At 44.3% G+C, this 72,089-nt stretch overlaps 1 long non-coding RNA gene across 1 annotated transcript; it reads left to right on the top strand.

The window, feature by feature from the left end:
• The first annotated feature begins 24,026 nt into the window (after window positions 1–24,026).
• LOC121282586 lies at window positions 24,027–70,476 on the top strand. Its single transcript, XR_005944082.1, has 2 exons — window positions 24,027–24,126; window positions 70,036–70,476. It is a non-coding gene; the product is annotated as an uncharacterized LOC121282586 (long non-coding RNA).
• The last annotated feature ends 1,613 nt before the right edge of the window (window positions 70,477–72,089 follow it).

Raw genomic sequence — 72,089 nt, 5'->3', positions numbered from 1 at the left:
GTAATAATGGTAAAAAGTCAAAGCTTAGGGCTCCTTATCTGAATTCACACAGTATTTGTAACAAGATAGTTGAGTTGATGCACAAATAGAAATAAATGAATATGACTTGATAGCTATTACAGAGACTTGGTTGCAGGATGACCAAGAGTGGGAACTCAATATTCAAGGGTATTCGATGTTTCAGAAAAATAGGCAAAAAAGAATGGAAGTGGGGTAGCTTTGTTAATAAAGGAAGTGCAGTGGTGAGTAGTGATATAGGTGCAATGGATCATGTTGTGGAATCAGTTTGGGTGGAAATAAGGAATAGCAAGAGGAAGAAGTCACTGGTGGGAGTTATCTATAGGCCCCTGAAGAGTTGCCTCACTGTAGAGCAAGGGCTGGGATTTTCTGGCCTTGTCGTGGGCAGGACCCACCGTGGGCGAGACGGCACCCCAGCCAAAAGTCCAGTGACTTACGGTGGGACCGGAAGATCACGTCAGCGTGTGGATGTGGAAAATCCTGCCGTAAGTATAAATCGGGAAATAATGGAGGCGTGTAAGAAGGGTGCTACAATTGTAATGGGTGATTTTAATCTGCATGTTGACTGGGCTAATCAGATTGGCAGGGGTAACATGGAAGATGAATTTGTAGAGTGCATCAGGAATTGTTTCTTAGAGCGATACATTGCAGAACCTACCTGGGAACAGTCTATTTTAGATCTAGTAATGTCTAATGAGGTAGGATTAATAAGAGATATTGTAGATAAGGATCCTTTAGGGGGTAGCGATCACAACATGGTAGAATTTTAAATTCAGTTTGAGGGCGAGCAACTCGGGTCTCAAACCAGTGTTTCCAAGTTAAATAAGGGCAATTTCAGAGGTATGAGGAAAGAGTTGTCGAAAGCAGGCTGGGAAAATAGATTAAGGGGAAGGTCAGTTGATGAGTAGTGGCAGAAATTTAATCAGCTATTTCATAACGCTCAATTCATAACGCAAAAATTTATCCCGGTCAAAAAGAAGGACTTGGTGAGAAGGATGAACCACCCGTGGTTAACAAAAGCAGTCAAGGAGGCATCCAATCAAAAACTAAGGCATACAAAGCGGTGAAAACTAGTGGTAGGCCAGAGGATTGGGATTTTTTTTAGGAACCAGCAGCAGATAAGCTGCTAATAAAGAGTTAATAAAGAGGGAGACAATTGGCTTTGAAAGTAAATTGGCAAGAAATATAAAAACAAATAACAAGAGCTTCTACGGGTATATAAAAAGAGAGAGTGGCTAAAGTGAGCAAGGAACCCTTGGAGGATGCGACTGGAGAATTGATAACGGGGAGCAGGAAATTGCAGATAATTTAAACCAATGTTTCTATCGGTCTTCACGGTGGAGGACACTATAAACATCGCAAAGATATCAGATAAGCAGGAGCTAATGGGAGGAAAGACCTTGTACAGACTCTATCATGAGGGACAAAGTATTTGACAAAATAATGGGACTAAAGGCAGACAAGTCGCCAGGATCTGATGGCCTGCATCCAAAGGTTTTAAAGGAAGTGACTGCAGAGATAGTGGAGGCATTCGTCCAAATATTCCAGAACTCTCTGGATTCTGGGAGCTTCCCAGCGGAATGGTAAACCACTAATGTGATGGCCCTGTTCAAGAAGGGAGGAAGACAAAAAACAGGAAACTATAGGCCAGTCAGGCAAACATCTGTCATTGGGAAAATGCTAGAGTCCATAATTAAGGAAGAAAAAGCAGGGCATTTAGAAAAGCTTAACACAATCAAACAGAGTCAACATGGTTCTGTGAAAGGGAAATCATGCTTGACAAATTTGCTACAGTTCTTTGAGGATATAACCAGCAGAATTGATAAAGGGGAACCGATAGATGTAGTGTATTTGGATTTCCAGAAGGCATTCGATAAGGTGTCACATAAAAGCTTATTGCACAAGATAGGAGCTCACGGCATTAGGGGTAATGCATTAGTTTGGATTCAGGATTGGTTAACACACAGAAGACAGAGAGTCGGGATTAATGGGTCTTTTTCAGGTTGGAAAAACGTAACGAGTGGAGTGCCACAAGGATCAGTCCTAGGGCCTCAATTATTTACTATCTTTATTAATGACTTGGAGGAGGAGGCAGAGTATAATGTATCCAAATTTGCTGATGATACAAAAGTAGGTGGGGGGTCATGTTGTGATGAGGACATAAGAAATCTGCAAGGGGATATAGATAGGTTGAGCGAGTGGACAAAAACCTGGCAGATCGAGTTTAATGTAGGAAAGTGTGAGGTCATGCACTTTGATAGGAAAAATCAAAAGGCAGACTATTATTTAAATGGAGAGAGACTCCAAAAAAGTGCAGCACAGAGGGATCTGGGTATTCTTGTGCATGAAACACAAAAAGTTAGCATGCAGGTGCAGCAAGTAATTAAGAAGGCAAACGGAATTTTGGCCTGTATTGCTAGGGGGTTGGAGTTTAAAAATAGGGAAGTTGGTGAGGCCGCACCTGGAGTACTGTGTATAGCTTTGGTCCCTGCCTTTAAGAAAGGATATACTAGCACTGGAGGCAGTTCAAAAGAGATACACTAGGCTGATCCCTGGAATGAAGGGTTGACTTTTCAAGAATGGCTAAACAGGCTAGGCCTACATTCATTAGAGTTTAGAAAAATGAGGGGTGATCTTATTGAAACATTACAAGATTCTGAGCGGGTAGATGTTGAGAAGATGTTTCCACTTGTGGGGCAATCTCGAACTAGGGGACATAGTTACAGAATAAGGGGACTGAGATGCAAAGGAATTTCTTCTCTCAAAGAGTAGTGAATGTTTGGAATTCTCTATCCCAGAGAGTTGCCTAGCCTAGATCAATGAAAGTATTTAAAGATGAGGTAGATAGATTTTCAAAGTATTGGGGAGCTGAGAACCACAAGGAGCTGGCATAAAAGAGGAGTTGAGGCCTGGGGCAGATCATCCATGATCTTATTCAATGGCGGGGGCCACGACTGACCACATGATGGTAGTTCTGGAAGTTTTTGAGCGGTTTAAAATTGTCAAAGGCTAACACATTAAACCCCTGGAATGTAACACTCCTTGGGTATAAACATTCCAGCCAAGCCAATACAATGGATAGTAGACATAACATCTGAACCAGCCAGCTATGGACAAAGGCAGAGCTATTTGTGGCTCCTCATCTCCAACATTGTACTAATGGCTCTATAGTTACCTGCTCACACAATGGGTTTTAACCTGGGGAGCCTCCTTAGCTGAATAGCTCAACCCGAAACCACCCTGCCACATGACCGAGACTTGAGCTGCTGAAATGCTTTAATTATACAACTTTCGGATTCCATCTTTAGTCTGCTGTTTAACATCTGACAGGCAGACCACCCAGAAGCAAGCTCTGGCCAGGATGGACAATCAGCCCCCATTTAACTTGACTCTGCTGGGAAGATTTTGTACTTTCACCTGCAGAACTGATCCACCCTCTGCATGCCTACTTCATCTTGGGACATCAACACTGACCTCTGCGAAAGATTTCCTCATTGGACTTTGATTCTAGAGTCTGGACTTATATGGAACCATAATTCTTCTTTTAATTAAGGTCTCTGCCCTGAACCCCTTTCTTTCCCTTATCCCTTTTTTATTGATTGAGTGCAAAAATCGGTGAATGTTGCAAAACCCTTTCCCGCATTTTGTGTGCGTGTAAAATAAACCATCCCTCTTATTTTATCTTATCTTGAGTTTTATTAATAGAGGAATTGATAACACTAAAACTGAAGGGCTCGGGAACATATGCCATCACTTATAAAGAGGGAAATCAGAAATCAAAAACACCTTTCTGTTTATGGATGGGTAATGAGTGGAGAAATCAGGGCTGTTCTAAATTAAACTCCCTCCTTGTGTAACATCACCTACCTCTGATTTCAGCCTGATTTGATTTTGTGATGGGTCAGGCACTGAGCAGGACGCCAATTGTGATGGTGAATGGGGGTCCACAAAGGCAAATGCCAATCCTGAGCTGATGCCAACTACAACTGCACCAATCAGTAAGGCTCTTGGGTATCTGGTGCAGCTCCCCTCATTCTTCCTGCCTAAATGTATCACCTCACATTTCTCTGCATTTAAGTTCGTCCATACGTTCCACCAGCCTGTCTATGTCCTCTTGAATAAAAACAAAAATAAAAAACTGCGGATGCTGGAAATCCAAAACAAAAATTAAAAAAATACCTGGAAAAACTCAGCAGGTCTGGCAGCATCGGCGGAGAAGAGTACAGGCTGCAATACTTCCAAGTTTTGTGTTGTCCACAAATTTTGTAACTGTGCCCTGCAGTTATGTCAAGGCCATTGATTTAGATCAAGAAAAGCAGGAGTCCTAATACTGACCACCAGGCAACCCTCCTATATACACCCCTCCAGTCGGAAAAACAACCATTCACCACGACTCTCTGTTCTTGTCACTCGGCTAATTGGGAAGCGCAGCAGGTGGCACATTCAGAAGAATGGTCTTCCTCAGGGAAGCGTGCTTGCACTGCTGCTGTACAACGAATGACCAACCTATAGGCGGTGTCACACGCCGTTTTATATATGCTGATGACTTATATGTCACTGCCCAAAGCACTGATTTTAACACTGTGGAGAAAACACTTTCTGAGGCCTTGGAGGGACTAACATCCTACTATGAAGAAAACCACCTTCGCGCAAACCCATCAAAGACGCAAGTTTGTGCATTCCACCTCAGAAACTGTGAAGCTGTGGAATAAAGCTTTAGTCAGCTAAATTGTCTAATGGGTTAAGTGGTCTAAAAGTGATCATATTGCAGTAAGGAATGATGTAAACTAATCAAGCAGTGTAAAACTAATTATGCAGAGTATCTTTGAAAAGTTTGTGGTTACAACTGTGTCCTGTTATGTGCTAAACGAAACAATGGGGTGCCCTGATTAAATCTGCTGATATGATAATTTATGTAATCTTTGTCTAACATAGTTGTGGTTAAACTGTCTCCTGTCTTATTGTAAAATGTATCATCTGCCTGGAATTGTATTATTGCGTTCTCCCTTTGATTGTGCTAACCATGACATAATTGTGATTTCTTGATGTACAAACCTTATATGGTATGAATTTCCTGTTATGAGCATATAAATGATGCTGGATTCTCTGTTCAGGGTGTTAGACTGACTAGGAACCACGTGTGGTGTCCTGAGCAGCTGACTCCCAAGCATTCTTGAATAAATATAGTTCTGCTTCAAACAAGTCAGTGTTCTCGTAGTTGTGTCATGATTCGACAAAGCCAAACGCCAGCTTAAAGTAACCTGGTGTGGAGCAACACTGATGCATTGCGAGCACCCTATCTACTTAGGAGTCACCCTTGACAGATGCCTTAGCTTCAAGAACCACATCAAAAAGACAAAGGCAAAAGTGAGCACACGAAACAACATCCTGAATAAGCTCACTAACACAAAATGGGGAGCAAGCTCGAAAATATTGCAAACCAGTGCACTTGCTCTTTGCTATTCCACTGCTGAATACGGCTGCCCTGCATGGGAAAGATCTACTCATGCTAAGAAGATGGATGCTGATCTGAATGCAAGCTGCCGACTTATCACAGGTTGTTTAAAACCAACAAACACCGCCTATACATCCTGGCGGGTATCACTCCCCCTGATATAAGAAGAGCGGTAGCCAGCAAGAAAGAGTGACTTGGTGAAACATCAGATGAGAGGCACCCTCTACATGGTCATACACCTACACCCAGTCGCCTAAAGTCAAGGAAGAGCTTCATGAACAGTGTTTTTCCATTACAATCAACCCCATCTGAAGCCTGCATCGCCTTGTGGAAAGTCCGGCTCGCCAGTCTCGAACAACGCCCAGCGATGGAAATTCTACTGATGAAAGCCTTCCCCCAGGAGCTAATTGCAACTGGGCAACCTGGAAGTGCCTTAACAGATATAAAAACAAAAAAACTGCGGATGCTGGAAATCCAAAACAAAAACAAAAACAGAATTACCTAGAAAAACTCAGCAGGCCTGGCAGCATCGGCGGAGAAGAAAAGAGTTGACGTTTCGAGTACTCATGACCCTTCGACAGAACTTGAGTTCGAGTCCAAGAAAGAGTTGAAATATAAGCTGGTTTAAGGTGTGTGTGTGGGGGGCGGAGAGAGAGAGAGAGAGAGAAGTGGAGGGGGGGGTGTGGTTGTAGGGACAAACAAGCAGTGATAGAAGCAGATCATCAAAAGATGTCAACAACAATAGAACAAAAGAACACATAGGTGTTAAAGTTAAAGTTGGTGATATTATCTAAACGAATGTGCTAATTAAGAATGGATGGTAGGGCACTCAAGGTATAGCTCTAGTGGGGGTGGGGAGAGCATAAAAGATTTTTAAAAAATTTAAAAAAAAAATTTTTTTTTTTAATTTTTTTTTAATTTTTTTTTTAAATAATGGAATTAGGTGGGAAAAGGAAAATCTATATAATTTATTGGAGAAAAAAAGGAAGGGGGAAACAGAAAGGGGGTGGGGATGGGGGAGGGAGCTCACGACCTAAAGTTGTTGAATTCAATATTCAGTCCTGAAGGCTGTAAAGTGCCGAGTCGGAAGATGAGGTGTTGTTCCTCCAGTCGGCGTTGGGCTTCACTGGAACAATGCAGCAAGCCAAGGACAGACATGGCGGAGGATGATCCTTTGAATGCGGAGGCTGGTGGGGTGATAAGTGAGGACAAGGGGGACCCTTTCATGTTTCTGGGAGGGAGGAGAAGGCGTGAGGGCGGATGCGCGGGAGATGGGCCGGACACGGTTGAGGGCCCTGTCAATGACCGTGGGTGGAAAACCTCGGTTAAGGAAGAAGGAGGACATGTCAGAGGAACTGTTTTTGAAGGTAGCATCATCGGACCAGATGCGACGGAGGCGAAGGAACTGATAGAATGGGATGGAGTCCTTACAGGAAGCGGGGTGTGAGGAGCTGTAGTCGAGATAGCTGTGGGAGTCTGTGGGTTTGTAATGGATATTGGTGGACAGTCTATCACCAGAGATTGAGACAGAGAGGTCAAGGAAGGGAAGGGAAGTGTCAGAGATGGACCACGTGAAAATGATGGAGGGGTGGAGATTGGAAGCAAAATTAATAAATTTTTCCAAGTCCCGACGAGAGCATGAAGCGGCACCGAAGTAATCATCGATGTACCGGAGAAAGAGTTGTGGAAGGGGGCCGGAGTAGGACTGGAACAAGGAATGTTCCACATACCCCATAAAGAGACAGGCATAGCTGGGGCCCATGCGGGTACCCATAGCCACACCTTTTATTTGGAGGAAGTGAGAGGAGTTGAAGGAGAAATTCTTCAGCGTGAGAACAAGTTCAGCCAGACGGAGGAGAGTAGTGGTGGTTGGGGATTGTTCGGGCCTCTGTTCGAGGAAGAAGCTAAGGGCCCTCAGACCATCCTGGTGGGGGATGGAGGTGTAGAGGGATTGGACGTCCATGGTGAAGAGGAAGCGTTTGGGGCCAGAGAACTGGAAATTGTTGATATGTCGTAAGGTGTCAGAGGAATCACGGATGTAGGTGGGAATGGACTGGACAAGGGGAGAGAGAAGGGAGTCAAGATAACGAGAAATGAGTTCTGTGGGGCAGGAGCAAGCTGAGACGATCGGTCTACCGGGGCAGTTCTGTTTGTGGATTTTGGGTAGGAGATAGAAGCGGGCCGTCCGAGGTTGGGCGACTATCAGGTTGGAAGCTGTGGGAGGGAGATCCCCAGAGGAGATGAGGTCAGTGACAGTCCTGGAAACAATGGCTTGATGTTCAGTGGTGGGGTCATGGTCCAGGGAGAGGTAGGAGGAAGTGTCTGCGAGTTGACGCTCAGCCTCCGCGAGGTAGAGGTCAGTGCGCCAGACAACAACAGCACCACCCTTGTCAGCGGGTTTGATGACAATGTCAGGGTTGGACCTGAGAGAATGGAGTGCAGTAAGTTCAGAGAGAGACAGGTTAGAATGGGCGAGAGGAGCAGAGAAATTGAGACGACTAATGTTGCGCCGACAGTTCTCAATGAAAAGATCAAGAGAAGGTAAGAATCCAGAGGGAGGGGTCCAGGTGGAGGTAGAATATTGGAGATGGGTAAAAGGATCCGTTGAACTGGGAGAGGACTCCTGCCCAAAGAAGTGAGCCCGGAGACGAAGACGGCGGAAGAAGAGTTCAGCATCATGCCGAGCCCGAAAGTCATTGAGATGAGGGCGTAAGGGTATGAAACTAAGTCCTTTGCTGAGCACTGAACGTTCAGCATCGGAGAGGGGAAGGTCAGGGGGTATAGTGAATACATGGCTGGGGTTGGGATTGGAAGATGGGGTGGATGGGGTTAAAAATCTTTTATGCTCCCCCCACCCCCACTAGAGCTATACCTTGAGTGCCCTACCATCCATTCTTAATTAGCACATTCGTTTAGATAATATCACCAACTTTAACTTTAACACCTATGTGTTCTTTTGTTCTATTGTTGTTGACATCTTTTGATGATCTGCTTCTATCACTGCTTGTTTTTCCCTACAACCACACGCCCACTCCACTTCTCTCTCACTCTCTCTCTCTGCCCCCCACACACACACCTTAAACCAGCTTATATTTCAACTCTTTCTTGGACTCGAACTCAAGTTCTGTCGAAGGGTCATGAGGACTCGAAACGTCAACTCTTTTCTTCTCCGCCGATGCTGCCAGACCTGCTGAGTTTTTCCAGGTAATTCTGTTTTTGTTTTTGTTAGTGCCTTAACAGACTTAGGACTGGTGTAGGTCGTTCAAAGGTGTCATTAAACAAATGGGGATATACAACCAGCCCGACAACTTGTGAATGTGGAACTGAGTCACAGACTATGCAACATCTCCTGTAATGCCTATCGCTAGAGGAATCCTGCATTGTTGCAGATCTTGCCAAATTCAACAACAAGGCACAAAAATGTGTCCAGTTCTGGCTGGGCTATGGATAGACTGTCCATGGACATGATAAGAGGAAGACTCAGCCAATTTTGTATTCTTGTTGCCACTATCCCTTACATCCCATAGGCTTTTAACTTCGGTGACAAGCTTATTATGTGGCACTTTATCAAACACCTTTTGGAAGTCCACGTACACTACATCAAAAACAAAAACAGAATTACCTGGAAAAACTCAGCAGGTCTGGCAGCATCGGCGGAGAAGAAAAGAGTTGACGTTTCGAGTCCTCATGACCCTTCGACAGAACTTGAGTTCGAGTCCAGGAAAGAGCTGAAATATAAGCTGGGTTACGGTGTGTGTGTGGGGGGCGGAGAGATAGAGAGACAGAGAGGTGGAGGGGGGGAGGTGGTGTGTGTGGTTGTAGGGACAAACAAGCAGTGATAGAAGCAGATCATCAAAAGATGTCAACGACAATAGTACAATAGAACACATAGGTGTTAAAGTTAAAGTTGGTGATATTATCTAAGCGAATGTGCTAATTAAGAATGGATGGTAGGGCACTCAAGGTATAGCTCTAGTGGGGTTTTTTTTTATAATGGAAATAGGTGGGAAAAGGAAAATCTTTATAATTTATTGGAAAAAAAGGAAGGGGGAAACAGAAAGGGGGTGGGGGGGGGAGAGAGTTCCTCCCCCCAACCCCCCCCCCAATCCCCACCCCCTTTCTGTTTCCCCCTTCCTTTTTTTCTTTTTTTTTCCAATAAATTATAAAGATTTTCCTTTTCCCACCTATTTCCATTATAAAAAAAAACCCACTAGAGCTATACCTTGAGTGCCCTACCATCCATTCTTAATTAGCACATTCGTTTAGATAATATCACCAACTTTAACTTTAACACCTATTTGTTCTATTGTACTATTGTCGTTGACATCTTTTGATGATCTGCTTCTATCACTGCTTGTTTGTCCCTACAACCACACACACCCCCCCCAGCCCCTCCACCTCTCTGTCTCTCTATCTCTCCGCCCCCCACACACACACCGTAACCCAGCTTATATTTCAGCTCTTTCCTGGACTCGAACTCAAGTTCTGTCGAAGGGTCATGAGGACTCGAAACGTCAACTCTTTTCTTCTCCGCTGATGCTGCCAGACCTGCTGAGTTTTTCCAGGTAATTCTGTTTTTGTTTTGGATTTCCAGCATCCGCAGTTTTTTTGTTTTTACACTACATCAACCTCAGCAATCATCTCTATTACCTCATCAAATAACTCCATCGAATTAGTCAAACATGGGCCATTGTCTGTGAATGTGAGGGACGAGGAACTTACGTTTATGGAGCTGTTTTCACAACTGCAGGCTGTACCAAAATGCTTCATAACCAATGAAGACCTTTTGAAGTGTAGTCTTTGTTTTAATGTCAGAACAAAGCAGGTAATTTGTGAAAAGCAAAGTATTACAAACAGCAATGTGATAATTGGCCAGAAGTGGTTTTAGGTTTGTTGGTTACAAAGGAAACCAAGGAAAGTTCCCCTGCTCTCCTTTGAATAGTGCCAGGGGATCTTTTGTGTTGATCTGAGAGGCCAGACAGAGACATGGCCATCTCATCTGAGAGATGGCATCTTTCAAATTGACTGTTAGAGCCCAAGGCCTTGACTCGAATGTGGGAATGCCACCAGTGAGCCACCAGGCATCAATGTAATATCACCCAAGATGCAGGCAGTGAGTGCTGTTTCAGTAGTAACTGAGGACAGTGAGGAATTTAACCAAACTGGCAAGTCAACAGCCTCATCAAGATGTTGAGACTTAGTGGGAGCTGTTGAGAGATCTCTGTCCCCAAGGGTTCCTCAGGCATTCAGTTAAGCTTCAATACAGATACAAAGAACATTGGATATCTGCAATGGATACTCTGATGATATTTTAAGACACAATGCCAGAATGTTCTATTTCTGCTGGGCACGGGTTGGTGACAGGGTGGTGGAGGGAGGGGATGAGGGGGGGAAGGGTAGTTTCAAATCAGCTCATATGTGTTTGGCATCTTCGCGCCATAGTAATTCTGGCCACCATCGGGACTGGTCTATCTTCCCTGTTACTTATTTGGAAGGAGATCTTGCAGCATGTTTGATGGGGACAGTGTAGATAGAGCTGAACTCTGTATCTAACCCCATGCTGTACCTGCCCTGGGAGTGTTTGATGAGGACAGTGTAGAGGGAGCTTTATCCTGTATCTAGCCCTGTGCTGTACCTATCCTGGGAGTGTTTGATGGGGACAGTGCAGATGGAGATTTACTCTGTATCTAACCCCGTGCTGTTCCTGCCTGGGAGTGTTTGATGGGGAAAGTGTAGAGGGAGCTTTACTCTGTATCTAATACAGTGCTGTTTCTGCCCTGGGAGTGTTTTATGGGGACAGTGTAGAGGGAGCTTTACTCTGTATCTAACTCTGTGCTGTCCCTGCCCTGGGAGTGTTGGATGGGGACAGTGTAGAGGGAGCTTTACTCTGTATCTAACCCTGTGCTGTACCTGCCCTGGAACTGTTTAAGGGGCCAAAGTAGAGGGAGCTTTACTCAGTATCTAACCCAATGCTGTTCTTGCCCTGGGAGTGTTTGATTGAGTCAGTGTTGAGGGAGATTTACTCTGTATCTAACCCCATGCTGGACCTGGCCTGGGAGTGTTTGATGGGTCAGTCTGGAGGGAAATTTACTTGGTATCTAACCCCATGCTGTATTTGCCCTGGGAGTGTTTGATGGGGAGAGTGTAGAGGGAGATTTACTCTGTATCTAACCCCGTGCTGTCCCTGCCCTGGGAGTATTTGATGGGGACAGTGTAGAGGGAGCTTTACTCTGTATCTAACCCTGTGCTGTACCTGCCCTGGAACTGTTTAAGGGGCCAAAGTAGAGGGAGCTTTACTCTGTATCTAACCCAATGCTGTTCTTGCCCTGGGAGTGTTTGATGGAGTCAGTGTAGATGGAGCTTTACTCTAGATGTAACTCCGTGCTGGACCAGTCCTAGGAGTGTTTGACCCTGTGCTGTACATGTGCTGGGAGTGTTTGATGGGGACAGTATAGAGGGAGCTTTACTCTGTATCTAACGCCGTGCTGTACCTGTCCTGGGAGTGTTTGATGGGGGAAGTGTAGAGGGAGATTTACTCTGTATCTAACCACATGCTGTACCTGTCCTGGGAGTGTTTGACGGGGACAGTGTAGAGGGAGCTTTACTCTGTACCTAACTCTTTGCTGTCCCTGTTCTGGGAGTGTTTTATGAGGACAGTGTAGAGGGAGCTATACTCTGTATCTAACCCAGTGCTGAACCTGTCCTGGGAGTGTTTGATGGGGGAAGTGTAGAGGGAGATTTACTCTGTATCTAACCACATGCTGTACCTGTCCTGGGAGTGTTTGGTGGGGGAATTGTAGAGGAAGCATAACTCTGTATCTAACTCTGTGCTATCCCTGCCCTGGGAGTGGTTGATGGGGACAGTGTAGAGGAAGCAAAACTCTGTATCTAACTCCGTGCTGTCCCTGCCCTGGGACTGTTTACTGGGGACAGTGTAGAGGGAGATTTACTCTGTATCTAACCCTGTGCTGTACCTGTCCTGGGAGTGTTTGATGGGACAGTGCAGATGGAGATTTACGCTGTATCTAACCCCTTGATGGACCTGTCCAGGGAGTTTTTGGAGGGAACAGTGTGGAGGGTGCTTTATTCTGTGTCTAACCCTGTGCTGTACATGCACAGGGAGCGTTTGATGGGGACAGTGTAGTGGGAGATTTACTTTGTATCTAACGCCGTGCTGTACCTATCCTGGGAGTGTATATTGGGGGCAGTGTAGCAGGAGCTTTACTCTGTATCTAACCCCATGCTGTACCTGTCCTCGGAGTGTTTGATGGGAGACGTGTAGAGGGATCTTTACTCTGTATCTAACCCTGTGCTGTTTCTGCCTTGGGACTGTTTAATGGAGACAGTGCAGATGGAGATTTACTCTGTATCTAACGCCGTGCTGTACCTATCCTGGGAGTGTTTGATGTAGTCAGTGTAGAGGAAGCATAACTCTATCTAACTCTGTGCTGTCCCTGCCCTGGGAGTGTTTGATAGGGACAGTGTAGAGGGAATTTTACTCTGTATCTAACCCCATGCTGTATCTGGCCTGGGAGTGTTTGATTGGGACAGTGTAGAGGGAGATTTACTCTGTATCTAAGCTCATGCTGTACCTGCCTTGGGAATATTTGACTGGGACAGTGCAGAGGGAGCTTTACTCTGTATCTAACGCCATGCTGTACCTATCTTGGGAGTGTTTATTGGAAGAAGTGTAGCAGGAGCTTTACTCCGTATCTAACCCCGTGCTGTACCTGTCCTGAAATTGTTTGATGGGGGAAGTGTAAAGTGAGCTTTACTTTGTATCTAACCCCATGCTGTACCTGTCCTGGGAGTGTTTGACGGGGACAGTGTAGAGGGCGATTTACTCTGTAGGTATCCCCTTGATGTACCTGTCCTGGGAGTGTTTGATGGGGACAGTGTGGAGCGTGCTTTATTCTGTGTCTAACCCTGTGCGGTACATACGCTGGGAGTGTTTGATGGGGACAGTGTAAAGGGTGATTTACTCTGTATCTAACACTGTGCTGTACCTTTCCTGCGTGTGTTTGATTGGGACAGTGTAGAGGGAGCTTTACTCTGTAGGTAACCCCTTGATGTACCTGTCCTTGTAGTGTTTGATGGGGACAGTGTAGAGGGAGCTTTACTCTGTATCTAACGCCATGCTGTACCTATCCTGGGAGTGTTTATTGGGAGAAGTGTAGCAGGAGCTTTACTCCGTATCTAACCCCGTGCTGTACCTGTCCTGGGAGTGTTTGACGGGGACAGTATAGTGGGAGCTTTACTCTGTATCTAACACCATGCTGCACCTATCCTGGGAGTGTTTATTGGGAGAAGTGTAGCAGGAGCTTTACTCCGTATCTAACCCCGTGCTGTACCTGTCCTGGGAGTGTTTGACGGCAACAGTGTAGTGGGAGCTTTACTCTGTAGGTAACCCCATGATGTACCTGTCCTGGGACTGTTTGATGGGATCAATGTGGAGGGAGCTTTATTCTTTATTTAACCCCTTGCTGTACATGTGCTGGGAGTGTTTGATGGGGACAGTATAGAGGGAGCTTTACTCTGTATCTAACCCCGTGCTGTCCCTGCCCTGGGAGTATTTGATGGGGACAGTGTAGAGGGAGCTTTACTCTGTATCTAACCCTGTGCTGTACCTGCCCTGGAACTGTTTAAGGGGGCAAAGTAGAGGGAGCTTTACTCTGTATCTAACCCAATGCTGTTCTTGCCCTGGGAGTATTTGATGGGGTCGGTGTAGAGGGAGATTTACTCTGTATCTAACCCCGTGCTGTCCCTGCCCTGGGAATGTTTGATGGGGACAGTGTAGAGGGAGCTTTACTCTGTATCTAACCCTGTGCTGTACCTGCCCTGGAACTGTTTAAGGGGGCAAAGTAGAGGGAGCTTTACTCTGTATCTAACCCAATGCTGTTCTTGCCCTGGGAGTATTTGATGGGGTCGGTGTAGAGGGAGATTTACTCTAGATGTAACTCCATGCTGGACCAGTCCTAGGAGTGTTCATGGGGTAAGTGCAGAGGGAGCTTCACTCTGTACCTAACTCTGTGCTGTTCCTGTTCTGGGAGTGTTTGACGGCAACAGTGTAGAGGGAGCTTTACTCTGTAGGTAACCCGATGATGTACCTGTCCTGGGAATGTTTGATGGGGACAATGTAGAGGGAGCTTTATTCTTTATTTAACCCCGTGCTGTACATGTGCTGGAAGTGTTTGATGGGGACAGTAAAGAGGGAGCTTTACTCTGTATCTAATGCCGTGATGTACCTATCCTGGGAGTGTTTGATGTAGACAGTGTAGAGGAAGCATATCTCTGTATCTAACTCTGTGCTGTCCCTGCCCTGGGAGTGTTTGATAGGGGCAGTGTAGAGGGAGCTTTACTCTGTATCTAACCCCATGCTGTATCTGCCCTGGGTGTGTTTGATGGGGACAGCGTAGAGGGAGATTTACTCTGTATCTAACCCTGTTCTGTCCCTGCCCTGGGAGTGTTTGATGGGGACAGTGTAGAGGGAGCTTTACTCTGTATCTAACCCCATGCTGTCCCTGCCCTGGGAGTGTTTGATGGGGACAGTGTAGAGGGAGCTTTTCTCTGTATCTAACCCCGTGCTGTCCCTGCCCTGGGAGTGTTTGATGGGGTCAGTGTAGAGGGAACTTTACTCTAGATGTAACTCCGTGCTGCACCTGTCCTAGGAGTGTTTGATGGGGTAAGTGTAGAGGAAGCTTTACTCTGTACTTAACTCTGTGCTGTCCCTGCTCTGGGAGTGTTTTATGGGGACAGTGTAGAGGGAGCTTTACTCTGTCTCTAACGCTGTGCCGTACCTATCCTGGGAGTGTTTGATAGGTGGAAGTGTAGAGGGAGATTTACTCTGTATCTAACCCCGTGCTGTATCTGTCCTGGGAGTGTTTGATGTGGGCAGTTTAGAGGGTTCTTTACTCTGTATCTAACCCTGTGCTGTTTCTGCCCTGCGAGTGTTTGATGCGGACAGTGTAGATGGAGCTTTACAATATATCTTACACCATGTCGTCCCTACCCTAGGATTGTTTGATGTGGACAGTGTAGAGGAAGCATAACTCTGTATCTAACTCTGTGCTGTCCCAGCCCTGGGAGTGTTTGATGGGGACAGCTTGGAGGGACATTGTATCTAACCCCGTGCTGTACCTGTCCTAGGAGTGTTTGATGGGTCAGTGTAGAGGAAGATTTACTCTGTATCTAACACCGTGCTGTACCTGTCCTGGGACAATTTGATGGGGACAGTGTAGAGCAAGATTTACTCTGTACTCTAACCCCATGCTGTACCTGCGCTGGGAGTGTTTGATAGGGGAAGTGTAGAGGGATCTTTACTCTGTATCTAACCCTGTGCTGTTTCTGCGCTGGGACTGTTTGATGGGGACAGCATGGGGTTAGATACAGAGTAAAGCTCCCTCTACACTGTCCCCATCAAACACTCCCAGGGCAGGGACAGCACGGGGTTAGATACAGAGTAAATCTCCCTCTACGCTGTCCCCATCAAACACACCCAGGGCAGATACAGCATGGGGTTAGATACAGAGTAAATCTCCCTCTACACTGCCCCTATCAAACACTCCCAGGGCAGGGACAGCACAGAGTTAGATACAGAGATATGCTTCCTCTACACTGTCTACATCAAACACTCCCAGGATAGGTACATCACGGCATTAGATACAGAGTAAAGCTCCCTCTATACTGTCCCCATCAAATACTTCCAGCACATGTACAGCACGGGGTTAAATAAAGAATAAAGCTCCCTCTACATTGTCCCCATCAAACATTCCCAGGACAGGTACATCATCGGGTTACCTACAGAGTAAAGCTCCCTCTACACTGTTGCCGTCAAACACTCCCAGAAAAGGAACAGCACAGAGTTAGGTACAGAGTGAAGCTCCCTCTACACTTACCCCATGAACACTCCTAGGACTGGTCCAGCATGGAGTTACATCTAGAGTAAATCTCCCTCTACACCGACCCCATCAAATACTCCCAGGGCAAGAACAGCATTGGGTTAGATACAGAGTAAAGCTCCCTCTACTTTGCCCCCTTAAACAGTTCCAGGGCAGGTACAGCACAGGGTTAGATACAGAGTAAAGCTCCCTCTACACTGTCCCCATCAAACACTCCCAGGGCAGGGACAGCACGGGGTTAGATACAGAGTAAAGCTCCCTCTATACTGTCCCCATCAAACACTCCCAGCACATGTACAGCAAGGGGTTAAATAAAGAATAAAGCTCCCTCCACACTGCCGGAATGTTGAATTGGAATAAAAATGCTAGATCTCCCTTGCCTTCTGCTGAGCAGCATTTTTAAAATGGAGGAGTGCTTTTGGTGAGAAATATGAGAAGGTGAAAGTGAATTTCAGACTATGTGAGATCAACCCCTCCCCCATCCATTCCAACCCAGCTAGAAACATTAACCCTTTCGCCACACCATGTTATCCGTACAAAGGATCTCTGGGTTTACAGTGACAATAGCCTAGAAATTCAAAGGATTCATGCCCACTTCTTGGGTACTAAACAGGCACCTAAGATGCCAATATGATGAAAAGAAAGCACTGCACATTTCCTGCTGGAGGCACTCCGCCTCTCATATTGGATTGAGTTTCTCACTAGTCCAGACTCTAGAAATGTTTAACATACTGAGTGCTTTATTTAAGCTCAGGTCCTGTGCTTCCTACAGGACCTGTTTTTGATCTGGGTTTTTCCCAGTGCCAACACACGCTAAACCTGCTCAGCAATACGTGGCACAGAGAGCTAGGAAGGACCCTACATCAGAACCACTTAAACATCATGCAGAACTTAAAAGGACAGGTGAAAGCATAAAACTGCGGATGCTGGAAACCCGAAACAAAAATAAAAATAAAAATACCTGGAAAAACTCAGCAGGTCTGGCAGCATCTGCGGAGAGGAGCACAGTTAATGTTTCGAGTCTGTATGACTCTTCAACAGAACTTTTTTCAGGGTATTTTTATTTTTATTTTTGTTTTAAAAGGACAGGTGCTGCTTTGTCACTCCAGGCTGCTGGTTGGCCTGATGTCTTATATCACTTCACAAAGTTCAGTTTGCAGAGGAGAAGGCTTTTTGTGCTGTTGTGGCTGCCTTGTTTATAGGGAGGTGGCCTTTGGGCCTGGGTGGATGGGGAGTTGGGTGGGGGAGCACCAATGGACAGGAGAGAGGTAGCAACTGGTGGAAGAGGACGGAGGAGGAGGGCACTGTCAAGGAGGCCATCCCCAGTGGGGGCCTTCAGGGAGTCCCTTCTTCAACAGGAACACCTCTGAGGAACAAGAATGGCCTTGGTGCATTGGAAAACAGGGTAGGGGGCAGGGGAAGTTAGTGATACCCAGAACAGCTTTCAGAACACTTGTTTACAACATTTTAAATTCTAGTCAGGCCAAAGCTTTTCTTCCTTTTTTAGTTTTGTTTTTCATCCCTTAATTCGGATTCAGCTTACGACTGTCAGTGGAGCAGCAGGATCTTTCCAGCTTCGCTCTTCATTCAGTACAAGACCAAGTATGGATTTTCTATTGGGAATGCCCACATATCTGAGATGTCTGTGGGAAGCAGAGGGGGAACTCACATAGATAAGTTCTGAAAACAAAGGAGCAGTTCAGACACTTGCATTGGGTATCAGCCAGCAAACATTTTGCGTACCTGGTGTTCCTTGTGCTGGGAAACTGCCTGAGAGCTACCCAGACAAGCACCACAAAGATCTCCCAGATCCATTAAAGAGCATGTGATAGGCATTTTGAATCACCAATTCTGGTGCCTGAGTGACGGGAATAAAAATCAACCAATGGTTGTAGGGGAAGAGGAAGAGAGACATGACGAGCTGGAAGAGGATGAAGAGGTCATAGAATCATACAGCACAGATAGAGGCCATTCTCCCCATCATACCAGTGTTGACTCCTTGATAAAATCTCTTTGATAGAGCTATCAAATTAGCCCGTTCTTCCCTCACGAACTTGTAGGTTTTTCCCTTCATGCTTTTATCCAACTATCTTTTATAAGTTACTGTTGAATATTCTTCCATCATCTCTCAGGCAGTAAGTTTCAGATCATAACACACCATGTAAAAATGTGTAAAGCAAAAAACTGCGGATGCTGGAAATCCAAAACAAAAGCAAAAATACCTGGAAAAGCTCAGCAGGTCTGGCAGCATCTGCGGAGAGGAACACAGTTAATGTTTCGAGTTCAAATGACCTTTCAACAGAACTGTCCTCTCTCAGGCTTCTAGATCCACTCACTGAACAATAATAAAATTTTCTCCTCAGTACGTTTTCCCAACGTCTTCTCTGGATAGGATTTCTACAACAGTAAACAGAGCCTCAGAACACAACACCTAGTCCTAACACCAGTCCTGTGTCCAGCACAGCACTCACAATAGATAAACAACCAAAGTGGTTTGTGCTAATGTCTTTATTCTTGCAGATCCAATATCCCTAACCTGAGTGCATGCCTGCATAGTGTTTCACCTGGGGTGAGGAGTGATGATGGTTATGATCAAGAAATGTTTAAAACTGATAAAGACGAGGTATTTAAAGTTGATGAGGCACCAGGACCAGATGAGATGCATCCATGGATACTGAGGGGAGTGAGAGTGGAAACTGCGGAGGCACTGGCCATAATTTCCAGTCATTCTCTGGTGGTGCCAGAGAGCTCGAGAATTACAAACATTACACACCATGTTCAAAAAAGGGGTGTAAAGATAAACCCAGCAACTACTGGCCAGTCAATTTAACTTTGATGGTGGGGAAACTTCGGAAAACAATAATTCGGGACAAAATTCATAGTCACTTGGACAAATGAGGGTTAATTAAGGAAAGCCAACATGGATTTCTTAAGGCAAAATCATGTTTAACTACTTTGCTGGAGTTTTTTGAAGAGGTAACAGAGAGGGTTGATGAGGGCAATGCCATTGATAAGGTGTACATGGACTTTCAAAATGCATTTGGTACAGTGCATGCAATAGACTTGTGAGCAAAGTTATAGCTCATAGAATAAAAGGGACAGCAGCAACATGAATATGGAATTGGCTGAGTGACAGGAAATGGAGAGCAGTGGGTAATGGATGTTTTTCCATGCTGGAGCAAAGTTTGCAAGGAAATTGCTCAGGGTCAGTGTGGGTGATTGCTTTTCCTGTTATATATATTAATAACCTAGATCTTGTGTGTATGGTGTAATTCCAAAACTTGTGCACTTGGAAACATTATGAACTGTGAGGAGGACAGTGTAGAACTTTAAAAGGACATAGACAAGCTGGTAGAATGGGCAGAGAGGAGCAGATGAAGTTCAGTGAAGTTCAACCCTAACCCTAACCCTAAATGTGAAATAATTAACTTTGTTAGAAAGAACATGAAGAGACAGTGTAAAAAAAAAGGTTGCAACTCTAAACAGGGTGCAGGAACAGAGGGGTCTGGTGTATGTGTGTATAAGCTTTTGAAGGTGGCAGGGCAGATTGAGAGAGCAGTTAATAAACCATATAGTATCCTAGGCTTTATTAATAAGGGCATAGATTACAAGAGCAAGGAGGTTATGTTGAATTTGTATAGGACACTAGTTTGTCCTCAGCTGGAGTACTGCATCCTGTTCGGATTCCTTTAGGAAAGATGTGAAGGCTTTGGAGAAAGTGCAGAGAAGATTCATGAGAATTGTTCCAGGGATGAGGAGCTTCAGTTATGAAGATAGATTTGAGAAGTTGGGACTGTTTTCCTTGGAGAAAAGAAGACTGAGAGGAGGTTTGATAGAAGTATTCAAACTCATGAGGTGTGTGGACAGTGTAGATAGGGAGAAGCTGTTTCTGCTCGTGAAAGGATTAAGAACAAGAGGGCACAGGTTTAAAGTAATTAGTAAAAGGAGCAAAAGCAACATGAGGATAAACTTTTTCATGCAGCGAGTGCTTCCAATCTGGAATGCACTGCCTACGAGTGTGGTGGAGGGCAGGTTCAAACAAAGCATTCAAAAGGGAATTAGACTGTTACCTGAAAAGGAAAAATGTGCTGGATTATGGAGAGAAGGTGGGATAAGGCACTAAAGAAGTTGCTTATTCAGAAAGCCAGTGCAGACACAATGGGCCGAATGGCTCCTTCTGCATTGTAACAATTCTGTGATTCTGTGATCTTCTAGCTATACTGGCGCTTCATCTTGCTGCATCCCCGCTAATGGTTTGTTGATTATATTGTTAAAGATACACATATGATGGATGTTGTTTGATTAAGGACAGAGAACACATATAAAGAGAGTCAGTTGGGACACTGAGTTAGCAGTCAGGAGACAGAGATATGTAATGCTGCATCCTGTGAATAAACCTACTAACAAGGAAACAATCTGTTTTCTGTTTCATACTTCGCCACCTGGCTTCAATTAACTTAACATCCCCATGTGAAGACTATCAGCTGGTTGTCACCAAGAAGTTCCTGAGATTCTAGTGGCCTAACTTGATGAAGCTGACTGTGTGCTTTCAGACTCTTGTAAAGTCACTGAGATGGAGTGGGTGAGGGGAGAGGGTGTAAAGGAAGAATGGGTCAGAGTAACATGAGTGTATTTCCATTTGATGGGAGAAAGCATTCCTGGTCTATTCATGCTGGAAGCTCCATGTCACTGTGTTCAGAGGTTAACAGTTCATCTCATCTATGTCATGATGGAAGCCACTTCCTTCGTACTTCATTGGAGTGCCAGCTTGAATTATGCGCTCAATACTCTTGAATGTGTCTTAAACCACAACCTTCAGACTCAAAGTGAGATTGCTCTCCACTGAGCCACAATTGAACATCCTCAGAGTTATGCCACAAAAAGCTATCTCAGCCAAGCAGCTTGCACAGTAAGGCTGGTGCAGGGCACCATAGGAGTCAGAGCTGTGTGTAACATGGCGCATATGGAGGAAGGTGCACAGTGCAACTGTGTGGAGAGTAATAGGGGAGCGCAGAGGAAGCAATCTAATGGCAGGGTAAGAAAAGCAGATGATGTTTGTCCTTGCTGGCATACAGCAAATGGAAGTGAATATTTACCTCATTCTTCCCTTCCTGGAGAAAACCTTGAATTTCTTCCTGCACCAAACCCATATCTGTTACGCTGTGAACTATGGAAGACTGATACTCCCTCAAAAATGAAGAGAAAAACTTGCTATCTATAGTAAAGAATACTATGGACTGTCAACTATCTCACCTACTGCAGATTAACTATCATTCAAGGGTGAAATATGCTGGTCTTTTTAAATGTTCATTTCAGCTGGCCATTATCTCTACATTCACTTAGACATTCAGAGTGACACTTGGAACAGAAGGTATCCCGCCCCACCAACGCTGTACTAGTAAAACCTGTCAACATGCAGTCCTGTGACTGCCATCAAGTCACTGGCACATGGCATTACGCGGAATGGGACAGATAATGCACCTTGATTTCTGACCTCTTCCACAAATCTTTCTTCCATTTCTCAAGGGTTTTTGACATAAACAAATGGGGAGCATGCAGTGACGTGCTTATCCTCCCTAGCTGTTATTTTAAACGGGGAACAGATTTTTTTCTATATGAGGCAAGACATGCCAAGTAAGTACAATTCTTCCAGGTGTCATTACCCCGGTAGTTTTATGGCAATAATTAGTTTATCACTTTTCCCCAGCATGAACTGGTTGAGAGCTTGTCTGAGCTAAAAGTCATTCAGTGTATCCAGTTCAACAGTGGAACTCCAATTTGTGTGGTTAGCTTCTCAAGGCTAGAATTTAGAGGACACTGTTCCTACAAACTTCTAATCTGCGATTGCAAGAATTTCCTAGAAAAGAATATTTAGGAAGGACACTATGGAACTGAGGTGGAATTCAAAGCTGGATCAGCCATGACCTAATTGAATGGTGGAACAGTCTCGAGGGACTGAACGCTTCCAGCAGTTTAGGCAACAGGTCAAGTTGAGTGAAGAGCTTGGCCAAAGTCAACCAGCAGGTCAAGATGAGACACAATGTCAAAGGCACCAAACAAGTAGGTCAGTGTTCTGTATGCAGATCACTGTCAATGGCTGAAGAATTGAGCTGAGGCAATTCTTTATATCCTTCAGCAGAACCTGAGACAGTTCCTGAGAGACATGAGCCTTTTTGCATGCCTGAGCAGTGAGTCCAACTCCAAGTACTGTTCTTAATTTCCACTGCTGCTTCTCAAGATGCAGATGGTGGGGGACTATCAGGTCAGAGTGGATGTTGTCCTTTATTCAAAAGTGACATATAGCCCACTTCCACCACAGAATCCACTGTCAAAGTCACCACCACCCTCAGTTTAGTTATTCTAGGCAGTTAGAGGGTGTATTAGTCAATCTGCTGTGCACGTGTGCATCAAGCAGGTGACTGATGTTTTGTTTACTGAGTTCATTAGCAACATGAAAGGCCATTCAGTTTTACAGTCACAAGCTACTGCGAAATTTGATGGGGAGAATTCCTATGATTTTTCCCAGGATTTTCTGCTCTCTTCTCGCTGAAGATATGAGAAATAAATAAAAGGAACAGCAGCTCCCCACATACCGCTACCCACCCCCCACCTCACCGCGCTTGCCCCCCCTGTACAATTTAATCGCCAAAGTATATACTGTAGATGGCATCAATCTGTACATACACGGCATTTATATCAATACAATCAATTTCACCAGCATGGAAAGAGACCATTCCACTAAGATTCAACTGGACAGTGATCAATAGCACTGGATTCTCTCTGTTAATCCTGGCAGCTTCCAAAAGAAAGAACTGGTGTTTATATAGTATCTTCAATAATGTGCTAAAACAACCACTGCTGCAATGTATGATGTGCCGTACCGTCAGAGGTGGGGACAGCACTCACATAAAGTGCTGGCCTGTTCCTGTGGCCACCAGCAGTCTGCCATGGTGTGTGACCTTGTCCTGCGAGAAACAAGGAATTGTGTCAGTGGACTGAGAGGTTTTGAAGATCGACACATCAGTGCAGACTTGTGCTCTATGGGAACTGGCTTGGCTCTGTCCAAGCTCATTTCATTCAGAATCCTCACCACAAGTGGAAATTGGTTAACTTTTAAGCTTTAACATGCTTTGGTAACTGTACTCAACCCAGAGCTCAAAATGTGTTCCACATCATTATTGCACACATTACCCATTATCAGTGTTTATTGACACACTGCACCAGGAGACTGGTGAGGGAGGGGAGGAAATTTCAAATGTTCTGAAGCTTTTGATGCTGTCCCACTGTAGAGATTCCTGGTGTATGACCACCACTTTAAATTCAGATAATGCATATTTGGAGGGTCTTAGTGGAAATTTTCTACTTTTGTAACAGAAACGAGAACTTCTGAGACAGTCCCTTAATGATAAACATTTCTGGGACTCACTTTGAATAATGTTGTTTAACTGGAACTATTCAATAATGAATGTTTTCCTTACAATCACTGTGTGTGGTCCAATTGAACAGTTTTGCCTGTATATTCAGCTCCTGCGAGCCAGGGAGGAACAATGGCTTATCTGTAACCCTGACCAGCAGTATAGAGTAACAGGATGAATTCACCAGAGGATTCCCAAGCACACCCAGTTTAAATATATTTTTAGTGCTGCAGTATCGAGGGTCAGTACTGAGGGAGTGCTGTGCTATTGGAGGGTCAGTTTTGAAGGAGAGATGCACTGTTGGAGAGGCAGTACAGAAGGAGCAGTAAAGCATTGGAAGGTACGTACTGAGGCAGAAACGTACTGGCATACAGTCAGTACTGAGGGAGTGCTGAACTGTTGGTGGATTAATACAGAGGGAGTACTGAACTATCAGAGGGCAGTACTGAGGGAGTACTGCACTGACAGAGGGGCAGTACTGAGGGAGTGTTGCACTTTCAGAGGGTCAATACTGAGGGTGTGCTGCACTGTCAGAGGGTCAATACTAAGGGAGCACTGTGCAGTTGGAGGGTCAGTGCTGATGGAGTACTGGACAGTTGGAGGGTCAATAGTGAGGATGTGTTGCACTGTCAGAGGTGGGGACAGTGCACAGATGATGCTGCTCCAGTGGCCACCAGCTGTCTGTCATTGTATGTGAGATTGTCTTGCAGGAAACAAGGAAGTGTGTCAGTGTAGATTTTAACGACGCACATGTCAGAGTGGAGTAGTGTTGTTGATGGGTGCAAAACTGCAGAGGGAAAGTAAAAGCAACAAGAGTACCAGGTGCAGAAAGCTTCTGTAGGAGCAGAATGCCAGCTCTCTCTGAGTTCTGTGGCTGCCTGCTTGACTCACTTATCCAGGCAGCTTGTTTGGAAGTCATTTTGCTGCCTCTGGAGAGTAGATGACCCTCCACCTACCATACTCTTCCAGCAAAACCTCCAATATAACTTCCAAAAAATGGGAGTAGGCATGGGCACTTTGCAATTGCTCCTCAGCTGGTGATTTTCCATTATTTTTAGTGACATCTCCCTGTAGCTAAGGTGCAGGCTGCCTTTAAATAGTGTCAGTGATGTGCAAAATTGATGCCCGAGACTAGTTGAGCTGCCAATCAATAGCAGCCGTAGTTCCCTTTGCCTGCTTGCCTTATTGAAAATAATCAGGGGCATGAATTTGGGGCCTTTTCAGCATTAACAGGACTGGACATACACTCTGAATTTGAAAGTGCATTTAAAACAATTTTGACCTCAGGTTTCTGCCCTCTCAGGTGGGTGCAAAAAGTCCCATGACATGACTGGAAGAAGAATAAGGAAGTTTTCCCCAATGTCCTGGCCAACATCTATTCCACAATCTTAACCACGAAGATGCGTCATCTGACCATAATTACGTAGCTTTTTGTGGAAGGTTGCTGTGCACATATTATTACAAAAATTGTACAGCAATGCATAAGGTCATTGCAGGGAATTGAAGTAAAAAAACGAAATTACAGGTTTGTTATCTGAATGCACGAAGTATCTGCAACAAGATAGATGAATTAGTAACACAAATAGAGGTAAATGATTTAGATTGAATCACCATTACAGAGACACAGTTACAAGGTGATCAAGGTTGGGAAATAAACATTACAGGGTTAACAATATTTCCGAAAGACAGACAGAATGGTAACAGAGGAGGATAACCCTGATAGTAAAGGATGACATAAAGATATTAGTGAGAAAGGATCTGGCCTCAGAAGATCATGAAGTGGAATCAGTATGGGCACAAATTAGAAATAGTTTATTGGGAGCAGTTTACAGGCCCCTTAACAGTAATTATACTGTTGGACAGAGCATTAAACGAGAAATTATTGGAGCTTGTAACAAAGGCAATGTAATGATTGTGTGGAACTTTAATCTTCATATATAATGGACAATCAAGTTGGCAAGGATGGTCTGGAAGATGAGTTTGTGGAATGTTTTTGTTGCAGTTTCTTGAAGGAATACATTTTGGAACCAGCTAGGGATGAAGTTATCTTAGATCTAGTATTGTGTAATGAAGCAGGGTTGGGAAATATTGATCATAATACCATTGAATTCCATGTTACCTTTGAAAGTGACAGACTCCAATCACAAACAGGAAGCTTAAATTTCAGCAAAGCCAATTACATAAGTATGACAGGAGAACTGGCTAAGGTAAATTGGGTAAATTCAAAATGTTCAACAAAAATACATTCCCCAGAAAAACAAAAACTCTGCAAGAAAACCTCATCTGTGCCTCATTCAGAAAGTTAGAGAGAGTATTAGATTAAAAGAAGAGGTTTACAATATTGCAAGAAACAGTCCTCCCCACAGATTACCTTTCCACCTAGCTTTGTATCATCAGCAAACTTAGATACATTACTCTTTGTGGCAGTGTTTTAGAAACCAGCAAAGGTCATCTAAAAAGTTGATAAAAAGGAAAAAAATAGAATACGAGAGTAAGCTAGCCTGTAATATAAAAACAGATTGTATAAGTATATAAAAAGGAAGAGAGTTAATGTTGGTCCGTTAAAATTGGAGACAGGAGAAATTATCATGAGGAATGAGGATATGGCAAAGGCATCGAACATATATATCATGCCTGTCTTCATAGTAGAAGACACAAGTTTCATTCCAGAAATAGGCTGTAAACTAGGGGCTAAAAAGAGAAATAAAATTAGGGAAATAAATAACAACAGAGGGAAAGTATGGAGAAATTTAAAGGACTAAAATGCAGCAAGTTCACAGGGCCTGATGGTTTACACCCTAGGGCTCTAAAGAGATAGCTGCAGAGATAGTGATGCACTAGCTGTGATTTTCCAGAATTCATTGGATTCAGGAATGGTCCCATCAGATTGGAAGTTGGAAAATGTTACTCCATTTTTCAAGAAAGGAGGGAAAGAGAACACAGGATATTACAGGCCAGTTAGCCTAACATCAGTTGTTGGGAAAATGCTGGAATCTATTATTAAGGGAGCGTTAACAATGCACTTAGAAAAGCATAGCATAATTAGAACAAGTCAGCATGGTTTTACTAAAGGGAAATCCTGTTTAATAAAATTATTGAAGACTTTTGAGGATGTAACTAGTAAGGTAAATAAAGGGGAACCAGTGGATGTAGTATACTTGGATTTCCAAAAGGGTCTTGATAAGGTGCCACACAAAAGGTTAATAGGCAAGATAAGAGCTCGTGGAATTGGCGGTAATATATTAGCATGGATAGAGAATTAGTTAACAGATAAGAAGCAGAGAGAGGCCACAAATGGGGCTTTTTCAAGTTGGCAGATAGTGAATAATGAAGTATCATAAGAGTCAGTGCTGGGGCCCCAACTATTTACTTTCTATATTGATAACTTAGATGAAGAGATATAGAGTAATGTGTCTAAATTTGCTGATGATACAAAATTAGGTGGAAACGTAAGCTGTGGGGAGGACACAGAGAGGCTGCATAGAGGCAGATTTAGTGAGTGGGCAATAAGATGGTAGGTGGGGTATAATGTAAGGAAGTGCGAAGTTATTCACTTTGGTCATCAAAATAGAAAAGCGGAATTTTTTTCAAAAGGTGTGAAACTTGTTGATGTTCAAAGATACTTGGGTCTGCTCATACAAGGAATGCAAAATGTTAACATAACATGTACTGCAAGCAATTAGGAAGGCAAATTACATGTTGTCTTTATTGCAAGGGGATTGGAGTACAAGAATAAAGAAGTCTTGCAACAGTTGTACAGGGTTTTGGTGAGTTCGCATCTGGAACACTGTGTATAGTTATGGTTTCCACGTTTAAGAAAGGATATACTTGCATTGGAGGCAGTACAGTGATGGTTTGTTAGATTGGTTCCTGAGATAAGAGGGCTTTCTTGTGGTGAGACACAGATAAAATGGGTTTATATTCTCTGGAGTTTAGAAGAATGAGAGGTGATCTCATTGAAACCTACAAAATTCTGAAGGGGCTTGACAGGGTGGACGCTGAAGGGTTCTTTCCACTGGCTGGGGAATCTAAAACACGGGGGCACAGACTCAGGATAAGGAGTTGATCATTTAGGACTGAGACGAGGAGAAGTTACTCCACTCAAAGGGTTGTGAATCTTTGAAATTCTCTGCACCAGAGGGTTGTGGATGCTCCATTATTGAATATATTTAAGGCTGGGATAGACAGATTTATGTCTCTCAGGGAATCAAGGGAAAAGGGGAAGGGGCAGGGAAGTGAAGTTAAAGCCCAAGATCAGCCATGATCTCATTAAATGGCAGAGCAGGCTCGATGTGCTGAATGGTCTACAACTACTCCTGTTTTTTTGGTTCTCATGTTCCCCCCTTTCCTACATAACAACAGTGACTACACTTCAAAAGTACTTTATTGGCTATAAAATGCTTTTAGGTCATGAAAGGTGCTAAAGAAATGCAAGTCTTGCTTTTTTCTTTGCAGTTAGGATATGGAGGTGGAGTTAAGAGAATGCTTTGAATGGATTTTTTGGGTGGAAAGGCAGCTCTTATACCCACGGGTAGCACATAATGAAGAAATTGTTGGATATACAAATACATGCCACAATAATTACTGCAAGCTGTTAGCTTGATGAATTGAAGCCAGCACAATATAAATGCAATCATAGAAAATTATACAACTAGGAAACAGATTATACTGTCAAGTTGACAGTATATGCACATGCCTGTTGAACAGAAATGAGCAAAGGGCAAACAACAGCTGGTTAAAGTCCCATAAAAGCAAATAAATCTATCATAAGTCGGAAGAGAAACCAACAATGGCTGCTTATACTGAGAGGGCAGTAAGATATTTGTCACATTTAAACCTGCACATCCATCAACCATACCAGAGCTGAGAGCAGCAATGCAGGATAGAGCTGGGAGCAGTAATGCAGGGTAGAGAAGAGCAATTATGCAGGGTAGAGGTCAGAGCAGCAATGCAGGGTAGATCTGAGAGCAGTAATGCAGGGTAGAACTGAGAGCAGTAATGCAGGGTAGAGGTCAGAGCAGCAATGCAGGGTAGAGGTCAGAGCAGCAATGCAGGGTAGAGCTGAGAACAGCAATGCAGGGTAGAGCTGAAAGCAGCAATGCAGGGTAGAGGTCAGAACAGCTATCCAGGTCAGAGCTGAAAGGAGCAATCCTGGTTAGAGCTGAGACCAGCAATGCAGGGTAGAGCTGAGAGCAGCAATGCAGGGCAGAGATGAGAGCAGCAATGCAGTGCAGAGCTGAAAGCAGCAATGCCAGTTAGAGCTGAGAGCAGTAATGTAGAGTAGAGCTGAGAGCAGCAATGCAGGGCAGAGCTGAGAGCAGCAATGCAGGACAGAGATGAGAGCAGCAATGCACAATGGAGTTGTGAGCAGCAATGCAGGGCAGAGATGAGAGCAACAAAGCAAGGTAGAGCTAAGAGGAACAATGCAGCATGGAGCTGAGAGCAGCAATTCAGGGTAGAGGTGAGGGCAGCAATGCAGGGTAGAGGTCAGAGCAGCAATGCAGGGTAGAGCTGAGAGCAGCAATGCTGGGTAGAGGTCAGAGCAGCAATGCAGGGTAGAGGTCAGAACAGCAATCCAGGTCAGAGCTGAAAGGAGCAATGCTGGTTAGAGCTGAGAGCAGCAATGCGGGGTAGAGCTGAGAGCAGCAATGCAGGGTAGAGCTGAGAGCAGCAATGCAGGGTAGAGATGAGAGCAGCAATGCAGTGCAGAGCTGAAATCAGCAATGCCAGTTAGAGCTGAGAGCAGTAATGGAGAAGAGCTGAGAGCAGCAATGCAGGGCAGAGCTGAACAGCAATGCAGGGCAGAGCTGAGAGCAGCAATGCAATACAGAGATGAGAGCAGCAATGCACAGTGGAGTTGTGAGCAGCAATGCGGGGCAGAGATGAGAGCAACAAAGCAAGGTATTGCTAAGAGAAAAAATGCAGCATAGAGCTGAGAACAGCAATGCAGGGCAGAGCTGAGAGCAGCAATGCAGGGTAGAGATGAGAGCATCAAAGCAAGATAGTGCTAAGAGGAACAATGCAGCATAGAGCTGAGAACAGCAATACAGGGTAGAGGTCAGAATAGCAATCCAGGTCAGAGCCGAAAGGAGCAATACTGGTTAGAGCTGAGAGCAGCAATGCAGGGTAGAGATGAGAGCAGCAATGCAGTGCAGAGCTGAAAGCAGCAATGCCAGTTAGAGCTGAGAGCAGTAATGTAGAGTAGAGCTGAGAGCAGCAATGCAGGGCAGAGCTGAGCAGCAATGCAGGGCAGAGCTGAGAGCAGCAATGCAGGGCAGAGATGAGAGCAGCAATGCACAGTGGAGTTGTGAGCAGCAATGCAGGGCAGAGATGAGAGCAACAAAGCAAGATAGTGCTAAGAGGAACAATGCATCATAGAGCTGAGAACAGCAATGCAGGGTAGAGGTCAGAATAGCAATCCAGGTCAGAGCTGAAAGGAGCAATACTGCTCAGAGCTGAGAGCAGCAATGCAGGGTAGAGATGAGAGCAGCAATGCAGTGCAGAGCTGAAAGCAGCAATGCCAGTTAGAGCTGAGAGCAGTAATGTAGAGTAGAGCTGAGAGCAGCAATGCAGGGCAGATCTGAGCAGAAATGCAGGGCAGAGCTGAGAGCAGCAATGCATAGTGGAGTTGTGAGCAGCAATGAAGGGCAGAGATGAGAGCAACAAAGCAAGATAGAGCTAAGAAGAACAATGCAGCATAGAGCTGAAAGCAGCAATTCAGGGTAGAGGTGAGGGCAGCAATGCAGGATAGAAGTGAGAGCAGCAATGCAGGGTAGAGCTGAGAGCAATAATGTAGGCTTGAGGTGAGAGCAGTAATGCAGGGTAGAACTGAGAGCAGCAATTCAGGGTACAGCTGAGAGCAGTAATGCAGGGTAGAGGCCAGAGCAGCAATGCAAGGAAGGGGTGAGAGAAGCAATGCAGGGTAGAGGTCCGAACAGCAATGCAGGGCAGAGCTGAGAGCAGCAATGCAAAGTCGAGGTGAGAGCAGTAGGGGTAAACTTTGACTGGAATTCTGTGATCCATACAGCCAGAACAACCACTATGTATCAAATTCATGTGCATCTGGGTCGTGATTACTCCAGCCAATGCAGTTAAAGAATCAACAAGGGTCCCTGTTCCAGATTATTATCATTGCTGGATGGTACCTATGTACAGGAAGTAGAGAGGCACCCAGCATGATTTTCTTCCAAAGACCATTATCCTATCCAACACTTGTCAGGAGGAACTGTCTGAGGTCATTAGTACATGTGTGACTCCACATGATATGAAGAAACGGATGAAGGCATTGGATACTGTGAAGGCTATGGGCCCTGACAATATTCAGGTAATAGTACTGAAGACTTGTGCTCCAGGACTTGCCGCACCCCTAGCCAAGCTGTTCCTGTACAGCTACAGCACAGGCATCTACCCAGCAATGTGGAAAATTGCCCAGGTATGTCCTGTACACAAAAAGCAGAGCAAATCCAACTCGGCCAATTACTCCCCCACCAGCCTACACTTGATTATCGGTAAAGTAATGGAAGGGATCATTAACAGTGCTGTTAAGCAGCACTTGCTTAGTAATAACCTGCTCACTGACGCCCAGTTTGGGTTCCGCCTGCGTCGCTCAGCTTCTGACCTCATTACAACCTTGGTTCAAACATGGACAAAAGAGCTGAACTCCTGGGGTGAGGTGAAAGTGACTGCCCTTACCTAGTGTGGCATCGAGGAGCCCTAGCAAAACTGGAGTCAATAGGAATCAAGGGAAAAACATTCCGCTGGTTGGAGTCATACCTAGCACAAAGGAAGATGGTTGTGGTTGTTGGAGGTCAGTCATCTCGGTTCCAGGGCATCCCATCAGCAGTTCCTCAGGGTAGTGTCCTCGGCCCAACCATCTTCAGCTGCTTCATCAATGACCTTCCTTTTATTATAAGGTCAGAAGTGGGGATGTTCACTGATGGTTGCACAATGTTCAGCACCATTTGTGACTCCTTAGATACTGAAGCAGTCCATGTCCAAATGCAGCAAGACCTGAACAATATCCAGGCTTGGGATGACAAGTGGCAAGTAACATTCGCGGCACACAAGTGTCAGGCAATGACCATCTCCAACAAGCGAGAATCCAACCATCGCCCCTTGACATTCAATGGCAGTAGCATCAGCGAATCCCCCATTATCAACATCCTGGGGGTTACCATTGACCAGAAACTGAACTGGACTAGCCATATAAATACTGTGGCTACAAGAACAGGTTAGAAGCCAGGAACCCTGCGACGAGTAACTCACTTTCTGGATGCCCAAGGTCTGTCCATCATCTACAAGACACAAGTCAGGAGTTTAATGGAATATTCCCCAATTGCCTGGATAAGTGCAGCTCCAACAACACTCAAGAAGCTTGACACCATCCAGGACAAAGCAGCCCACTTGATTGACAACCCATCCACAAATATTCACTCCCTCCTTCACCAATGGACAGTAGCAGCAGTGTGTACCATCTACAAGATGCACTGCAGGAATTCACCAAGGCTCCTTGGGAAGCACCTACCAAATGCACGACTGCTGCCACCTAGAAGGACAAGGGCAGCAGATACATGGGAGCATCACCACCTGGAAGCTCCCCTCCAAGCCACTCACCATCCTGACTTGGAAATACATCGCTGTTCCTTCACTGTCGCTGGGTCAAAATCCTGGAACTCACTCTCTAACAGCACTGAGGGTGTATCTACACCACATGGACTGCAGCGGTTCAAGAAGGCAACTCACTACCGCCTTCTCAAGGGCAACTAGGGAAGGGCAATAAATGCTGGCCCAACCGGTGATGCCCACATCCCGTAATTGAATTTAAAAAAAATACCGTGGTTTGGGTTAGCAAAGAAAAAAGTGTAAAAACTGGAAGAAAAAACTGCACGTGTCATCCTCAACTAACGGAATTTGTTCTCTATGACACATCATTGCAGCTCATACTGAGAAAAGTCACTCTGAAGCTTTCAGTTCCTCTTGTAATCTGTTCCGTTGTTAGGGTATCAGCTGTGACTCAGTGTTAACACTCTCACCTCTGAGTCAGAAAATCATGCTTCAAGTTCCATTTCATGACCTGGGTACAAAATCCAGGCTGACATTTAGGGAGTGCTGCACTGTCAGAGGTGCCGTCTTTCACTTGACATCTTAAACCAAGGCCCAGTTTGCCTTCTCAGATGGATATACTACTTGAGATAGATGTTTTCAGGTTGTCCTGATTAAATGTTGTGACATTGGCAAAAGCTTGGTTTATTCAAGATTTTCCACCATTTGGAAAAAGTTATGAGGAAAATGGCGTCTGTTAGATCTTGCTGTGTACTTATGGGCTGCTGCCTTTCCCTGAAGTGATGACATTTCAAAAGTACTTCATTGACTGTGAAGTTCTTTGAGACTTCCAGAGGTCAAGAAAATTGCTATGTAAATGCAACACTTTTAATCTTTAGTTAAGCAAAACCCTTCTATAAACATCTTGCTTGGTTGACTGTGCCTGTAGGCTTTTGATCCTTTAGTTGTCATTTCATATTTGTCATTGATTTTACTGCCACTTCTTGCTTCTCTCCTCAGACAGCTTTCTGATTTCCACAGAGACAATTCTGACTCATAATAGAACACAAAAAGACCAAACAGTCCATCATAACCTGCTCCTTTACAGTCTGCTCTACTGTGACTACCCTTTTAATCCCCTTCCACAGTCCGTCTCTCCCCTATCATAGACCCTTCTTCTTCTTGAGCTCCCAGCCTGAAGGCAAGTTCAATACACAGCACCATGACTCTCCACCATGGGTAGGGCAAGGACGCAGGTCTTGAATCCGCCTCAGGCAGCCAGGAACGGGGGTTAAACTCTGTGCTACAGATCATGGCACCTACATGATCTACACTGGTCCGGCCAACAGGCCCCCAAAGAGTCTGATTTTCTGTGGTAACACACACTTTTACATGCATGTCGTGGTTTGGAACTATGGACAGTGATGGTAGGGGCTCCAATTTCTCTCGCTCCTACCACCTGTCATTGGTGTGTGTCGGAAGGATCTACAGGTTAATACTTAACTTCTGGCTGCATTATGAATGCACCTTCCTTGGACACGAAGTCCTGGAGTGGGACTGAAACCCAAAGTTTTTAGCTCAGAGGCAGAGACACTACCCACTTCATCACAGCAGCTCCTTCATAGACCCTACTCTCCCATTTAATCTCCTCCTACATCCTAAGTACATTCTCCCCTATCATGAATTTAAAGGATCAGCAAATTATTATTCTCCAACCATAGTAAAGCTCCAATGTCCTTGATGGTCCTAAATATATTCCCAGAGCCAATCAACCTTCTCCATTGATTTCCACGATTCTGTATTTCAGTGGCTGAAGACCTTGTAGACATTGAAAGCTTGAATTTCCAGTGTGCAATACCTTCATACAAATAGTTATGCATTTATTACATAGTTCCATGTCCTAATGGGGCATTCAAATGTTGAAAATGAACAAGCTTAGTGCATGAGGAATGTAGCCTGCAGGTTGGACCTGATTTTATTACGGCTAATTTTGACCTGCCCTGACCTGGCATTAATGGAGTGGGAATGCTTCAGAATGGAGATGGCAGCCTTAGCCTGCTGTTACCATTGACGATGCAGCTGGCACCATTTTGAAAACGGCAACCAGTGCCTGAAACGCCAACCATTTTCAAACAGAAGTCTCAGAAGCAAGGGCTTTAATATAAACAGGGCCTTGACTTGATCATCATTATAAGTAGGGACTGACCTTATGTCAGGCACACTCTTGTAGCACTAGCGTGCTTGAGACTGTAAGGGTTAACGTGGGACTGGGGAAACAGCACTATCCACATTATGATGTGGACAGTCACATGGGAGTAGTAGAGTGTAGTCTGATTGAAGTTGGCATGAAGATAGATTTGGTCAGGACCATATCTGTATCTATGTATATAGTTACATATTATTGATTAACAGTTATTTTCAACCATACAAGCCTCTAGACCTCTTCATGAGACAACATACAACATTGTGGAAGCAAGTGAAGGATCCCCAAGCTCCCTAAGAATGAAGAAGTAAAGAACTATAGTCTGACCTGAGAGAAGTGCACCTGGCATGAAGACCTTAAATACACAGTTGGAAATCACCTAAGAAGCTCCAATACAGGTGTGGAGGTTGAAGAACAGAAGAAAGATCCACTGCGTGGTGTAAAAAGTCTCCACCAGAGCACATGGAGATCTGTTGTGAGACCCTATTGAATGCAGAGTCAAAGGACCTAGCCAGATCACAAAGGGACCAAACCAAACACAAAGTGCTGAAATAAGCTTTTAAATTTGGTGCACTAATCAGGCAGCACTGGCAGATTGATAGTTTAACGAGCCTGGCTTGAAGAATGCAGCCCTTGGTCCAGAATAGATGCCATAGGATGTGGTGACTACACATGAACGAGCAAATGAAATGTAAAAAGTTGGAGCAAAAAAATTAGCTTCAATTCGATTCTCTAAGCTCAGGAAAGCAACTAGCTAGTGAAAATAATCGGTTCAAAAGATTTTCTGCAGAATCACTGAAGATTAAAATGGCTCTGTAATTGTGATGGAGCCTGCTAAATATCAACAAAAGTGATAAGAAAGAAAAAGAATTAAAGCTACACTTCCCTGTGCTGAAAACAGCTATGGATGGCAAATCAACACTGACGACCAATTAAAACAGATCAAAGGGCCAGACCAGGTGCAAAGTTGAGCATTCTGGAGAAGGAGATTTTTTATATATATGATAGGAATAAGGAAACAGGCTGAAGAAGCAAATACACTATTATATTCAGTAGGTCCAATAGCCAATGACATAGTTGTCAGACAAAGAATAAATACTTTTTCTGATAACTTTGAAGAGGTCATTAAGTCCTTTGACATCTATTTTAATCTAAGAAGCAATAAAATTTTTGAGCGAGCAGAACTTAACGAGAGAGTCCAAAAGCCCGGAGAATCCGTTGACTTTATCTTAAATTCAAATTGGCTGAAGGCTGTGACTGTGGTGACCTTAAGTCAGAGCTCATAAAAGCCAAATAGTGGTGGGAGTGGCCAATGATACTCTTTTGGATATACTCCATTGTAAAGAAGACCTGACTTTGGAAAAAGCCATCTAAATTGTCAGATAATTGGAAGTATGCCAGCAAAACCACAGTTAAACCATGGTGCAGAGCAATCCCAGCAGCCAAGCTCATAAAGCAATAAAAGGGCAAGGAGACCCCAGGACAAGGAAAGCAATACCCAAGCAAAACACAAGACAGTGGCAGACCATGTCAGTGCTGTGGTGCCAAAAGGCCTCACAGGTGCGAGCTGTGCTCAGTAATCATTGCGCAGAGCTTCCACTGCAACCACCCGGGACACTTTGGAAAGTCCAAAACCTCAAGCCATGTGGATGATCCCAAATGAGTCCATGAGGTAGATGAGTCACACCAAGATGAAGCCCAACAATGCTTCTTGGGAGAAATTAAGAATCCCAGATTCACACATTGGAGGACTGACATATCTGTAAATGGTCACCTTACAAATTTCAAATTAGACACGGGAGCCAGTGTGGCAGTTATGTCATTTCAGAAATTGTGGCTAAAAGACCTCTGGCTACGGATGACAGACACACTACAGTATGGGCCTGGAGGAATCCAACTAACGGTCATAGTCACAATTCAACAGTTGCCAACATGGCAACAAGCAAATAATCAATTTCTGTATGTCATCCGCAACAAACCCTTTTCTCTCCTCAGCCTGTGTTACCCTCAATCTCCTCAAAATGACAGAATACATCAAAACATAGAAAATAGGAGCAGGGTAGGTCACTCGGCCCTTCGAGCCTGCTCTGCCAGTCAATATGATCATGGCTTATCCCTTATCTCAACGCCATATTCCTGCTCTCTCCCCATATTCCTTGATGCCTTTAGAGTCCAGAAATCTATTTATTTCTTTCTTAAATATATTCAGGGACTTGGCCTCCACAGCCTTCTGTGGTAGATAATCCCACAGGTTCACCACCCTCTGAGTGAAGAGGTTTTTCCTCATCTCAATCCTAAATAGCCTACACCATATCCTGAGACTGTGACGCCGTGTTCCTCTCAGTCAGAGGAAACATCATCCCTGCATCCAAACTGTCCAGCCATGTCAGAATTGTATATGTTTCAATGAGATTCCCCCTCATTTTTCTAAACTCCAGTGAATACAGGCCTAGTCAACCCAATCTCTCCTCATGCGACAATCCTACCATCCCAGGAATCAGTCTGGTGAACCTTCATTACACTTCCTTTATAGCAAGCATATTGTTTCTTAGGTAAGGAGACCAAAACTGCACACAGCACTCCAGGTGTGGTCTCACCAAAGCCCTGTACAGCTGCAGTAAGATATCCTTGCTCCTGTACTCAAATCTTCTTGCAGTGAAGGCCAACATTCCATTTGCCTTCTTAATGGCTTGCTGCACCTGCATGCTTGTTTTCAATGATTTGTGTACAAATAATACTCTGTCATTCTGTTTTTCCTACCAAAGTGGATAACTTCACGCTTATCCATGTTATACAGCATCTGCCATGTATTTGCCCACTCACTCAACCTGTCTAAATCACCTTGAAGCCTCTGATCACCCTCCTCACCACTCACATTCCCACCAAGTTTCAAGTCATCAGCAAACTTGGAAATATTATATTTGGTTCCCTCATCCAAATCATTGACATATATTGTGAATAGCTGGGGCCCCAAGCACCTGTTGGACCCAACTAGTACCGCTTGCCACTTTGAAAAAGATCAGTTTATTCCTACTCTCTGTTTCCCATCTGCTAAACAATTCTTAACCCATGCCAATATATTACCCCCAACCCATGTGCTTTAATTTTGCACACTAACCTCTTACTTTATCAAAAGCTTTCTGAAAATCCAAATACACCACAACCACTGGTTCTCCCTTATCTGTTCTGATAGTTATGTCCTCAAAAAACTCCAGTAAGTTTGTGAAACATTATTTCTTTTTAATAAATCCATGTTGACTTTGTCTGATCCGGTTGATATTTTCTCAGTGTCCTGTTATCGCATCCTTTATATTAGAATCTAGCATTTTCTTTACTACTGATGTTAGGCTAACTGGTCTGTAATTTGTTGTTTTCTCCCTCCCTCCTTTTTTAACTAGTGGGGTTATGATTGCCCCCTTCTAATCTGAGGGGACCATTCAGAATCTACAGAACTTTGGAAGATGACAACCAACACATCCACTCTTTCCATAGCCAACTACTTTAGTACCCTGGGATGTAGATTATCAGGCCCAGGAGATTTATCGGCTGTCAGTCTCATTAATTTCTCAAGCTTTTTTTTTAGTAATACTAATTTCCTTCAATTCCTCCTTCTCACCAGACCTTTGGTTCCCTAGCATTTCTGGGAAGTTATTTGTGTCTTCCTCTGTGAAGATAGAATTAAAGTAGTTGTTTAATTGCTCTGCTATTTCCTTGTTTTCTATTAGAAATTCTCTTGTTTCGGAATGTAAGGGACCTACATTTGTCTTCACTAGTCTTTTTTTCTTTTTACATACTTATAGAAGCTTTTACAGTCTGCTTTTATGTTCCTTGCAAGTTTACTCTCATACTTTATTTTTCCCCTTTTAATCAATCTCTTGATCCTCCTTTGCTGAATTCCAAACTGCTCCCAATCCTCAGACTTGATACTCTTTCTAGCAACTTTATATGACTCCTCTTTGGATCTAATGTCATCCTTAATTTCTTAAGTTAGCCATGTTTGGCCGCTTTCGCTGTCATGTTTTTGTACCAGAAAGGAATGTATAACTGTTATAATGCATACATTCATTCTTTAAATGTTAAATTTTAATTAATTTCCCCAATCTATCTTAGCCAACTTACGCCTCATACCTTCATAGCTTCCTTTGTTTAGATTTAGGACCCTAATTTCAGATTGGATTACTTCACTTTCCATCCTAATGAAGAATTTTATAATGTTATGGTCACTGTTCCCTAAATGACCCCACACAAGATTATTAGTTAACCAGTCTCATTGCACAATACTAAATCTAGGATAACCTGTTCCTACTTGGTTCCTCAAAAAAGTATTGGTCTAAAAATCCATCTCATACACATTCTAAGAATTGATCCACCAAAGTATTATTGTTAATTTGATTTGTCCAGTCTGTATGTAGATTAAAGTCATCCATGATTACTGTATCACCCTTGTTACATGCATCTCTAATTTCCTGTTTAATGCTGTCCCCTACATTATCACTACTTTTTGGAGGTCTATGGACAACTCCCACTAATGTTTTCCATCCCTTGTTGATCCTTAGCTCCACCCAGACAGATTCTACGTCTAGATTTTCTGAGCCAATATCCTCTCGCTATTGCATTGATCTCATCCTTAACAAACAATGCCACCCTGCCTCTTTTTCCTTTTTGCCTGTCCTTCTTAAATATTGAGTACCCTTGGACATTCAGTTCCCAGCCTTGGTCAAACTGCAACCATGTCTCCATAATTGCAATCATATTGTATCTGTTTACATCAATTTGTGCTATTAATTCATCTACCTTATTATGAATGTTCCATGCATTCAGATATAGTGCATTTAGAGTTGTCTGTTTAATATTTTTACAAATCTTTTTTTTGTACTATGGCCCTATTTTCTGCTAGCCCTTGTTTCCTTTGCTTTCCACTTTTGCTTTCTAATTTTCTGTCTTTCATTCCTACCTTTATTTTGCTCTCTTGTGTCTCCCCGCTCAGGTTCCCAACCCCCTGCCATTCTAGTTTAAACTCCCCCACAGTATTAACAAATACCCCTGCGAGGATTTTGGTGCCAGTCCTCCTTGGATGCAACCCAACCAGCTTGTACAGGTCTCCATCTTCCGCAGAATCGGTCCCAAGCCTTAGGAATCTAAATCCCTCCCTCCTATATCATCTCTCCAGCCACGCATTCATCTGGTCTATTCTCCTATTCCTGAGCTCACTAGCACGTGGCACTGGGAGTAACTCTGAGATTACTACCTTTGAGGTCCTGTTTTTAATTTATTTCCTCACTCCCTATATTCTGTTTTCAGGACCCCATCTCTCTTTTACCTATGTTGTCAGTATCAACATAGACCACTATCTCTGGCTGTTCACCCTCCCTCTTCAGGATGTCCTACAGCCACTCAGTGACATCCTTGACCCTAGCACCAGTAAGGCAATACACCATCCTAGTGTCACATCTGTGGCTGCAGAAACATCTATCTGTTCCCCTTACAATAGAATCCCCTAAAATTCCTGCTCTCCCTCTCTTTGGACTTGGCTCTTGCTGCATTCCCCTGAGGAACCATCTCCCCCAGCAGTATCCAAAGCAGAAAATCTGTTAGAGAGGGAGATGGACCCAGTGGACCCCTGCACCACCTGCCTAGAGCTTTCACTCTGTCTGGCAGTCACCCATTCCCTTTCTGGCTGTGCACTCTTTACCTGCGGTGTGACCACCTCATTGTATGTGCCAACCACGAAGATCTCATCCCTGTGGATGCTCCACAGTGACTCCAGCTGCAGCTCCGGCTCTGAAAGGTGGATTTCGAGTAGCTGCAGCTGGAGACACTTTCTGTACACATGGACACCCTGGACACTGGAAGTGTCCCAGACTTCTACTGTGGTCAAATATATTGAATTCGAGACTCCTGAAAGGTCTACTGGTGTTGATGATTTCGACTGGGATTTTAGTTCAGAATTGTCCTCACTCTTTGCAAAGGCAGTTATTCCAGCTCCTTTGCAGACGGCAGAAAATACTCTTCTTCAGTCAGACCGGCCAAACCTCCAGATGAGCACCAACATTTTTAAAACAGAAGGTAGAGAGCAGATGGAGCAGCAGCAGAAAGTTGAACCCAAACTGCAGTTGCTGTCATGGCATCAGGAAAAACTACAGCAATGAAACTAGATCTTCAAACTCACATGCACAACATGAAGTCAATCCTGGACTGGAGAGAAGCGACCATCAACCCACCAAGGCCAAACTCAGGGAGGCACAAGTGCACATGAAGAATCAGAGTGCAAAATTAGAAGCCAAACTGCAGGCTGAGCTCGAGGGTGAGGAACATACAAACGTAAGGGAGGGAAACCTTCAACTTGCAGGAAAACCATAGCAGACCCACCGAGCAAGAAACCTCATGTCCACTCTATGAATGAACGGAGTGAACATTCCCTCCAGAAGGAGAGGGATAGGCCCATGGTATCTGACCAGGGAAGACAGAGTGTCAACAAAGAAAAACACAACACGAAGGAGCGCAAGAAGTGAACCAGATGTTGACACCCATGTATTTGAAATGCCAAGTGCTACAACTTCAACTCCAGACCAACAAATCAGCTCAAAGCAGTTGAGACTGCTACACCTCCAAACTTGAAAAGAACGAGGTCTGGAAAAGTTGTAAAGCCTCCAGGCCATCAGAATCTGTAAAGTCTGAGGCTTGGGGAGAGAAGGAGTAGCCTGTAAATATTATTGTAAATAATATGGGTAAAGACCTGAGGGGAGGTGTAGTATTAGGGTGTTTGGGATTGTAAGGATTACTGTGGGACTGTGGAAACAGTACCGCCCACATTATGATTTATAGAGTCATATGGGAGTAGTAGAGTGTAGTGATGAGTCTGTTAGAAGTCAGCATGAAGATAGCGCTTAGTCAGCACTGTTTCCTGTACATAGGTATATAGTTATGTGTTATTAATAAACAGTTATTGTTCAATCATAGAAGCCCCCAGACCTCTTCATGAGACAACGTACAACCTTACAACGACTCAGACTAGATCCCAGGACAATGGAAAAACTTTAATGGCCTCAGGATGCCCCAAAGCACTTTACAGTCAAAGTGTAGCCACAGTTGTAATGTAGGAAAATACAGCAGCCATCTTTCAAAACGCAAGATCCCCAAAAAAGCAATGAGCTAAATCACCTGTTTGAGTGATCTCTGTTGAGAGATAAATATTGGTCAGGACACAAGGTAGAATTTCCCTGTTCTTATTCACAATAGTGCCATGGGATCTTTAACATCTACCTGAAAGAGCAGATGGGGTCTTGGTTTGGTGGTTCATTGCAAAGACGTCACCTCAGACAATGCAGCACTCCCTCAGTACTCCACTGGGGTGACATGTTGCTGTTAGGAGGGAGGGGCTGCAGCAGGAACCCATGACCCACAGGCACGGCCTTCCATTCCTGACCCAGCATGTGCTGATGGAGCCTATTGGCTTGTTGGAGGGCCAATTGAAAGCTGGCTTCACGTTTGCTCTGCCTCCAATGGCACATGGCAGTATTCAGAAAGTCCTGAATCATGTGGTGCTGGGATAGAAATTTAATCTCCTTCACATCTCCACTGTGCTATCAATAGTAACATCACCAACAAGCTGCTGTTGTCACATGGTCAATATAAACTCACCATCACCATTAACCCCTCACTGAAAACCAATTTAACAGTTTAATTAGATCAACCTGTGGTTTTGTTTCTTCCCTTCAGTGTCAGCTATGGCTCAGTTGGTAACACCCTAACCTCTAAATTAGGAGATTGTGGGACCACTGTGCCACCTCAGGACTTGAGCACAAAAATCTAGGTTTATACTCCAGTGCAGTACTGAGGGAATGCCACACTATCAAAGATGCTGTTTATCAGATGAGACATCAAACTGAGGCTCTGTCTGTCCTTTCAGGCAGGTGTAAAAGATCCCATGGCACTCCTCCGAAGAAGAGCAATTCTCCTTGGTGACTTGGGGCCAATAGTGACCCTCAACCAACATCACTAAAACAGGTCATCTGATCATTATCACTTTGTGGGAGCTTGCTGAGTGCAAATTGGCTGCTGCACTTCCTTCATTACAACAGTTACTATACTTCATTTGTTCTGAAGTGTTTTGTGACATCCTCTGGTGCTATATAAAATGCAAGACTTGCTTTTTTTTCTTTTTTGAACAAGTTTCATGAAACAGGAATTTGATTCAAAGCAGATTGTGTAACAACAGATTATTTTCACAAAATGCAGTTATGTTCTGAGAAGAAAGGATTTATAAACATCTGCTAAACCAGCAAGTCATCTTGTTAGTTCAGCTGCAACATATTTAACAGCAATAAAAGCAGTACAGAGAAAGAGTTCAAGTCAGGCAGTCACAGTAAGCGGCCGTATCGGTTGGGGTCTATGCTTGCAGGGATACAACTGGAGAGACAATATTGAACCTCCCCTGACTCCTGCATCCCCTCACCCATTCCTTGAGAAACCTTGGACACTGCCAGCATTTCTTGGCACATTTGCACGAGTGGATGTTATGTACTAGTTTAGTTTAGATCCAGATGTTAAGTTAATTGCTTCCAAGTTGAAAACCAAAGTCAACTAACCAGCATTGTAAGTCCAACTGAGTTGCTCTTGTATGCAGTTTAATGGGGTCACCTCAATGTGCTGCCAAATCCTTTCACAATAGTTTTGCTTTTAATTCTTAATTCCGCTGCCAAAGTCCCTGGCCAGGATTTTATGGCCCCTCCCACCCGGCGGGATATTACGGTCCCGCCGAACTGAATGGAGATTTAAATAGCTTGCCGCAACCACCTGGGGGAAACACTCTGGGGCGGGGCTGTAAAATCCTGCTTCCCATTTTGCATTTTTCTTCAAATGGAAGGATTGCGAAAACCATCAGGATTGTGAAAACCTGACAAGACACGAACGCCCAGTGCATTAATTTAATGAAGACAAAACATTCTCTGGATGCTAGGCTATCCAGCTTTCCATGTATTAAACTTCAGTGGTTCTCATTTTCATACTTCTACTTTTTAAGGGAGGAGTGATTGTTCTGATGAAACATCAAGAACCTAAAACATTAACTCTGCTTTTCCCTCCACAGAGGCTGCCTGATCTATTGAGTATTTCTAGCACTTTCTGTTTTCATTTCAGATTTTCAGCATCCGCAGTATTTTGCTTTTATATCAGTGATTGTGGAGGGCTTGGCGGGAGGGGGTTGCGTGAAATACAAATCTCAGCCATGGCTCAATTGTAGTGCTCCCATCTTTGAGTCAAAAAACCATGGTTTACTTCTTATAAGTCTCAAGACAATCCATGCTGGTACTCCAGTGCAGTACTGAGGGGAAGCTGCACTCATGGACACCCCATGTTGGCATTCCAGTGCATTACCGAGGGAAATCTGCACTCATGAACACCCCACATTGGCACACAAGTGCAGTACTGAGGGAAAGCTGCACTCATAGACACCCCACGTTGGCATTCCAGTGCAGTACTGAGGGAAAGCTGCACTCATGGACACCCCACATTGCCACTCCAGTGCAGTACTGAGGGAAATCTGCACTCATGAACACCCCACGTTGGCACACAAGTGCAGTATTGAGGGAAAGCTGCACTCATGGACACCCCACGCTGGCACTCCAGTGCAGCTCTGAGGGAAATCTGCACTCATGACACCCCACGTTGGCATTCCAGTGCAGTGCTGAGGGAAAGCTGCACTCATGGGCAATCCATTTTGGCACTCCAGTGCAGTACTGAGGGAAAGCTGCACTCATGGACAGCCCACGTTGGCACTCCAGTGCAGCGCTGAGGGAAATCTGCACTCATGGACACCCCACGTTGGCACACCAGTGCAGTACTGAGGGAAAACTGCATTCATGGACATGCTGTTTCTTCAGTTGCAACATAGGACCAAAGTCCCATCTGTTTATGGTTGGCAGAAACTACAATAGCAATAAGTCTGTGTGACTTTAAATTCTTTTTACTAACTTTAAGTATATATTCCAAAAGATTTCGAAGCAATAGTTGACCTGCTTCTTTCATGTGTTCAAAGATCAGACTATATCTTTGGGCAAAAGATCAAATAGGTTTGTTCCCTTGAGTAAATTATCAAGCATACGCTGGGAAAGATTTTGTTTGTCCAGTGTAGACTGACACTGTGCTTGCAATCAACCTGAATAGCTGTCTTTATATTTTTGCCATCTGTTTACAGCTGCTAATCATTTATATGGGCGATGTATTGTGTTTGCTCACAAAATTAACAAGAAATGATAGTGTTTTTCCATTGAGGGGTTAAGCAGAAGATTCAAACAATATGGCCTTCTTCCAAAAGATGGTGTAATCCTTCTGCAGGATTTCAGAGACTGAAGCAAGCCTATCCCGTGCATCGCCCTCCTGTGTTTACAGAATCATAGAATGGTGCAGCACAGAGTGAGGTCATTCACCCTACCGTACCTGTGCCAATTCCACTACTTTTTATCTCATAGTTCAGCCATTACCCCCTTCAAAGACTTGTCGAATTTCTTATTGAACAAATTGAATCTACTTCCACTATTCTTCAGACGCCACATTCCAGATGAAAACATTCAGAAGAATATTTTCTTTATTCCCTGCACCCTGCCTTTTTCTTTTACTAATTATCTTAAATCTGTTTCTTCTGGTTACCGACTATTCGGTCATTGAAAATGTCAAAACCCTTTATAATTTTGCTCACCTGTATGAAATCTCCTCTTAACCTTCTCTACTCTAAGGAAGGTAACCCAGCTTCTCTGGTCTCTCTGCTTAACTGGAGTCCCTCATCCCCGGTATCATTCCAGTAAATCTCCTTTACACACTCTCTAAGGGTTTGCTATCTTTCCAAATGTGTGGTGTCCAAAACTGGACACAATTATATACTGTCAGCTATCTCTGCCCTCTTGTATTTGCAGGGGAGGCCAATTGAAAACCTACGCTTCTGCAGTTCACTGAAGTTGCCTCCTCCAGTGAGCCTACATAACAGTTTCTCAGCAGATTTACAAAGCCAACCAGAAAGCTTCCCCTACTAATGCCAGAACTGGAATATCTCTTGCCATCAGAATGGCTGGGCGTGATTTTTTTTCAATGATAAATATTTTTATTTCCAAGTACAGCAACAGCTCCAGAACTGCAAATTATTTGATCACATCATGCTATACATGGTGGAAATGAATCTAGATTCACAGTCAATTCAGGGTGAGCTTGTCAAACAGGTACTCTCCCATGCCATTCTCAGGGACTCCCAGAGTCTTTAGGTTGGTGATGTGATCTCCAAGCTTCTTGCTCATTTTCACTTGTTCATCCAAGTATTGAGTCTCCAGGAAGTCACAAAGATGAGGGTCAGTGTTCCCAGAGGAGAGCTTGTGCAGATCCAATATACTCTGGTTCACATTCTTCTCCATCTGCAGATCTCTGCATTGCCTCCAGACCTTTGCTCCTCTCATCCTGCTCTCATTTATTGGGTCCACCAGGTTGGTTTGGCTTCCACGTTTATTCTGGAATTTTATGAGTTTCTCAGCGTGTTCCCATTCCTCATGTGACTGCTCCTTGAAGAACTCAGCAAAGGGACGCAGGGCAACATCATCCTGGTCAAAGTAAGAGGACATGGAGAGGTAAACATAGGAGGAATAGAGCTCCAGGTTGATCTGCTTGTTAACAGCATCCTCACAGTCCTTGTGATAGTTCTGACACACTTGGTAGGCCACCTTCACCTTTAAAGTTGGAAGAAATTAAGTTCAAACAACAGCCTCACCTCTTCCCTCACAAGCTCTTCTCACTAACACTCCCTGCTCGAGCAACTAGTGTGTACACTGGATAAGATAGAACCAACTGAATTCACCTTGCAGAAGTCAGAAGTTTTATTCGTCATAGCTACAGAGACTCTTGGTCTTAATCTGAAGCCATTATTATGAGGGGTAACTAACTAATTTTGGGCTTTTGCAATTTATATATACATTGTAGAACATTATTATATTATTACTAATTAACTGTAAATAAATATTCCCTGTTTTGAAGAGAATTGGGCAGCATTGCACAAGACTTTATTATCCAAAATGAAGAAAACTGACCCCTTGATTATGTAACATCCACTTTCTTTCATCCAGCAGCTTTACTTTACTAAAACAGCCCAGAGCAGTTGACAGGATCATAATTCATGAAAAATTGTCAGTGAGCCAAAGAAAGAGATATGATGACAGGTGATCAAAAGGTTGGTCAAAGTGGTACATTTTAAGGACTGCCTTAAAGGAGGAGAGTGAGGTGGAGAGGTTTAGGGAGGATATTCCAGAGCCTGGGGCCTCTGCAATTGAAGATATGGTTGCCAATGATCACAGGAGCAGATGTTAATACTGGTGAACAAAGTGAAGCAGGCTGTGGAAAACCTTGAACTGCACAGAAACAAAGCTTATAAATTCAGAGGTAATATCTGGAGCTCTAGTTCTTAAGCATAACGTCATAAACAGTTTCTGGCTAGATTTTAAAATCCAGCTGTGTTTAATTTGCAAATCTTTTCTAAATATCAATAGTGTTTCTTAGATGTAGAAAATTTCTGGAAAAGGCAATACAGGACTTAAGAAACTGCAATACTACAGTTAACACAACTGAGGATTTCAACTCTTAACTGTCATTTGAATAGTTGTGTGCCAGTTTTTGGTTAGATCATTTCCAAATTAAGATGCACTGTGACCCCACCATGTTGCCATAGAAGTGGTGCTGCATAAGATGTGTGCTTTGAACTGCAGGCTTACAGCTAATGCAGGAGGATCCCGCACACAACTTCACCCTCAAACAATTCAGACAAATATTACCAGCTGTTACAATGGGTCCCCGATAGAGGATGAAATATAGAAGGGATCATTATTGTATAAATCAGTAATAACTTGTTTTTATATAGAACCTTCAAGAGTAGTAGAATCATAGGATTGTAGAAATCTACAACATGGAATGAGGATATTTGGTCCATCGTGTCTGTGCCGGTCAAGAAAGAGTTACTGAGCCTAATCTTACTTTCCGGCTCTCACTCTGCAACACTGTAGGTTTCTGCTTCTACCACACTTTCTGGAATATGGGAGGGCCAGAAACCAGGCTGTAGAGGTTCAAACTTAGAGATGGGAAGCAACATTTTCAAGTGCATGGAGAGGGAAGGGACATTGAAGATGGGGAGGTAGTTTGCAAAGACATGGAGTTGTTTTATTGAGGAGGGGATGATGATGGCAGCTTTGAAAGGGAAGGAGACAGTACCTGAGGAGAAGGAAACATTGACACTCTCGGTTAGCATGGGAAGGGAAATTGGGTGGTCAGCAGTTTTTTTGGGAATAGGGTTGTGCTGCTGTATGTGGGACTCCTGCATTCTTCACCCTGGGAGATTGTTTCAGAATCTCAAAACAGGGAAGTAGAGTCAAAATGCAGAAGGTGGAAAGAGGAAGTGAGTTTGCACCTTGGTTCTGCTGAGAAACTGTCTAATAAAGATGGTGTAATACTTGGTCCAAGTACATTGAAAAGTGATGTAAAGCATGCGTCTGTGCACTGCCCTCCTCTGTTCGTATACAGTGAGCTCACTGTGTGCTCGTGCAGACACGTCGGAGGGCAATTCAAACCCTACATTGCCTCATATGCAAATTCAATCTGCAGAGAGGGGCAATTGAGTTAGGTTCACTGGGATAGATGTTGCCTGTTGACTGGGCAGGTGAGCTGGTCAGTGCCAGTTCCAGATGTGAAAAAGACCCTCATCAAATTGAAGCCTTGATCTCATTTGCAATTGGCAAGCAGGCTGCAGATGCCAAACATGCATGGCGACCGCAGGTCACTGAATTCAAGCCTAAAAATCGAGCTGAAGCTGTTGGCAGCAAGGTTCGTTCAAAGGGAATTGGGGAGAGGGGGGACAGATTGCAATCACGAGGTATTGGGGTAATGTGGTATTGGAAGCACAGGTCATGGCTTAATACCCAAGAAGCACACTACTACACACCTGAGCCTGCAGAAATAGTTCAATGCTGACCTTTACCAGGCCTCAGCCTCTATCTCCAATGGAGCTGATCAAAGCCTGTACAACACAGGCTGTTTTTAATCCTGACTGATGAATCAATTGAGGCACCATTGATGTCATAATCCTAATTTCCAGTTTAGACACCAGGCAACCACTTTGGACACACAAATATACGCCCCTTTCATATGGCACTGGCTGCATCGCCGGTGGTAATGGGACGGAAAGCCACTGATCCCATTCTGAGGCCATTGCTACCCTCTTACCCCAGGCAAGGGCAGCTCAAAATTAAAAAAAGGAAAGAAAGACTTGCATGTCTACAGAGCTTCTTACAACAACCGACGTCTCAAAGCACTTTATAGCTAATGAATTACTTTTTGATGTGTAGTCACTGTTATAATGTAAGAAATGCAGCAATAATTTGCACTCAGCAAACTCCCACAAATAGCAATGTGATAACCTTTTTTTCGAATGATAAATATTGCCAGGACACAAGAGGTACCTCTTCTTCAAAAGAGTGTCATGGGATCTTTTACATTTATCTGAGGAGGCAGATACAGGACTTTGGTTTAACACCTCATCAGAAAGACAGCACCTCTGATAGTCCAGTACTCCCTCAGTACTGCACTGGAGTGTCAGCCTTGATTTTTATGCTAAGGCCCTGGACATGGAACTTAACCCCACCTTATTCAGCAGCCAAGGCAGCTATGCAACTCAGACTGAGGTAAATGGAAAGGCCAGTTCCTCAAGTGGAAAAATGTGAAGTAAATGTAGGTCAAAAACAGAATTACCTGGAAAAACTCAGCAGGTCTGGCAGCATCGGCGGAGAAGAAAAGAGTTGACGTTTCGAGTCCTCATGACCCTTCAACAGAACTAGGTGAATCCAAGGAAGAGGTGAAATATAAGCTGGTTTAAGGTGTGTGTGTGTGTGTGTGGCGGGGGTGGGGGGGTTGGGTGGGGGGAGAGAATTGGAGGGGGGTGGTTGGTTGTAGGGACAAACAAGCAGTGATAGAATCAGATCATCAAAAGACGTCACAGACAACAGAACAAAAGAACACATAGGTGTTGAAGTTGGTGATATTATCTAAATGAATGTGCTAATTAAGAATGGATGGTAGGGCACTCAAGGTATAGCTCTAGTGGGGGTGGGGGGAGCATAAAAGATTTTAAAATATTTAAAAATAATGGAAATCGGTGGGAAAAGAAAAATCTATATAATTTATTGGAATAAACAAAAGGAAAGGGGAAGAAACAGAAAGGGGGTGGGGATGGAGGAGGGAGCTCGAGACCTAAAGTTGTTGAATTCAATATTCAGTCCGGAAGGCTGTAAAGTGCCTAGTCGGAAGATGAGGTGTTGTTCCTCCAGTTTGCGTTGGGCTTCACTGGAACAATGCAGCAAGCCAAGGACAGACATGTGGGCAAGAGAGCAGGGTGGAATGTTGAAATGGCAAGCGACAGGGAGGTTTGGGTCATTCTTGCGGACAGACCGCAGGTGTTCTGCAAAGCAGTTGCCCAGTTTACATTTGGTGGTCTCTCCAATGTAGAGGAGACCACATTGGGAGCAATGAATGCAGTAGACTAAGTTGGGGGAAATGCAAGTGAAATGCTGCTTCACTTGAAAGGAGTGTTTGGGCCCTTGGACGGTGAGCAGAGAGGAAGTGAAGGGGCAAGTGTTACTCTTTTGCGTGGGCATGGGGTGGTGCCATAGGAGGGGGTTGAGGAGTAGGGGGTGATGGAGGAGTGGCCCAGAGGGAACGATCCCTACGGAATGCCGACAGGGGGGGTGAAGGGAAGATGTGTTTGGTGGTAGCATCATGCTGGAGTTGGCAGAAACGGCGGAGGATGATCCTTTGAATGCAGAGGCTGGTGGGGTGATAAGTGAGGACAAGGGGGACCTATCATGTTTCTGGGAGGGAGGAGAAGGTGTGAGGGCGGATGAGCGGGAGATGGGCCGGACACGGTTGAGGGCCCTGACAACGACCGTGGGTGGAAAACCTCGGTTAAGGAAGAAGGAGGACATGTCAGAGGAACTGTTTTTGAAGGTAGCATCATCGGAACAGATGCGACAGAGGCGAAGGAACTGAGAGAATGGGATGGAGTCCTTACAGGAAATGGCGTGTGAGGAGCTGTAGTCGAGGTAGCTGTGGGAGTCAGTAGGTTTGTAATGGATATTGGTGGACAGTCTATCACCAGAGATTGATACATCTTCCCTTCACCCCCTCTGTCGGCATTCCGTAGGGATCGTTCCCTCCGGGACACCCTGGTCCACTCCTCCATCACCCCCTACTCCTCAACCCCCTCCTATGGCACCACCCCATGCCCACGCAAAAGATGTAACACCTGCCCCTTCACTTCCTCTCTCCTCACCGTCCAAGGGCCCAAACACTCCTTTCAAGTGAAGCAGCATTTCACTTGCATTTCCCCCAACTTAGTCTACTGCATTCGTTGCTCCCAGTGTGGTCTCCTCTACATTGGAGAGACCAAACGTAAACTGGGCGACTGCTTTGCAGAACACCTGCGGTCTGTCCGCAAGAATGACCCAAACCTCCCTGTCGCTTGCCATTTTAACACTCCATCCTGCTCTCTTGCCCACATGTCTGTTCTTGGCTTGCTGCATTGTTCCAGTGAAGCCCAACGCAAACTGGAGGAACAACACCTCATCTTCCGACTAGGCACTTTACAGCCTTCCGGACTGAATATTGAATTCAACAACTTTAGGTCTTGAGCTCCCTCCTCCATCCCCACCCACTTTCTGTTTCTTCCCCCTCCCTTTTGTTTATTCCAATAAATTACATAGATTTTTCTTTTCCCACCTATTTCCATTATTTTTAAATATTTTAAAATCTTTTATGCTCCCCCCACCCCCACTAGAGCTATACCTTGAGTGCCCTACCATCCATTCTTAATTAGCACATTCATTTAGATAATATCACCAACTTCAACACCTATGTGTTCTTTTGTTCTGTTGTCTGTGACATCTTTTGATGATCTGCTCCTATCACTGCTTGTTTGTCCCTACAACCACACCACCCCCCTCCACTTCTCTCCCCCCACCCAACCCCCCAACCCCTGCCACACACACACACACACACACCTTAAACCAGCTTATATTTCACCTCTTCCTTGAATTCACCTAGTTCTGTTGAAGGGTCATGAGGACTCGAAACGTCAACTCTTTTCTTCTCCGCTGATGCTGCCAGACCTGCTGAGTTTTTCCAGGTAATTCTGTTTTTGTTTTGGATTTCCAGCATCCGCAGGTTTTTGGTTTTTTGCTTTTTTTGTTTTTATCTCTAAGTAACTGTAAGTACTGCCCAAACTAGGATCAAACAATTTATAGCATGTTTCAGTACATCTGGGAGCATGACATGCAAATTAATTTTTATGTTTCAGCCAAAGTTTTTATTGGTCAAAGCAAGCCAATAGGATCGCACAAGTGTCAATAAGATGAATGAACTGTTTTGGTCTTAATTCAGAGATGGATAGAGCAATGGGAACATTTCCTGCTCCCTTCAGCTTGTCATACATTCATTAATCCACATCTCAATTACTGCAATAGCCTCAGTTAACTTCAAATCACAGGGACAGCTTATCCAAGAGAATTGCATTCCCTCAGTATTGTCCTTCCAAAAGTGCAGCACTCCTTCAGTACTGAACACTAGATAGTGCAATTCTCCCTCAGTACTGCCTCTGCAACAGTGCAACACTCCCTCAACTGCTCCTTGGACAGTACAGCAGTCTCTTAGTACTGCTCCTCCAACAATGCAGCATTCCCTCAGTGCTGGCCCTCTGACTTGGAGCTTGTGATCAGATCTGGATACATGTACCCTCTCTCTAATGACTGGAACACTCTGCACTATGCTGAAAATTACCTGGGGAGGGAGCAAAGTATGAAGCTGGAGGGTGCCTGGGTTAAAACAATGTGGTTTATGTTGGCTGCTTGTCAGTAATTGGGAAGTTACTTATTTGATAGCTGTAACCTTACAGAGCTGTGCACACAGTGAACCACACCTGCTAAGTTCAGTTCTCGAGTTTCTTTCCAGCAGGGCGTATTATTATTAGTCTGAACAATCTCCTGCACCACCTCCTTTCTTATGATCCAATGAACAATCACTGGAATAGACCCTCATTTAACTTCACATTATGAGGGCAGCCTATCCAAAAGAATTGCATTCCCTCAGTAATGTCTCTCTTATGATTTCTTATGATTCAATAAACTGCTTTAATTATTCATGCAGTTTAGCTAAACTGCCTACTTAGTATAATCCAATTTGATCAATTACCAAATATACTTTCAACCATCAGCAAAGTGATGGAAGGTGTCATCAGCAGCACTATCAGGAGGCACTTACACCGCAATAACCTGCTCACTGATGCTCAGTTTGAGTTCCATCAAGGTCACTTGGCTCCAGACCTCATTATAACCTTGATCTGAAAATGAACAAAAGTGCTAAACTCAGGAGGTGAGGTGAGAGTGACTGCCCTTGACATCAAGGCCGCATTTGACTGAGTGTGGCATCAAGGAGCCCTAGCAAAACTGGAGTCAATGGGAATCAGGGGGAAAACTCTTCATCAATTGGAGTCATACCTAACACAAAGGAAGATGGTTGTGGTTTTTGGAGGTCAATCATCTCATTCCCAGGACATCACTGCAGGTGTTCCTCAGGGCAATGCCATTGAGTATATTCAAGACTGAGATCAATAGATTTTTGGACTCTAAGGGAATCAAGGAATATGGGCATGGTTCAAAAAGTGGAATTTGGTTGATGATCACCATGATCTTATTGAAACCAGAGAAGGCTCACGTTCCGAAACTGGGTCCTTCTGTCTTGGGCTCTAGGCGTGGGACTTGGTTCTCAGGCAGACTGTAGAAATACTCTGGTATCTGCTGAACACTTGTTTATTCGTACTACGTTTAAACAGATTACAGAGCAGAAATGTGCCTAAGCATTATTCCAACCTCTCTCTTCAGAGTCTAACACATGACTGACTGGTGTCAGTGGTACATCATCATCTACGTCATACATTAGCATATCCCATCTGTTGATTCCTTTATACTGCACCTCCCTCCCAAGTATGCTATCCTACTTTTTAGCAACAACATGAAATTATGGGCGTAATCGTCCCAGATTTGCACTAACTGCGGTTGCGGGAGGGTAAAATGACATTTTATCCGCCAACCGCAGTGGTGGCTTTTCATGCCGCATCATTCCAAACCCGTCGCATTAATTAGGCCATGGCGGGCAGGCTCTGATTCGTCTTCCATGCCGTCACCTCACCTCTTCATCAGGCCAGGCACCACATTTAAAGTATAGCCGTGCTCAGTGCTTCCAGCCCTAGACTGCAGCAAAGAAGACATAGTCCTAAAAGGCAAGAAGACTGCTGCCCTTGAGCACCTTTTGGAAGCCGTAGAGGCCCATTGTGATGTCCTCTACCCCCACTCTGGCTGCAGGAGGGGCAGCAACATCATCACTCCATCTTGGTAAGCGATGGCAGTGGTGATCAGTGCCAATGCTGCGCAGAAGAGGTTGGCCATCCAATGCAGGTAGAGGATGAATGATGTCATCCATGTAGCCAGGATATGACAATCATCTCATCACTCTAAACTCACACATTCAAGCCCATCACACATTCACTGGCATCTCACTCACTGCCAGCTCAAGGGGCATCACCCCCATTCTCCCTCACATCCCCTCACATATCCATCTGGCCTCATCTCCTCTGGCGACTGCCTCCTCAGCCCTCATCATCTTGAGGCCACTTGCACAGATCAACATGTGCTCCCACACACACCCTGGGATACCCTCCTTCCCCAGTACAGCCCTCACCCTGCAGCCTCTTCCTTTGCTTGAGGCCATTTCTTCCCCTTCACCAAACAAGCCCTAGCCCTGCAGCCATTGAAAAGCTACCCCCACCTTATAGCTGATCTGGTAGGTAGGGACCTGCGCGTGAGCCCCTCTAAAAATGATGTGTTGTGTCTGTGAAGCCTGGCGCTGATGACTGCGAGTGCTGCCCGAAGCAAAGTAGGCAAACAAACCTAGAAGTCCTGAGCAAAGTGCAGCCCGCCAAGTTCACGCCTTATATATCGTGTTGTGAAACACATCAATGTGTTTTCCCATCGACGTGGGCGGATGATCCAGTGGTGGGGGATGAGTCCAGCTTATAATGATATGCTGATGTATTACAATGAGGTTCCCAACGTCCAATGATGGGCAACACGGCCCGCCATCGACAGACAGTGTGGACGATCGCAAACAGGTTTAATGACGTTGTGAAACTGATTTTTGGCCTTCTCGCCATATTGTCTGCTGGTGCCACCAAACACACCTGATGCAGGTGGGCACGGAAAATCCAGCCCTATGTCTTTAACTATTGCCATTACATTTCTCTAACTCCCTTTTCACAATTACAGATTCTTGCCAACTCCAACTTCTTGCCCTCCCTAAGTCACAGTGTTGGGGGATTCAAACTCCCTCAGTTTTCTCAATCCTGAGGGAAGACATCTAGGAGACATGATGTCTTCCTCTTCTTTCTGGTAGGACATCGTTATCTGCAGAATAGGACAACACTTTCTCAGCATTGCTGTCAGCAAAGCTGGAAAGCAGAGTCTAGGTTTCAGAATGACTGAACTGCAAGGACAACAAAGACTCCTCAATGAAAGACTGACCCTAAAGAGAAGGCTGATGGGAATCGACCTGTGGACCCTCTGGGACTAGGAGAGAAGAGCTCAGGAAACTCTAAGGAACCTGTTGTTCCCTCGAAGGACTCTGGGAAGAAGGTTCTGAAGAGGAATGATCTTCAACTCCAGGAAAGACTGTTACAGCTGTATCATCAACTGCTGGATCAAAGAGTGAAAAGGCATTGAAGATCTGAGATTTCAATGAACTTAGATGATGAAGGAGAAAACAACCAACTTCCTGTCAGACTGTCAGGAAAAGAAGAAGAGATGACTTCCCAATGATTTTTCAGGAGGATTGTTTGCTTTCTGTAGGCACTGGTAAGAGATCCACACTTCTCTCTATATGAGGCTGCTCCACTATGGGCAATGGGAAGAATTACTGGGAATATGGAGACAAGACAGCCTCATCTTCTGTAATGAGAGAAATTTCCTGTAGACAGTGAACTCGGGGACAAGATTGCTGTACAGGATTCTGCAGCTTCAGAAGTGCTAAAGATTCTGCTGCAGCTTCTGTACTGACCTCCAGCTCTGGAGGGAAGGGACTTCCAGCTGGGACTGAAGTATGGGTGACACTGGACTCTCACCCTGGGTAGGTCCCAGTTCTCTAACAGTGTGATCCTCTATGGACTCTGACCTGGTCTCAGGAAAGGCATTCTCTGTGGAAGACTCTTCATGGACAACAGGAGATAGAGATAGAGTGGGAGATTCAGTGGAACTAAGATTGAAATGCTGCTCAGCCACTGGAAACACAGCTGAATTCTCTAAAAAGTCAACAGAGACTTCATATGGTGCGTCCATCAATGGGAAAGATGAATCATCCTCTAGGACTTCAACCTCCAACAGATCACTCAGCACTGTGAGGAATTCTTCTTCATCACTTTCTACTAGGAAGAGTCAATTCAGGTCCAGCGGGTCTTCATGGGGATGGTCACTGTCTGCTGCAGTTCCTCCTGTATCCTCCACCTGTGGCTTTACTTGGTGAAGAACTGAGAGATTCATAACTTCCTTGTCTGCCCTAGGTCTAGTGGATGGTGTCTCTGTGAAAGAAAGGAACTTACTGCTGAGTGTATACACCTCCTCAGCTTCTGAAGGCTGAATTTCCACTGCTTCTAAATAAAAGTTGAAGATTGTTCATGAAGGTCAGTGAGTCATTCAAATGATGAGCATCACCTGGCTTTTCTAGGATTCCTATAAGTGTGTCAACATCGCCGGTCAATAAGGATGTATATTGATTGTGAAGAACATAGAGAAATTCAACAATCTGTCACCCCTTATGGCTAAAAGGAGCAATCACTCTGCCTTTAATCAGAAGGCCTATGCTGTGTGGACCTTGTAACTTGATGCTTAATGTGGATGAAGGGTCATTGGCTGAAGCCAGTCAAGGTCATCCACTAACATGTCAACAGCAGCTCCAGTATCAATTTTAAAAGAAGCATTGAAGATTTGAATTTGGACTGTATTTAGCCAGTAGTCTGGATTAAGACTAGCTACTTCCCCTAGGAACTCTGTAAGGTTGTCATTTTCCAGACTTGCCATTTCTGAGAAAGAACGTGTTTCATGAATATTTCCTGGTCTGTGGCTTCAATTAAAATTGCCAGATTTGCAGAAATGCTTGAAATGTTCAGTTTTGCCACACTGGAAGCACTCTGTACCCCCTGCTGGGCAGTCTTGGTGTCTATGCTGAACATCTATGCAAGGATCTCAAAAGGCGTTTCCCGCCTTTTTGGTTGCTTTGGCAGGCTTTCATATTTGTATGGCCTACCCAATCTATGGAGCCATGTGAAGCCTCGGTGTTGCCATAAATGATAGCCCAGTTAAATGCCCTAAGCTTGGCCTACCTCATGTACTGGACCACTTAATCCATGTAAGATCATCTTTGGTTTGCAGGAAGTCAGAGAGTTTTTCAACCCAGACACCCACGACTATGCGATCACGGATTAGGTCATCCTTCAGCACCCCATATCCTCAAGAACTTGCTAGGTGATATCAATCGGTTAGGAATTATTCAATCAATTCTCCAGATCATTGCGACCACTGGTTAAAATATGCTCATTCAATTATTAATTTGCTTTGAGATAAAATAGGTGCTAAAGGCTTTAACAATGGAATCAAAATCCATGGCGGACTCCTGCCTTAGGAGAATGCTATCTGCTACAGATCCTACTGCACAAAGAAAGGAACTAACTTGGAGATTTGGCTGTTTCTTATGAAGCCCTGATGCTGCTTGGCACCAGAGAAAATGGCGTTTCCATAAATCCCACAGCTGGTCTCTCTGTGGGCCCTCAAGGCAGTCAAACACTCTGGGCGAGGACAAGGACTGATCACCAAGTATGGGTTTCATTGTCTCTCTCTAGTGTGCCTCCTTCTACTGCTGAAATTTATCCAGCTGTTTTCAAAGGTTTCTTCACTCTGTGGTACCTTCGACAACACTGATGTGTCCTTTACAACAAAGCCTCCATCGCTGCCATCAGGTTCTGAGTTTAGTCCCTTTGTCTTGGACTCAAGGCGTGGGACTTGATTCTTAGACAAACTGTAGACATAAACTGGTATTTGCTTAACACTTGCTTATTACTAGTAATCTAAACAGGTTACAGTAGGCACATAGGTCCTATAAATAATTCCAACCACTTTCTCAAGAGTCTAACTGACTGATGTCAGTGGTACACAATCATCTACATCACACATTAGCATATCTCATCTGTTAACCCTTTACATACAGCTCAACGAGCCAAATGGCCTATTCTTGCTCCTATTTCTTACGTTATTATAGGAAAGGCCTTTCTCCCAGGGCCCACTTTACCTCTCTCCTTTTTTCCCAGCCATTCATACAAACATACTAACATACAAAATAGGAGCAGAATTAGGCCATTCAGCCCCTCGAGCCTGCTCTGCCATTCAATATGAAGATAGCTGATCTGTTTGTGTTTTGAATTCCACATTCCCATCTACCTTCGATAACCTTTGATTCCCTTGCCTAACAAGAATCTATCTACTTCTGCTTTAAAAATATTCAATGGCCCCGCCTCCAGCATCTTCTGAGGCAGAGAGTTCCAAAGTCGCACAACCCTCTGAGAGAAAAAAATTCTCCTAATCTCTGTCCTAAAAGGGTGACCCCTAATTTTAAAACAGTGCCCCCTAGTTCTGGACTCACCCGCAAGAGGAAACATGCTTTCCACGTCCACCTTGTCAAGGCCATTCAGGATCTTGTATACTTCAATCAAATCACCCCTCACTCTTCTAATCTCCAGTGGAAACAAGCCCAGACTGTCCAACCTTTCCTCATAAGACAGCCCATTCATTCCGGGTATCAATCTAGTAAACCTCCTCTGAACTGCCTCAATGCATTTACATCCTTCCTTAAATAAGGAGACCAAAACTGCACACAGTATTTGAGATGCGGTCTTACCAAGGCCCTGTTTAACTGAAGCATAACATACTTACTTTTATGTTCAAACCCTCTCGTAATAAAGGATAGAATTCCATTCGTCTTCTTAACTACTTTCCACCACTGCACACTAACGTTTTGCACTTGAATATCTAGATCCTTCTGCATCTTGGAATTCTGTAGTTGTTTTCCATTTAAGTGATACTCTGCTTTTTTTTAATCCTTCCTGCCAATGTAAACAACTTCACGCATTAAACTCCATCTTCCAGATTTTTGCCCACTCACTCAACCTATCTATATCCGTCTGCAACCTCCTTATGTCCTCTTCACAACTTCCTTTCCTACCTGTCTTTGTGTCATCTGCAAAGTTAGCTGCCCTCATCTAAGCCTTCACTCCCTTCATCTAAGTCATTGATAGAAATTGTAAAAAGTTGAGGCCCCAGCACAGATTCCTGCTGGACTCCACTCGTTACATCCTGCCAATCAGAAAAAGACCCATTTATGCATATTTTCTGTTTTCTGCCAGTCAGCCAACCCTCTATCCATGCTAATATGTTACCCCCTACACCATGTGCTTTTATTTTCCGTAATAACCTTTGATGTGGCACCTTATCAAATGCCTTCTGGAAATCCAAGTATAGTACATCTACAGTGTCCCTTTTATCCACAGTGCATCCTCAAGAAAAGATGTCCGCCTGTCCCCTTCCCTACCTCACCCCTCGTAACTTTTCCTCCTGCAGTGTATCGACCATTTTGTTTTCTTTATTTGGCATTGAGGCTCCTTCATTACATTAGCCTTGTACTCACTCACCTCATTCACCTCTTCTCTCCCTCTCTTTCTCTCCCCTGCCCTCCTTCCTATACCTCCCCTCCATTCTTTCTTCTACCTCCCTCTCTTGCTCACCCCCTCCCAATCCCTCTGTCTCTCACTCCCTCCCTTCCTCTCTATCTCTCACACCCTCCCTCTCTAATTCCCTCCTTCTCTCTCCTCCTCTGCTCTCCTGCTGCCATTCCCTCTTCCATCCCCTTTCACTCACTCCCTCCCACTGAATACTAAAGATGCAGAAATATAAAGAACATGAAATATAAAGGTAAGCTGTTGAAAATGAACAGCAGAGTATTGATGTGAAAGAGAAGGAAAGGCTGGACAGTTCCTGGGCAGGCGGAAAAATCACATTCAAAAGTTTAACAAGGACAATAACTCAAAGCTTTTACGAGAAAGTAGAGGAGAAATGCCAGTTATCAGTCATGAAATCTGAACCATTATTTGCTCTCCCACAGACAGCTAATGGACTTTATTAACCTATTATTAGGCTTTAAAATATTGGGAAGAGGTGTAAAGTGCTTTGCATTATAAGAAGGTCAATTCAAATAAGGGTTAAAGGTGCAATGGCAACAACTTGTGTCCTCTATAGCAGGTCTGGCACACAACATGTCTCAATGCCAAATAAGGAAGACAAAATGGTGCATATACAGCAGAAGGAAAAGTTATGAGAGTCGGGGTAGGGAAAGGGACAGAAGCACATCTTTTTCTGAGGAGATTTTTTAAGTTGGGGTTGGGAATCTAGTTGAGGAGGTCTGGATGGCAGAAACATTGAAGCTGGAAACAAGCAGCCACCTGTGGTGGATGAAGAGAGCAGAAGCATCAACAAGAGAGATGGGAGAGAGGATACGGCAAGACCCTGTAATTACACAGCAGCACGCTGAATCCGAGAAGTGCACTGTTCACCTCCACAAGGTAAATTAAAAGGTAAACAAGTTAAGACACCATGTAGTGCTTGTAGTCTACTGCTTGTACCCTAGCTCACACCAAGTCCTGTTCATTTATCACCTCTGTGTATGCTCACCTACATTTGCTTACAGTCCAGCAGCAACATGAGGTGAAATGAGTATAGGGGCACTGGAGAGATGCAAAACAGATTTACAAAAATTATACCAGAACAGAGAGATTATAATTATCAGGAAAGACTGAACAGGTTGAAACTCTTTGCTCTGGAAGAAAAGACTGAGGTGTGATCTAATGGAATCCTTTAAAATTATTAAAGGCTTTGATGGGGTGGACAGGGAATATGCATTTCCATTTGTGGGGGAGTCCAAAACTTGACAATTTGAATTTAAGTAGGTCACTAAAAAATGCAATTGGAAATTCAGCAGAAATGTCTTAACTTGAAGGGTTCTCAAAATTTCCACATTTTTCATATCATCAACAAGGGTATGACTTTTGGACCTTTATGGCAGAGGACCCAACTGCTGAGTTAAATGTAAAACCCTGCAGACAGGAGTCTAGGTCCATGAAGGCCTGCGACTGGATATGTCCAGGCTTGTTGAGTGCAGTGTGGATTATTGCTTGAAACCAGACAACAAGAGGAGACAGAATACACATTCTTCCCTTTAATACAACCAACCCAGATGAAAGACTTCATCTTACACAAAACTAAAGCCCATCAAAATCTTGCATAAATAATCACTACTAACTACTAAGGCAGGAAGGCAGCAATCAATGCAATTATGCGAACCTATCAATACTCCACATATACAATGGCTTGCAGTTCAAGACTAGATATGGGGACAAGAAGACATCGAGAAACATCATGCAAGCCCATTAAAAACAACGAGACAACAATCACCTGAAGAAGCCCACCAAAATCAGACAAAGAACTAACCTTGATCAGATAAGAAATTCTAAAAACAGTATAATTGGGCCACCAGTTATGAAGGGAGGGGTTGAGCAGTTTTTGGAGTGGTTGAAGCAGAATTTAAGTAGGGAGGAGATCTGTAGGTTTGCAGGCCTGCCGGCAACATCATGGCGAGGGGCACGTTGTGGCAGGCCCAACCGAAGACAACAAGGCCGCAACCACAGCCCTCCACGTAGATCGACCACCCACAACCGCTCCTTCCACCCAACTGAAGAAATATCGCAGATTCCACAGACCAGGGCCACATGGGTCGGCAGGCCCCAGAGGACACAAAGAGCATACCCCAAAACTGCAATTGGCTTACCTGGCTGGATTTCGAACTGTCAAGGAACCCTGGTTGGTGAGCATGATCCCTGACCTCCCCTAGTTCAATTTAGTTAGGTTTTGGGGGTGGGACAAGAGTAAGGGGATTAGTAGCGTGATTTTCCCTTGTTATGCCATGTGTTCCCCATTCTTAACTAAGTGTACTTTGTAGGTCTGTCTAATCTCAGTGTAATCCTAATGTTATAAATTCATTTGTGACTTCAATAAACCCAGTTTTTTTTTCTTGCACCAAAACAAGTTGTCTGCTGCACTTTGTCGCAACCCCCAAATATGTCCAATGTCTAGAACGCAGGGAGTGGGAGTGATTCGAACCGCTCAGAAGTCAGAGGTGAAGCTGACACACACCACCACCCTCTACAAACTCAGAGGGGGAGGTGAAAATGAGGAACTGCCACCATGTGGAGCGATTGAGGGGAAGAGAATTAGATACCAGTACAGTTAATGCGAAGCTTGCTAAGTACATGAGAAAGTGATGAGTCACTTTGATAGAGTTAGCTGAAGCAGGGTGAGAGTACGGTCATGTTGACCATAAATATTGACCAGTTGAATCAAATGGCTTGTTACTGTACTGTGAATACAATGTAAAATTCTCATCTTTGTGTTCAAATCACTCAATGGCCTTGTCCCTTCCTATCTCTGTTACCTCCTACAATCCTCCAAAGTCTGTTTGTTTCTCCAATTTTGGCTGATCATCCATCCATCACTCCATCATTGAAGGCCATCCCTTCCTGATGTTCTGGAATTCCCTCACAAACCTCTCCATCTCCAACTCACCCTCATTTTTAAAACCTATCCTTGACCCTTTGGTGGTTCTCCTTATGTGGTTCACATAACTGTGTTTGACAATTGTTCCTGTGAAGTGCCTTGGGATGTTTTACACTGTTAAAGGTGCTATTTAATTGTAAGTAGTTATCGGTTTGTTTATCAAGGGCTTTGAAAGCTTGTACACCAAAGCTCACTAAGTTTATTGTTTCAGCCTCTGTAAACATTGCTATGATCCAGTACCGCCCATGCCATACACCGTCACATGTTTTCCAACTCCTTACCAAGTGCCAGGACATTCAGAATTAGACTGCATTGCGAAAATCCACTCTGCTCACACTGTAAAAAAAACATTCTTTGCTGGTTTCAAATAGCCATAATCTCATCTTATTTGTTCATGTCAAACACAGAGGAACAACCTTTCCCAAGGCACTGTGGAAACAGGACACATGTTGAATAGACCAAGATTAAAGGTCACAATGAAACTGGAGGCAGCTTACTGCATTTCACCTCTTGTTGAGCTTGATAGCTGGAAACTAAATCTTATCAGTAGACATTAGCAAAACCTTCAGTGTCTGCCACGACTCACCCTGCACTGTAAACAAAACAACTCCTGCAGTATAACAGTAGAATAAATCATACAATGGGATAAAGTGATTCAACCCTGCCAACCCAGCCTTCCATATAGCCCATGTACGACCTCTTGTACCAATGTTGGTTCCTTGCCAATTTCACATACGTTGAATTATATTATGCACCCTAAATTGATGGCCTGTTCCATGTGATATTTCAGTGACCTGAGTAACTCCAAGATCAATTCATTTCACACTGCTGAAACTTGAAACAATCAACTTACTCAACATTGGTGTCCAGATTGAATTTTACCAGGACTTTTCTCTAGAATAATGATTTAGCAAATCTCATCTCCACATCCCACCCACTCCCTGGGCTAAAGTTCTGGAATAATCAGTCTAATCTGAACCCTGTGTTAACCATCTTAAATCACTTGCCTTGTTTCATGTGATACTTAATTGGTCCAAGTGGCTCTAAGATCAATTGCCAATGCATTCAGCCATCTTAAACTGTTCTTATCCTTATAAAAAAAGACCATAATTCAATTTATAGGACACCATTCACAACCACAGGGCCTTCCAAAGTAATTTTGAAATATAGTTATTGTTGTAATGTACTAAGCCCGCCAGTCAATTTGGACTTAGCAAGATCCCACAAACAGCGATGAAACACTGACAAGGTCATTGTTTTAGTGAAGTGGGTTGAGGAATGAATATTGGCTAATGCTTCAAAAAAATCGATCTGATTACATAACTGGCAGGATTGTAGGTCAGCTGTGGTTCAGTTATAGCAATCTTGTCTCAGAGTCAGCAGGCTGTGGGAGACTTATTACAATTTCATTCTTTGTAATTCATGTTAATTGTAGTGCTGCCACTCACCATGATTTCTGCCACTGGCAGGAGTGGAAAATTCCACCCATAGTTTCATGTTGTTGTTAAAAAGTAGGATAGTATTCTAGTGTTTTTCACATGTCGATGCAGACTCAGTGGGCCGAAGGGCCTCTTCTGCACTGTATGATTCTGTGATTCTATTCGTGAGGGGGTGGAGAGGAGGATGTAGTATAAAGGGTTAACAGATGGGATATGCTAATGTATGATGTAGTTGATGATGTACCAATGACATCACTCAGTCATATGTTAGACTCTCCAGAGAGAGTTTGAAATCACGCCTAGGACCAACATGCCTACTCTGTAATCTGTTTACATGTAGTATGAATAAACAAGTGTTAAGCAGATATCAGAGTATGTCGACAGTCTGTCTAAGAACCAAGCCCCATGACTACAGTCCAAGACAGAAGGATATACCTCCCAACACCATGGTTTTATGGTTTCTGATGATATCAACTGGCCCTGCTGAGTTGAGAGATGAATGGAGAAAACACATCCTGAACCATTTGTTGAGGATTCTATCATTGAGAGCAGCAAGTTCCTTACAGTGCAGTCTACACCTTGCTCATTTTCCCCTGAGCTCTTGCCCTGCCAGATGAACCTGAAATGTTTTCTTTTTACTGATCTGTTCTTGACAAGCCTGGTATCTTAGGGAAGATATCTCAATATTAAATGTATCAGATTCCATGTTGATCAGGCTGCAAGTTGTCTGTCAATCCCATGTACCTGGTCCTGATTTTCCAGCTTGCCAATCAAAGAAGTGGAATCTTCCTTCTTTTAGTTTTCCTGGTACAATGGATTCCATCTACTCTAAACTCCAAGCCCCCATTGAAACAGATGGGCCATGGTGGGTCAGCACCTTATTGGTCAGGGCTGCCTCACTTGAGGTAGGCAGTGGCTGACCAGTGGGACATGATGGTCCCTCCCACTATTGGAGATATCTCATAGCACCCTTTCTCTGTGCCAATTGATTTTGGTATTTTCACTAGTAACTGCTGTCTCCTGTGTTGTGTCAACGATCCATAGTGAAACTGGAGTCTCCTCTCTGGGCCACAAGCCTGGGAAAAATTTATGGAGACCCTGTGCTGCCCAAACATCAGGGTCCCCCTCTCAACCTCCCTTGCTGAGCCCAAATGAATGCAAAGCATTACATTTAGCACCGGCTTGGCTGCAGGAGTTGCTGGAAAGATTACGTATTTGAACATCGGTCCAATTTTAACCTCTACACTGGATTTTTTGCCAGGGTTTACTCCCTTAGCCTCCAACTCTCCCGGGGTTTCCGCAAGGCAGTGGAGATACTTGCCAATAGCTTGGTGGTTCTTGAAAGCCAGGGCATGCCTACACATCACATGTCAGGGGATCAAACTTCATGCGACTTCCTGGGAAGCTTTAGACTGAGGCTGCGAGGGACCCAGTTTATGTGCATTGTCTCGAGGAGAAACAGCTGAGGACTTGCCAATAGAGAGACTGTGTACTGACAGGGAGAGATTGTATACTGACAGGGAGAAAGACGGTGCACTGACAGGGAGAGCTGGTGTACTGACAGGGAGAGGCTGTGTATTGATAGGAAGAGGCTGTGTGGTGACAGGAGAGGTGGTGTACTCATAGGCAGAGGATGTGTAGTGACAGGGAGAGGCTGTGTGGTGACAGGGAGAGGCTGTGTACTGACAGGGAGAGGCTGTGTGGTGACAGGGAGAGGCTGTGTACTGACAGTGAGAGGCTGTGTGGTGACAGGGAGAGGCTGTGTACTGACAGTGAGAGGCTGTGTGGTGACAGGGAGTGGTGGTGTACTGACAGGGAGAGGCTGTGTGGTGACAGGGAGATGATGTGTACTGACAGGGAGAGGCTGTGTACTGACAGGGAGAGGCTGTGTACTGACAGGGAGTGGTGGTGTACTGACAGGGAGAGGATGTGTAGTGATGGGGAGAGATGGTGCACTTACAGGGAGAGATGGTGTACTGACAGGGAGAGACTGTGTAGTGACAGGGAGAGACTGTGTAGTGACAGGGAGATATTGTATCTTGACAGGGAGAGGCTGTGTACTGACAGGGAGAGGTTGTGTACTGACAGGGAAAGGCTGTGTACTCACAGAGAAAGGCTGCAAACTGCCAGAAAGACTGTGTACGGTCAGAGACAGACAGTGTGCGACCAGCCAAGACTGATCTGACAGGGAGAGAGTGTATAATGACAGGGAGACGCTGATCGGACAGGGAGAAACTGTGAACTGACAGGGAGAGTCTGTGTAATGACAGGGTGAGACTATTTACTAACAGAGAGAGGATGTGTAGCGACAGGGAGTGGCTGTATCCTGACAAGGAGAGGATGTTTGCTGATAAGGAGAGACTGTGTAGTGGCAGGATGAGGCTGTGTACTGATAGGGAGAGGCTGTGTCATCTCGGGCAGAGGCTGTTACTGAGAGGGAAAGATGTGCGCTTTTGGCTCTCTTTTTCACATTGCTGCCAGCAAGTGGTGTGGGTGGAAAATGAAAAGCAAACTTGGACTAAAAAGCAGCAAGCATGTCAACTGTATTCAACAAATTTATCATATCAACCTGTTGCACACGCTAACGTGATGGAGTGTGATCGGATGGAAAGAGTGTAATGGAGATAGAGACAGTGTGATGGAGATAGAGAGAGTGAGGGTGTGATGGAGATAGAGAGAGTGAGGGTGTGATGGAGATAGAGACAGTGTGATGGAGATAGAGACAGTGTGATGGAGATAGAGGGAGTGTGATCGAGATAGAGGGATTGTGATAAAGATAGAGGGAGTGTCTGGCAGCATCTGTGGAGAGAAACAGAGTTAATGATTTGAGTCGAGTACGGCTTCCTCAGAATCAGAATGGGGTTAGAGAGATTGAGATGAAGGTAGAGGGAATGTGATGGAGATATACAGAGTGTGATGGAGATAGAGGGGATGTGATGGAGAGAGAGAGAGTCTGTTATGGAGATAAGAGAGTCAGGCACATAGCACAGGAGACCCCTGAGTTGATCTTGTTCGCTAACAGGTTTTCTATTTTGGATACTGGTGAGGATGTTAGTTCCTCAGAACAGTGCAGTCTGAGCCAAGCCTGTGGTGACATGGGTGGCTTAGCTGCACAGGAAAGGATAAAGAAGAGGACTTGGCAGGGTGAATGCAGAAAGGACATTTCCTTTTGGTGTAGGAGGGAGGGCATCTGATTTCTGAGTCATTGGGACCAGTTCTGGGCCAGGTGGGACCTGTACAAGGTGGATGGGCTGCATCTTAGCAGGACTGGGACTCAGTCCTCGCAGGGGGATTCGCTAGTGCTGTTGGGGAGGGTTTAAACTAGATTGGCAAAGGGCTGGGAACCTGAGAGGGAGCACAGATTGGAGGGAAGCAAAACTGGTAACAGGAAGGAGAAAAGTAGTAAGCAAAATTAGAAGTCAGACAAAGTGAAGGAAAGTGTCCAATAAGATCAGAATGCAGAATAATGTTAAAAGACAGAATTAAGGGCACTTGTCTGAATGCACGCAACATTCACAACAAGGTAGATGACCTGAAGGCACAAATAGAAGTAAATGGGTATAATTTAATTGCCATTACAGAGACATGGTTACAGGGCAACCAAGACTGGGCACTTAATATTCAAGATTATTCGCTTTTTAGGAAGGGTAGGTGTGGTAAAGCGGAGTACCATGTACCTTTAAGAGAACGCAAGTGGACTAACCATGTGGCAGCACTAACCAATCACTGTACAGCGTGGGCTACTGGTTAACTGTAATTCTAGTGCTGAGGTGGTTGTGGGAGCACGCAAGGTTTTAGCGCTCTGCCTTCTGTTGCAATAAACAATCACAGTTTGTTCTTATGTCGGTCTCTCTCCATTATTGATAGTATCAACTAACAGGTGTATATGAAGGCATGCAATTTGAGTTTACTCAACTAGTGAATTTATAGACTCAAGGCATAAAGCTGAAAATAGCAGAAAATAGCACCCTGAGCGAGAATCCACAAGATGGGTTAGCAAAACATTAGAAAGAGAACCTGTACTTATGCTTTAAAATAGACAGCAATCAGATCAGAAAGCAGTGCTGCAGTTTCAAATTCAAAAGAGAAGAGAAAAGAAAATAAACCGCAGAATTGTGATCATGGTGATCCCGCCAAAACTCAAGAACAGCGTGAAACACAAACCCAGCACAGAAAAGCCGACAGCTGCAGAGAGGGAGTTTTTAAAAAACGGTGACTGCTCTTAAAGTGGCAACACATTCAAAGAGGTACATGCAAGAAAAATGGCTATAGACAGAAAATTATAAGAGACTGCAAAGAGAGGACAACTCTGCGGAAGGCAAAACACGAATCGATTGACGGCAGTCAAGAAAGCCGTGGTAAGTCAAACACCTGAATTCGTCATTAACTGGAAGTCCATCAGAAGTGCAGTCTCCTTGCAGTCATTCACAATGCCGCAGTTCAGGCATGTCGATCCATTTGACCCCATTTCAGAAGACTGATCACAGTATGTCGAATGCCTAGCGCTCCTTTTTACCGCTAGTGATATCGCGGGGGAAGGAAAATAAGAGGCAATTCTTGTCCACATGTGGGAGCAAAACATACAGGCTGATCTACAGCCTCATGTCACCTAATACCCCTGACTCAAAGACTTTCAATGAGTTAATAAAAAATGTACAAAACCACCTGAGACCAAAGCCCTCAGTCACTATGTAGCACTTCAAGTTCAATTCATGCGATTGGCTTCCGGAGGAGACAATAGCTGACCTTGTTGTCATTTTAGAGGCATTAACTGAACATTGTGAATTCAGAATGTCCATTATTGATATGTTGAGAGACCGACTGATATATGGGATTGGAGATGATACTATTGAAAGGCGTTTGCTAGCCGAAGTTAATCTATACGTAGATAAGGCATTAGAATTAGCCACAACCATGGAGAGTGCTGGTAGAAATTCAGAAGCTATAAGAGATGCACAAAATGGCGCCGTCTATCTGGTAGGCTGGGAAAGAGCAGCAACAAAAGGCAGGAAAACATCGGACCCCACAGAGAGGTGGGAAACACCCCCTATGTACAGATCAGTAAAAAAAACAGCAGTACCACAGTGAAAACCTACAAAATGAATGAGATAAGTGCATCCAGGCTTCCAGAGGGCAATCGACAATTCAAACAAGTCAAGTGCTTTTTCTGCCACCTCCATGGTCACATAAGGTGGCACTGCAGAGAAAGGCTGAGGCAGCATTTTAATGACAAAGGGAGAAATTGTGACATATATCACATGGAAGAACCAGAAGAAATAGAATCAGACATTCTGAAATAACCTGAAATATAACCTGAAAGAGGGTAGAACCAAGCCAATCCAAGTAGTCATTATAGTCAATGGACAACCTGTTAAGATGAAAGTTGATACTGGAGCGTTGAATGCCTGTCATTGGAGAACATACATTCAGATACTTGGATAAAGGAACCCATCCTTTAAGATTGGAAGTTTTGGACACTAAACTGAAAACATACATGGATGAAGAAATAAGGCTGAAAGGAATATGTCAAGTCAAGGTGCTGTATGAAGAACAGTCTGCAAAATTATCCCCAGTTACAATGTCAGGTAGGGGACTGAGTCTCCTCGGAAGGAACTGGCTGGGAGAGATAAACCTTGAGGGCCTGCTAAGTTCCTGATTTGAAACCAGAAGTGTTGCAGCAAGAAAAAATGAGCATGTAAAGACCCAACAGGAGAAGCCCATAGAAGTGTTACACCAGGACAGAGTTCAAGTTGAAGTCAGCATCCCTCAAAAAGAAAAGGAAAACCTATAAAGGACTTTTGTGCGCTACAAAATTCAATCAGCTCCCAATTTGTGCCACTGAAAAGATATGAAAAAGGAAAGGAAGAGTTAAAGCTGTCTCTGGTCGAGTTAAGGAACGAATTAGCTGAGAAGCGGCACCAATTTGAGATTCTCCAGGAAACTATTAATGAGAATAGGAAAGAATTGAAAGAGCTGAAGCAGTAGCTGTGTAAAAGCCCTGAAGTTTTAAAACTAGAAAGCCCTGAATTCTCAGAAGAACTGTCAGAAAACCCAACTATTGAGCTCACTCATGTTCAGCTTGTGCCTGAGTCTAGTCCAGCCAATAGAGAAATTAAAGAGATCGAAATATGGATAAGTGGTACCAAGAAAAGAACACACAGGAAGACAAAGCCTCAAAAAGAAAAGCAAGACTTTTATTCTCTCTGTGTTGCTTTATGCTTGTTGCCCTTTATCTGTTTCAGCTTGGAGGGGAGGGGCAGCAGGAGTGAACATAGCTGCACCTGGAAGATGGTAAAATCTTCTACTGAGGGACCTATTGGACAACTGACCCCTGAAAAGGAGGTCATGGAAAAACCAGCCGAGGTTGTTGAACTGTGATGCTCAAAACATCTGAGAAAAGCTCCTGAGAGACTTGATTTGTAAATAGTTATTACTGTAAATAGTTCACATGTTATTAAGTTTGTCAACTGTATTTTTTAAGTAAAGGGGGAGGGATGTGGTAAAGTGGAGGGCCGCGTACCTTGAAGAGAATGCAAGTGGACTAACCATGTGACAGTACTGACCAATCACTGTGTAGCATGGGCTACTGGATAACTAAGTCCAGAGCTGGAGGTGGTTGCAGGAGCATGCAAGGATTTAGTGCTCTGCCTTCTATTGCAATAAACAGTCACAATTTGTTCTTATGTTGGTCTCTCTCCATTATTGATAGTGAGCATCAACTAACAAGTATATATGAAAGCGTGCAATTCGAGTTTACTCAACTAGTGAACTCATAGACTCAAGTCATAAAAGTAGGCAAAAGGGAAAAGAGGTAGGGTAGCGCTGTTAATAAGGTCAAGATCAATACTTCAGTGAGATAGAATCTTAGATCGAAGGATCAAGATGTATAATCGGTTTGATTGGCGCTAAGAAACATCAAGGGGCAGCAAAACTTGGTAGGAGTTTTTAGGCCACCAAACTGTGGTGCTAATGTTGTGCATGGCATCAATGAGCGAATTAAATGCATGTAACATGGATAATTCAGGAAAAATGGGTGACTTCATTTTACATATAGACTGGGTAAATTAAACTAGCACTAACTCTGAGGAAGATGAATTCCTGGGCCTAAGTTTTCAGGATGATCCGAAGAGTCGGTGGGAAACACATCCCCGCCGACTCCAGCAGCCCCGATGCCATGTCACGCTCGAACAAGTGTCGGCTGGTGTAAGGTGGGACTTCCACCCCTCACTCAGGCCAAAGTCCCACCTTGAAGAGCTGCAGGCTAATTTGATTAGCCGGCAGCTCACCAGTGCCTCCAGGCACAGCACTGCAGTGGCTGGGAGAGGCTCTGCAGGGAGATGACTAGCACTAAGGCCGGGATTTTCTATGCCCTCTGGCACTGGACGTGTTTGGTGGCATGAACGGGCAACATGGCAAGAAGGCAAAAAATTGATTTCATGACATTGTGAAAACAGTTTGCGATTGTCTGCTCCACCTGCAAATGCCGGCCGCATTGCCCGCTATTGGATGTCAAGAACCTCATGGTAATACATCAGCATATCATTATAAGGCCAGCCCACCGGGCTTGGGGCGGGCTTGGGGCGATATGGCGTGAAAAGCCACCATTGCGGTTGGCAGGTAAAACATCTTTTCAAGGGGGGGTGGTGACATAGTGGTATTGTCACCAGATTAGTACTCTAGATACCCAGGGTAATGCTCTGGGGATCTGGGATCCAGGTTCAAATCCCACCATGGCAGATGGTGAATTTGAATTCAATGTAAAATCTGGAAATAAAAGCCTAATCATGAAACCAATGTCAATTGTCATAAAAACCTATCACTATTGTCCTTTCGGGAAGGAAATCTGCTGTCCTTATCTGGTCTAACCTACATATGACTCCAGACCCACAGCAACGTGGTTTACTCTTAACTGTGCTCCAAAATGGCCTAGCAAGCCACTCAGTTCTCAAGGGCAATCAGGCTAGGCAATAAATGCTGAACCAGCCAGCGATGCCCACATCCCATGAATTAATTTTTAAAAAGTTGCTCCAAGGTTGGGGTGGGTGGGAACTTAGCAGGAATCCTGTCTATGCAATCTCATGCCCCCTCCCACCCCACCTCAGAACCCACTGGGGGTTCAAGTGTAAAATTCTGGCCTTAGAGTGTGTACAAGAATGGTTTCTGGAGCAGTACATTGAAGAACCAACTAGGAATTGGGCTATTTTATATCTAGTATTATGTAATGTGAAAGGCTAATTATTAAGCCTGCTGTAAAGGGCCCTTTAGGAAATAGTGGCCATAATATGATAGAAGTTTG

The sequence above is a fragment of the Carcharodon carcharias genome, chromosome 9 (assembly GCF_017639515.1).
Source record: "Carcharodon carcharias isolate sCarCar2 chromosome 9, sCarCar2.pri, whole genome shotgun sequence".
Lineage (NCBI taxonomy): Eukaryota > Metazoa > Chordata > Chondrichthyes > Lamniformes > Lamnidae > Carcharodon > Carcharodon carcharias.
Note: the sequence above shows the minus strand (reverse complement) of the source record. Positions and strands in the feature narration are given on the sequence as shown.